We start from the raw sequence: 72,089 nt of genomic DNA on the forward strand, positions 1-72,089 counted from the left end.
GATTTGAAGGGGTCCAGATTTTGCAGCTCTTTCAGAACATCAGCTGACTGGATTTGGGAGAAGGAGAAATGTGGAAGGCATGGGCGAGTTGCTGTGGGGGGTGTAGTGCTGTTGACCGGGATAGGGGTAGGCAGGTGGAAAGCTTGGCCAGCCGTAGAGAAATTCTCAATTATAGTGGATTTATCAGTGGTGACAGTGTTTACTATCGTCAGTGCAGTGGGCAGCTGGGAGGAGGTGTTCTTATTCTCCATGGAATTTACAGTGTCCCAGAACTTTTTTGAGTTTGTGTTGCAGGAAGCAAATTTCTGCTTGAAAGAGCTAGCCTTGGCTTTTCTAACTGCCTGTGTATATTGGTTTCTAGCTTCCCTGAAAAGTTGCATATCACGGGGCTGTTCGATGCTAATGCAGAAAGCCATAGGATGTTTTTGTGCTGGTTAAGGGCAGTCAGGAATGGAGAGAACCAAGGGCTATATCTGTTCCTGGTTATACATTTCTTGAATGGGACATGCTTATTTAAAAACCTGTTAAGCCTACCCCCTACTTTTTCGAACATTCTGTTAAAAATCGCGCAACATTTCAGCGTCCTGCTACTCATGCCAGGAATATAGTATATGCATATGATTAGTATGTGTGCATAGAAAACACTCTGACATTTCTAAAACTGGTTAAATCACGGCTGTGACTATAACAGAGCCTGTGTTTCATCGAAAAGCGCAAGAAAAACTGATCACTGAAAACTGGAAAAAGTATCAATGCGCCACTTGCATGTATTGTTTATGGGAAAGCAAATTACATAGGGCTGAGATTGCAAGTCCTACAGCTTCCACACGATGTTGCCAGTCTTGTCAATTGCCTGGGCTTTGTTTCTTGGTCAAACGAGTAAGAGAGAGTCCATTCCTTCCGGTCTCCGACAGGATGTTTTTGAGGAGAAATTTTCGACCATGCGTTCAAGACGTGGAGCTATTGAATACACATCGCCCCGTGATCAATTTGATAGATTATTAACGTTTACTAATACCTAAAGTTGGATTACAAAAGTATTTCAAAGTGTTCTGTGAAAGTTTATCGTCGACTTTTTTAATAAAAAAAAATGACGTTGCGTTTTAAAACGCTGTTTTTTCCTGGATCACACTTTTCATAGATCAATATTTAGGGTATATATGGACCGATTTAATCGAAAAAAAAGACCCAATAGTGATGTTTATGGTGCATATAGGAGTGCCAACAAAGAATCTCGTCAAAGGTAATGAATGTTTTATATTTTATTTCTGCGTTTTGTGTAGCGCCGACTACGCAAATTCCTTTGTTTATGTCCCCTTCTGGTATTTCGGCGTGTTGCCTGCTATCAGATAATAGCTACTCATGCTTTCGCCGAAAAGCATTTTACAAATCTGACTCGTTGGCTAGATTCACAACGAGTGTAGCTTGAATTGAGTACCCTGTATGTGAATTTTAATGAACGTTTGAGTTTTAACGAGTGCTATTAGCATTTGGTGTAGCGCATTTGCATTTATTGTTGGCAAGGTGGGACGCAAGCGCGTCGGGTTGCCTAGAGAGGTTAAGTTGGTGAGGAAAAAAATCAAAATAACCAGGCATCATCTACTGACTGATGATATAACACTCATCATTGGGAGAGAGAGAGGTGGACCAAGGTGCAGCGTTGTAAGAATTCATTTTCTCTTTTAATGAACAAAAACAACAAAACACGAGAACGAAACGAAAACAGTCGTGAACGTTGAAATACAAACACAGAACAGAAAATAAACACCCACAAAACACAGGTGGAAAAAGGCTACCTAAGTATGATTCTCAATCAGAGACAACTAAAGACACCTGCCTCTGATTGAGAACCATAATAGGCCAAACTCAAAACACAACAGAGAAAAACGAACATAGACAACCCACCCAACTCACGCCCTGACCATACTAAAACAAAGACATAACAAAAAGAACTAAGGTCAGAACGTGACAGATGAGATCAATATCCTTCGAGGATACCCTGGCCAGGTCGATTAGAAAGGCCTGCTCACTTACCAGTTATGCATTAGGGGGCGCTATTAACATTTTTGGATAAAAACGTTCCCGTTTTAAACAAGATATTTTGTCACAAAAAGATGTTCAACTATGCATATAATTGACAGCTTTGGATAGAAAACACTCTGACGTTTCCAAAACTGCAAAGATATTGTCTGCGTGTGCCACAGAACTGATGTTACAGGCGAAACCCAGATAAAAATCCAACCAGGAAGTGATGCATTTTTGAAACCGCCTCATGCCAATGATTACTTATATGGCTGTGAATGAGCTACGAATGAGCTTACGTTTTCCACGTATTCCCCAAGGTGTCTACAGCATTGTGACGTCTTTTTACGCATTTCCATTGAAGAATAGCCGTAAGGGACCATATATAGCAAGTGGTCACATGGTGTCTTCCGCAGAAAATCTTGCGTAAAATACTGAGGTAGCCATTTTTCCAATCGCTTCTTAAGAGAAACCAATTGCCTCGACGGATATATTATCAAATATATATGTAATACCACGGAGAACCAGAGAGGCACCAATACATTGTTTTTGCTACACTCACCTGTTCCTGTCCTCTGTAGCTGTAATACCACAGTAAACCACAGGGGGTGTTGATATCTCCCCTGACATTATTAGACTACCGCTTGATGTAGCTGTAATACCACAGTAAACCACAGGGGGTGTTGATATCTCCCCTGACATTATTAGACTACTCCTTGATGTAGCTGTAATACCACAGTAAACCACAGGGAGTGTTGATATCTCCCCCGACATTATTAGACTACTCCTTGATGTAGCTGTAATACCACAGTAAACCACAGGGGGTGTTGATATCTCCCCTGACATTATTAGACTACTCCTTGATGTAGCTGTAATACCACAGTAAACCACAGGGGGTGTTGATATCTCCCCCGACATTATTAGACTACTCCTTGATGTAGCTGTAATACCAGGAGGGTTCTCCTCACCAGCTACAGGTAGTTGACCTCACCACTGATACAGTGTCAGTTCTTTATCATCCCTCTAATGGTTAATGTCAGGATAATTTGATCCTAGGCGGCAGGAGGTTCGGAAGTGCAGCTCAGTGTCCACCTCATTTTGTGGGCAGTGTGCACATAGCCTGTCTTCTCTTGAGAGCCAGGTTTGCCTACGGCGGCCTTTCTCAAAAGCAAGGCTATGCTCACTGAGTCTGTACATAGTCAAAGCTTTCCTTCATTTTGGGTCAGTTACAGTGGTCAGGTTCTGCCACTGTGTTCTCTCTGTTAGGGCCAAATAGCATTCCAGTTTGCTCTTATTTTTGTTAATTATTTCCAAAGTGCCATGTTATTATCTTTTTGTTTCTCATGATTTGGTTGGGTCTAATTGTGCTGCTGTCCTGGGGCTCTGTGGAGTCTGTTTGTGTTTGTGAACAGAGCCCCAGGACCAGCTTGCTTAGAGGACTTTTCTCCAGGTTCGTCTCTCTGTAGGTGATGACTTTGTTATGGAAGGTTTGGGGATAGCTTCCTTTTTTGGTTGTAGAATTTAACTTCTTTTTTGGATTTCGATCATTAGCGGGTTTCGGCCTAATTCTGCTCTGCATGCATTATTTGGTGCTTTGCGTTGTTCACGGAGGATATTTTTGCAGAATTCTCTGTGCACAGTCTCAATTTGTTGTTTGTTCCATTTAATGAATTCTTGGTGGGTGAGCGGACCCCAAACCGTAGAGGGCAATGCGTTCTATAACTGATTAAAATATGTTTTGCCAGATCCTAATTGGTATGTTGAATTTTATGTTCCTTTTGATGGCATAGAAAGCCCTTCTTGCCTTGTCTCTCAGATCCTGTGGCTTTTAGGGTATGTACAGTTTTTTGTGTGCTCTAGCGTAACAGTGTCTAGATGGAATTTGTCATTTGGAACACCATATTTTTTGTCTTACTAAGATTTACTCTCAGGGCCCAGGTCTGACAGAATCTTTGCAGAAGATCTATGTTCTGCTGTAGAAAATCCTTGGTTGGTGGCAGAAGCACCAGATCATCAGCAAACAGTACACATTTGACTTCAGATCCTAGTAAGGTGAGGCTGGGTGCTGCAGACTGTTCTTGTGCCTTCGCCAATTCGTTGATATACGTATATGTTGAAGAGAGTGGGGCTCAAGCTGCATCCCTGTCTCACCCCACGACCCTGTGGAAAAAAATGTTTGTGTTTACTGCCAATTTTAACCGCACACCTGTTGTTTGTGTACATTAATTTTATAATGTTGTATGTATTTTCCCCAACACTACTTTCCATCAATTTGTGTAGCTCTCATGCCAAATTGAGTCAAACGCTTTTTTAAATTAACAAAGGTTGAGAAGACTTTTCCTTTTATTTTGGTTTGTTTTCTTGTCAATTAGCATGTGCAGGGTGAATACTTGATCTGTCGTATGATAATTTGGTAAATAGCCAATTTGACATTTGCTCAGTATATTGATTTCTGAGGAAATGTACAAGTCTGTTGTAACGATATTACAGAGCCCTCTGTCTCTCCATCTCTCTCTCTGTCTCTCTCTCTCTGTCTCTCTCGCTCTATCTCTCTCTGAACCTCCATGTCTCTCTCTCTCTCTGTCTCTCTCGCTCTATCTCTCTCTGAACCTCCCTGTCTTTCTCTCTCTGTCTCACTTCTCTGTGTCTGTGATGATATTCTTTCTAGCCCCCTTCTGTCACACACATCTTTCACACCTCCTTCTCAGCACAGAGGAAGTATAGATGGGTAGTGGAGAGGTGGGGTGGGGGATTGACAGGCTACAAGTCACGAGAGTTTAGAGAGAGTTACTGATCGACACGTTGAGATGGAATGTACCTGTCTTCTACTCTGTGAGTTTAATATTATCTATATGGTTTAATATCTATATGGTTTAATATCTATATGGTTTAATATATATATGGTTGAATATCTGTATAGTTTAATATCTGTACAGTTTAATATCTATATAGTTGAATATCTATATGCTTTAATATCTGTACAGTTTAATATCTGTATGGTTTGATATCTATATGGTTTAATATCTATATAGTTTAATATCTATAGAGTTTAATATTATCTATATGGTTTAATATCTATATGGTTTAATATCTGTATGGTTTGATATCTATATGGTTTAATATCTATATAGTTTAATATCTATATAGTTTAATATTATCTATATGTTTTAATATCTATATGGTTTAATATCTGTATAGTTTAATATCTGTACAGTTTAATATCTATATAGTTGAATATCTATATGCTTTAATATCTGTACAGTTTAATATCTGTATGGTTTGATATTTATATGGTTTAATATCTATATAGTTTAATATCTATATAGTTTAATATTATCTATATGGTTTAATATCTATATGGTTTAATATCTGTATGGTTTGATATGGTTTAATAGCTATATAGTTTAATATCTATACAGTTTAATATTATCTATATGGTTTAATATCTATATGGTTTAATATCTATATGGTTTAATATCTATATGGTTTAATATCTGTATAGTTTATTATCTGTACAGGTTAATATCTATATAGTTGAATATCTATATGCTTTAATATCTGTACAGTTTAATATCTGTATGGTTTGATATCTATGTGGTTTAATATCTATATAGTTCAATATCTATGTAGTAAAATATTTATACAGTTCAATAAATATCTTTCTCATTTAATATCTATATAGTTTAATATCTTTCTAGTTTATTATCTATATAGTATAATATCTTTCTAGTTTAATATCTGTATTTTTTAATATCTGTATAGTTTAATATCTATATGGTTTAATATCTATATAGTTTAATATCTATATAGTTTAATAAAAATATGATTTAATATCTATATAGTTTAATATCTATATGGTTTAATATCTATATAGTTTAATATCTGTATGGTTTAATATAAATATGATTTAATATCTATATAGTGTAATATCTATATGGTTTAATATTTATATAGTGTAATATCTATATGGTTTAATATCTATATAGTTTAATATCTATATAGTTTAATATTATCTATATGGTTTAATATCTATATGGTTTAATATCTGTATAGTTTATTATCTGTACAGTTTAATATCTATATAGTTGAATATCTATATGCTTTAATATCTGTACAGTTTAATATCTGTATGGTTTGATATCTATGTGGTTTAATATCTATATAGTTCAATATCTATGTAGTAAAATATTTATACAGTTCAATAAATATCTTTCTCATTTAATATCTATATAGTTTAATATCTTTCTAGTTTATTATCTATATAGTATAATATCTTTCTAGTTTAATATCTATATGGTTTAATATCTAAATAGTTTAATGTCTGTATAATTTACTATCTATATAGTTTAATGTATGTATTGTTTCATATTTGTATGGTTTAATGTATGTATAGTTTAATATTTGTATGGTTTAATATCTTTATGGTTTAATATCTGTACGGCTTAATATACAGTTGAAGTCGGAAGTTTACATTCACATTAGCCAAATACACAATTCAATTCAGTTTTTCACTATTCCAGTCATTTTATCGTAGTAAAAATGTCCTGTCTTAGGTCAGTTAGGATCCCCACTTTAATATAAGAATGTGAAATTTCGGAATAATAGTAGAGTGAATGATTTATTTCAGCTTTAATTTCTTTCATCATATTTCCAGTGGGTCAGACGTTTACATGCACTCAATTAGTATTTGGTAGCATAGCCTTTAAATTGTTTAACTTCTTATGCAAATCTGCTTTTAGAGTACTTTTAACTTGGGTCAAACGTTTCGGGTAGCCTTCCGATAGCTTCCCACAATAAGTTGGGGGAATTTTGTCCCATTCCTTTTGACAGAACTGGTGTAACTGAGTCAGGTTTGTAGGCCTCCTTGCTCGCAATATCTATATAGTTTAATATCTGTATGGTTTAATATCTATATAGTTTATTATCTATATAGTTTAATATCAATATGGTTGAATATCTACATAGTTTAATATCTATATAGTTTAATATCTATATGGTTTAATATCTATGTAGTTTAATATCTATATGGTTTAATATCTATATAGTTTAATATCTATATAGTTTAATATCAATATGGTTTAATATCTATATGGTTTGATATCAATATGGTTTATGGAAATTAATATCTGTGGTACAGCCCAGATTTTACATCATGTACCATAGTGATAGTTCTCTCTTTGTGTTTCAGTGTTTACATCATGTACCATAGTGATAGTTATCTCTCTGTGTTTCAGTGTTTACATAATGTACCATAGTGAATGTTCTCTCTGTGTGTTTCAATGTTTACATAATGTACCATAATGATAGTTCTCTCTGTGTGTTTCAGTGCTGTTGAGTACACTGGTATACTGTAGCCTCGGACAAGGTGGAGGTGAGTACATTTCTCTATATTCATCACCTGTTCTATAATAGTAACATTTCTCTATATTCATCACCTGTTCTATAATAGTAACATTTCTCTATATTCATCACCTGTTCTATAATAGTAACATTTATCTATATTCATCACCTGTTCTATAATAGTAACATTTCTCTATATTCATCACCTGTTCTATAATAGTAACATTTCTCTATATTCATCACCTGTTCTATAATAGTAACATTTATCTATATTCATCACCTGTTCTATAATCCCCTCTTCCTCTTCTCCTTCTCCTCTTCTCCACTTCATCTCCTCTTCCTCCTCTTCTCCTCATCTCCTCCTCTCCTCCTCTTCTTCTCCTCCTCCTCTCCTCTTCCTCTTCCTTCTCCTCTTCTCCTTTTCTCTCTCTCTTTTTTCTCATATTTTTCCTCCATCGTTCTCCTATCATAGTAAATTCTAATTCCATTGTGTTTGATCATGTTAGTACAGTCTGTATGTGTTAAACATCTCAGAGTGCTGATCTGGGATCTGTTCCCCCTGTCTGTCCATGTATGTTATTCATTGCACAAGCCCTGTATCTCAGAGTCTGATCTGGGATCAGGTCCCCCTGTCTGTCCATATATGTTTTTCGTTGTATAGGCCCTGTATTTCAGAGTGCTGATCTGGGATCTGGTACCCCTGTCTGTCCATGTATGTTATTCATTGCACAAGCCCTGCATCTCAGAGTCTGATCTGGGATCTGGTACCCCTGTCTGTCCATGTATGTTATTCATTGTACAGGCCCTGTATCTCAGAGTGCTGATCTGGGATCAGGTCCCCCTGTCTGCCCATGTATGTTATTCATTGTGATCTAAAGCTCAACACTCAAACTAACTGATGAATACAGTAATATAACTGATGAATACAGTAATATAACTGATGAACACTGTAATATAACTGATGAATACAGTAATATAACTGATGATGCCACTGGGTGAAAATATAGCAGTAGTGATGGATACAATAATATAACTGATGAATACAGTTATATAACTGATGAATACAGTAATATAACTGATGATGCCACTGGGTGAAAATAGAACAGTAGTGATGAATACAGTAATATAACTGATGAATACAGTAATATAACTGATGAATACAATAATATAACTGATGCATACAGTAATATAACTGATGAAACCACTGGGTGAAAATAGAACAGTAGTGATGAATACAGTAATATAACTGATGATACCACTGGGTGAAAATAGAACAGTATTGATGAATACGGTAATATAACTGACAATGCCACTAGGTGAAAATAGAACAGTATTGATGAATACAGTAATATAACTGATGATTCCACTGGGTGATAGTGGAGCATTAGTGATGAATACAGTAATGCAACTGATTAATACAGTAATATAACTGATGAATACAGTGATATAGCTGATGAATACAGTAATATTACTGATGAATACAGTAATATAATTGATGAATACAGTAATATAACTGATGAATACAGTAATATAACTGATGAATACAGTAATATTACTGATGAATACAGTAATATTACTGATGAATACAGTAATATAATTGATGAATACAGTAATATAATTGATGAATACAGTAATATAACTGATGATACCACTGGTGAAAATAGAACAGTAAAATTAATACAGTAATATTCCCTTCATGAAACATCCGACCATAACAGAGTTTCAGTAGCTAGAGACTGCAGGGTCACAGAAAACCCCAAGCCAATGACACGAACAAGAAGCCAATACAGAAAGATAAATGAGTTCCAAGCAGCACCACCCCCTGTTATTCTGAGCCTGGCAGGGTTGGTCCTACAAAGACAAAGCAGCACCACCCCCTGCTATTCTGAGCCTGGCAGGGTTGGTCCTACAAACACAAAGCAGCACCACCCCCTGTTATTCTGAGCCTGGCAGGGTTGGTCCTACAAACACAAAGCAGCACCACCCCCTGTTATTCTGAGCCTGGCAGGGTTGGTCCTACAAAGACAAAGCAGCACCACCCCCTGCTATTCTGAGCCTGGCAGGGTTGGTCCTACAAACACAAAGCAGCACCACCCCCTGTTATTCTGAGCCTGGCTGAGTTGATCCTACAAAGACAAAGCAGAAAACCATCCTAACAAACCATACAGTCAATGCATGCATCTTAACATATATTTTTTCTGGGGTACAGAGATGTCACACACCCACCCGGAAACAACAGCAGATACACATAAAATACCACAACAACCTACAACCATACAGATATTAAGCTGTCCTTATGAAGTTTATGAGAGCACGTGTGATGACTGGTTTAGGTTTTTGTGATATTTTTTTGTGTGAATCTTTTTTATGACGATTCTCTTCCTGTATCCTGTCAATGTGCTGTCACTTTCGTTAAAAGGAGGAGACCAAGGCGCAGCTGTCACACCATGGCTGTCCTTACCTTAGGGGGGGTTACTGTCACACTCTGACCATGGTTTGCGTTGTTTGTTTCTACGTTTTGTTTGATCAGGTTGTGATCTGAGTGGACATTCTATGTTGTATGTCTAGTTTGTCTGTTTCTATGTCTTTTGGCCTGATATGCTTCTCAATCAGTGGCAGGTGTTTGTTGTTGTCTCTGATTGGGAACCATATTTTGGTAGCCTGTTTTGTATTGTGGTTTGTGGGTTATTGTCTATGTGATGTTGAATATTAGCACTCAGTTGTGATAGCAGTCACGTTCGTCTTGTTATTATTATTATTTGTTTTAATGTACTTCGTGTTTTTTCGTCTTTCATTAAAAAAATATGTATTCACATCACGCTGCGCTTTGGTCTCCTCACTACGACATTTGTGACATTGTGATATTAATACATGTTACTTTAATGACGACGAAGAAACACATAAACAAACTACAAAAAAACAAACCGAACGTAAAGCTAAATATAGTGCTGCCACAGACAACTAACACATAGACTATAACCCATGAAATACCCAAAGAAGATGGCTGCCTAAATATGGTTCCCAATCAGAGACAACGATAAACAGCTGCCTCTAATTGAGAACCAATCTAGGCAACCATAGACATACATAAACACCTAGATAGTGTCCAACCCCATAAACATACAAAACCCCCAGACAGTACAAAAACATATACATCACCCATTTCACACCCTGACCTAACCAAAATAATAAAGAAAACAAAGAATACTAAGGTCAAGGCGTGACAGGTGCTTTGCTTTCATTGTTGCTACAAAAGGAGGATTTGGCTCTTAAAAAAATGGCGACCTATTGCATTGCTGTTTGCAGAATATAAAATTATATGTCTCTCAAACTGGTTGAAAGAATATCTGGGTCTGTTGATCTACAAGGACAAGTCTTACTGTGTACCTGACCGTTCTATAGTTGATAACTTAAATATTTAACCTTTATTTAACCAGGTTGAGATCAAGTTCGATTTTACAACTGCGACCTGGCCAAGATAAAGCAAAACAGTGCGACACAACACAGAGTTACACATGGAATAAACAAACGCACAGTCATTAACACAATAGAAAAGTTTATATACTGTCAGGACCCGGTTACGAACCTGGGTCTCCGGAGTGAGAAACAGTCACTTAACCAACTGAGCCACGAATAGTCAGCAGAACCCAGAAGATGAGGCAGACACAGCAGTACTTAAGACGGTGTATTTAATAAAGTAAAAAGGAGAAGTCCTTCAATACAAAAAATGGCAAATCCAAAAGGTGGTAGGAATAGCACAAAAAAGCCTCAAGAGATACTCAAAAACAAAAACAGAATTCCACAAGCGCATCCACAAGAATACACAGAACACTAGGGCTGGGTGCTAACATACAAACACAGAGCACAGAACTGAGGGAAACTAAGGGTTTAAATACAATCAGGGGAAACGAGGCACAGGTGCAAATAATAATGGGGAACAAGGGAAAAAACATAAGGTCAAAAAGCACAATGGGGGCATCTAGTGACCAAAACCCGGAACAACCCTGGCCAAATCCTGACAGAATCCCCCCTAGGAACGGCTCCTGACGTTCCTACCAGCTCTCTCAGGGTGGAGGGCCCTGAACTGACGAATGAGGTCAGGGTCCACGATGTCTTTGGCAGGAACCCAGGAGCGCTCCTCGGGACCGTAGCCTTCCCAGTCCACCAGATACTGCCAGGACCGCTGCACCCGGCGGGAATCCAGTATCCGATGGACGGTATAAGCCGGCTGGCCTCCAATGACACGAGGCGGAGGGGGAGGTCTGTCTGCCGGGACAAGGGGAGAAAAAACAACAGGTTTTAACAATGAAATGTGAAATGTGGGATTAATCTTAAGGGATCTGGGTAAGTGTAGGCGATAAGAAACTGGGTTAACTCTCCTGGCAACCTTAAAGGGACCGATGTATTTTTGGGACAGCTTGCGAGACTCCACCCGTAGAGGTAAGTCTCTTGTGGAGAGCCAGACTCTCTGGCCGGGCGCAGGGTAGGCCCGGGACGGCGACGTCTGTTGGCTTGTTGTTGGTACCTCTGTGAGGAACGCATAAGATTAAGACGGGTCTTCCTCCACATAAGCCGACAGCGTCTGACGAACTTCAAGGCTGAAGGCACTCTGACTTCTGCCTCCTGGTCCGGGAACAATGGAGGAGCATAGCCAAACTGACACTCGTGTGGGGACATACCAGTGGAGGAGGAGCGCAAGGTGTTGTGCGCGTATTCGGCCCAAACAATAAAGGATGACCATGTGGACGGGTTGTCACGAGTCATACATCGGAGGGTGGTTTCCAGCTCTTGATTCATCCTCTCTGTTTGGCCGTTGGACTCCGGATGGTACCCTGAAGATAGACTGGCAGAAGCCCCCATGAGTTGGCAGAAGGCCTTCCAAAACCTTGAGGCGAACTGGGGACCTCTGTCAGAAACCATATCTTGAGGAATGCCGAAGACTCGGAACACATGATTAATTACCAACTCAGCCGTTTCCTTGGCAGAAGGTAACTTAGTCAGAGGGACGAACCTGGCCGCCTTTGAAAACCTGTCGATTATGACTAGGATAGTAGTATTGCCATGGGATGGAGGAAGTCCAGTAATAAAGTCCAATGAGATATGGGACCAGGGTCTGTGGGGAACAGGTAAAGGGTGAAGGAGTCCTTGAGGGCGGAGGTGAGAAGATTTGCCCTGGCAGCACACGGGACAGGCATTGACGAAAGTGGCAACGTCTTCTCTTATGGTAGGCCACCAGAACTTACGCTGGATGAACTCCAAGGTGCGACCTACGCCCGGATGACAGGTGAGGTGAGAGGAGTGCCCCCACAGAAGGACCTGAGTCCTCACTGCCTTGGGGACAAACAACCGATTGGCAGGACCTCCTTTCGGTTCGCTAGCTTGAGCACGTCTCACGGTATCCTCAACTTGCCACGAGATCGGAGCCACAATCTTAGCAGCAGGAAGGACAGGCATGTCCGTGTCATCTCGAATGGCAGGAGCGTAGACTCGGGACAGGGCATCCGGTTTGAGATTCTTCGACCCGGGCCGATAGGTGAGGATAAACTGGAATCGATTGAAGAAAAGAGACCATCTAGCTTGTCTAGAGTTCAACCGCTTCGCCTGCTGGATATACTCCAGATTTTTGTGGTCCGTAAGCACTTGAAACGGGTGAGAAGCCCCCTCGAGCCAGTGTCTCCATTCCTTCAATGCCATCTTAACCGCTAGGAGTTCACGATCCCCACATCGTAGTTCCTCTCAGTCGGGGTAAGCCGGTGTGAGAAGAAAGCGCACGGATGAAGCTTCTTGTCTTCACCCCTCTGAGACAGGACAGCTCCAACACCAACCTCTGATGCGTCTACCTCCACCACAAATGGTTCATCCGTAGTCGGTAGTATCAGGATGGGAGCAGAAGAACGCGCTGCTTGAGTCCTTGGAAGGCCGTCTCAGCTTCTCTTCCCCACAAAAACCTTGCATTGCCACCCTTGGTTAAAGCTGAGAGGGGCTGCCACCAAGCTGAAGTTCTTGATGAACTTGCGGTAAAAGTTTGTGAAGCCCAGGAAACGCTGAACTTCCTTAACGGATTTGGGGGTGGGCCAATCCGCTACCGCCCCTAACTTCCTGGGGTCCATTTGGACTCGACCGGGTTCCACTACAAATCCCAGGAATTGTACTCGGGATGAATGGAATTCACATTTTTCCGGCTTAACGTACAGATGGCTGTCCAGGAGGCGTTTGAGTACTTGTCTGACATGCTTAGTGTGTTCTTGAAGGGAGCTCGAAAAGATGAGGATGTCATCCAAGTAAACGAACACAAATATGTTAAGCATATCCCTAAGCACATCGTTTATGAGCGCTTGGAACACCGCTGGGGCGTTGGTCAGGCCGAAGGGCATCACCAAGTATTCATAGTGACCAGTAGGCGTGTTGAAAGCGGTCTTCCACTCGTCACCAGGTCTGATACGCACAAGATGGTATGCGTTCCGCAGGTCAAGCTTAGTGAAAACAACTGCTTCCTGGAGCAGCTCGAAGGCTGTGGCCATAAGGGGTAGCGGGTAACGGTTACGGCATTGAGTCCCCGGTAGTCGATGCAAGGACGTAATCCACCGTCTTTCTTGGCCACAAAGAAAAACTCTGCTCCCGCCGGGAGGTGGATGGACGCATGAGGCCTGCTTCCAGAGCGTCCTTGATGTAGGTATCCATAGCAGCTCGTTCGGGTGGAGATAGGGAAAAGATCCGACCCCTGGGGGGGCAAGTGCCCGGAAACAGGTCGATGGGGCAATCGTAAGGTCTATGGGGTGGTAGCATGGTGGCCCTCTGTTTGCTAAACACCAGTTTGAGGTCATGGTAACACTCGGGAACTCGGGTCAGGTCGATGGATTCTAAAGACTCGGGAGTAGAACTCGGGGAATTCTGGAAAATACAAGTAGCTTGGCACGTAGGACCCCGCTGCTTGATAGTGCCCACAGACCAGTCGATGTGAGGGTTATGGCTGTGAACCCAGGGGTATCCAAGGACGAGAGGGAACTCGGAACAGGAGATCAAATGAAAGTTCATCAATTCCTGGTGTTGTGAAACTGAAAGTCGCAAGGAGGTAGTGACATGAGTGACAAGTCCAGATCCCAAAGGGCTTCCATCCAATGTAGTGACCCTCATGGGTTCACTTAGAGGTTCAGAGGGAACGCCATTCTCCTTCGCCCAGACACCATCCATGAAGTTACCTGCGGCTCCAGAGTCTACCAAGGCTTGAAGGTGAAGCTTGTGGTTGTCCCAGGAGAGGGTGACTGGAATGAGCAGACGGGAGTTGGACGGATGGGAGGAGGTTATGTTTCCCGTTACAGTTCCCCCGGTCTGTACGGGACAGAGCGTTTCCCTGGAGCACGGGACACGTGGAACGGAAATGGCCCGGTTTGCCGCAATATAGACAGCGTCGCTCCCTCATCCGGCGGTCTCTCTCAGCCTGGGAGATGCGTCCAATCTGCATGGGTTCCGATGGAGCCAGCGAGGATAAAGGTGGGGACTCGGAGCTGGGACTGATAGGGGCTAGAGGTCTACGGTTGAGTTCTCTCTCTCAGACGCTGGTCAATGCGTGAGGCCAACTTGATCAGGGACTCGAGATTGTCCGGTGGTTCCCGAGTGGCCAGTTCATCTTGGATAGTGTCGGAAAGGCCTTTCAGAAAGCACACCGTGAGCGCCTCGTTGTTCCAGCCACTTGCTGCTGCCACCGTGCGGAACTGGATGGCATAGTCCGTCACGCTGCGCCAACCTTGGTGGAGAGTCAGGAGCTGTTTGGCTGAGTCAGAACCACTGCTTGGGCCTTGAAACACTCGTTTGAATTCCTCAGCAAAGGCAGAGTAGCTGGCACAGCAGGAACTATGGGCATCCCACACAGCAGTAGCCCAGGCCAGGGCTTTTTCCGACAGCAGGGTGATGATATAAGCGATCTTAGACCGGTCGGTGGGAAACGACGAGGGTTGTAGCTCAAAGGAGAGAGAACATTGGGTGAGAAACCCTTTACAAGCACTTGGATCACCTGAGAACCGTTGGGGAGGTGGAAGACGAGGTTCAGCCAGGGGGTTAACTGCCATGGGTACGTGAATCTGAGGTACTGGGACGGGAACTGTTGCCGGGGGTAAGACGATCAGATATTTGCTTAATGGAAGTCAGCATCTCCGACAGAAGATGAGAATGTCTAGCCATTAAGGCCTCTTGCTGAACCAGGGCAGCTTCGTGGCGTTGGACAGTCTCCTGGTGGTGGGACAGCATGGCAAAAAGGTCCTGGGAACTGGCTGCCTCTGGGTTCATTTTAGGCTCTGTGTTTCTGTCAGGACCCGGTTACGAACCTGGGTCTCCGGAGTGAGAAACAGTCACTTAACCAACTGAGCCACGAATAGTCAGCAGAACCCAGAAGATGAGGCAGACACAGCAGTACTTAAGACGGTGTATTTAATAAAGTAAAAAGGAGAAGTCCTTCAATACAAAAAATGGCAAATCCAAAAGGTGGTAGGAATAGCACAAAAAAGCCTCAAGAGATACTCAAAAACAAAAACAGAATTCCACAAGCGCATCCACCGGAATCGACAAGAATACACAGAACACTAGGGCTGGGTGCTAACATACAAACACAGAGCACAGAACTGAGGGAAACTAAGGGTTTAAATACAATCAGGGGAAACGAGGCACAGGTGCAAATAATAATGGGGAACAAGGGAAAAAACATGAGGTCAAAAAGCACAATGGGGGCATCTAGTGACCAAAACCCGGAACAACCCTGGCCAAATCCTGACATATACAGTGTGTGTGCAAATGAAGATTTGGGAGGTAAGGCAATAAATAGGTCGTCGTGTCGAAATAATTACAATTTAGCAATTAAACACTGTAGTGATAGATGTGTAGAAGATGAATGTGCAAGTAGAGATACTGGGGTGCAAAGGAGCAGAAAAAATAAAATATATATATATTTATAAATAAATAACAATATGGAGATGCGGTAGTTGAATGGGATATATTCAGATGGGCTATGTACAAGTGCAATGATCTGTAAGCTGCTCTGAAAGCTGATGCTTAGTGAGGGAGATATGACTTTAGTGATTTCTGCAATTCATTCCAGTCATTGGCAGAAGAGAACTGGAAGGAAAGGCAGCCAAAGGAGGAATTGGCTTTGGGGGTGACCAGTAAAATATACCTGCTGGAGCACGTGCTACGGGTGGGTGTTGCTATGGTGACCAGTGCTACGGGTTTCTAATAAGAGACTTTTTAGACATTTGTAAACTGTCTGATGTGAACCTTACTTTGGATCAGGAGAAAACAATGAAAGGGTTTGGGGATTTTTTATTTATTTTTTATCTTGGATGAGTTTACTGTATGCTGGGGCCTCATGTATGGTGAAGGTGGGGGTGGTTTGAGCTGCCCCATCCCTGTCCAAAGGGGCATCAGGCAGGGATGACCAATTTCAGGACAGTTATATTGACTGGCAATTGAACCAATGCTTTGCTTTTTAAGAGTGAGGCTTACTGGTTTCTCTGTGCCAGGTGTAATGAAGGGTCCCACGAGAGCAATGTCTGCATATGCAGATGACATGACCGTTTTTATTACAGGGGTGAGGATGTTAAGATTCCCTCAAATGCTTTAAAGAGTTAATTTGGAAAATAGTGATTCACTGTGGGCTGGGTCCACTCCATGGTTACCAGGGGGCTTCAATGGGGCAGAGATGGGATGAAGACTTGGGTGTTTCTCTTCGCTCTGATGTCTTACAAAAAATAACTGGGTGGGTGTGGTGGAGAAGGTGTATGCCAGATTGTCTAGGTGGAAATGGGTGCTACCCCAGCTGTCTGATAGGGAAGGGTGCTGGTAGCCAATCACCTAGCCTGATTTTACACCCACTGGGGGCCCTGATACAAGAGCTTAATCGGACCGTTGTCAATTTCTTCTGGTCTGGACAACATTGTATTAAAGCTGGTTCCTGTACCTGCCACTGCACGAGGGTGGGCCTGGTGGACATTTCTTCTAGGATCATGGCTTTCCAGCTCTAAGCAGCCGAGAGACTGTTGTACAGTGACGGTTCTAGCTGGGTGGATAGAGCCTACACATTGATGAGGAGTGACAAGCACATTTTCCTCTTAAAGCAAGAGGGGGTGATTTGTATAGCCTGACTGCATTCTATGAGTCTGTTATGCAGGCTTGGAGAGTTTGACATATCCCGTAAGGCCGGCACGACACCAGGGAAGTGGCCTTTTGAAGAGTCTCTTTGTCATAACACTGTCATCCAGTCCCATGCTATGGGTTCAGCCAGCCTACATTCATGCCTGTTAGGTGTGGGGTGTACCAAGCTGGGTTATCTGATGCGGAGCAGGAGCAGATTGTTGGAGGAGCTGGGAGAAAGAGCAGGGATCCGATCATCTCCACAAATGAGGAAGGTCGTCGCTGAGGTCTGTGACTCCTTGCCAGTACTTCATTGGCAGTATGTGACTGATACTTCCAATTCTGATTGATGAACGGAGGGTCTGGATGATGTGTTCCCTGCACTGATTGTTAGTGCTGCAGCTTGGGCATTAGAGGAGGACGGGTGGGTCTGGATGACGTGTTCCCTGCACTGACTGTTAGTGCTGCGATGGGGGCATTAGAGGTGGACGGAGGGTCTGGATGACGTGTTCCCTGCACTGATTGTTAGTGATGCGATGGGGGCATTAGAGGTGGATGGAGGGTCTGGATGACGTGTTCCCTGCACTGAATGTTAGTGCTGCGATGGGGGCATTAGAGGTGGATGGAGGGTCTGGATGACGTGTTCCCTGCACTGATTGTTAGTGATGCGATGGGGTCATTAGAGGTGGACGGAGGGTCTGGATGACGTGTTCCCTGCACTGACTGTTAGTGCTGCGATGGGGGCATTAGAGGTGGATGGAGGGTCTGGATGATGTGTTCCCTGCACTGACCGTTAGTGCTGCGATGGGGGCATTAGAGGTGGATGGAGGGTCTGGATGACGTGTTCCCTGCACTGACCGTTAGTGCTGCGATGGGGGCATTAGAGGAGGACGGAGGGTCTGGATGATGTGTTCCCTGCACTGACCGTTAGTGCTGCGATGGGGGCATTAGAGGTGGATGGAGGGTCTGGATGACGTGTTCCCTGCACTGATTGTTAGTTGCTGCGATGAGGGCATTAGAGGAGGACGTGGGGATGCTGCTCTCCTTCCATACCCCGGAGCTGGGGGAGTTCAAGGCGGTGGGGGAGTTCAAGGAGGTGGGAAAGAAGGGCATGTACATAATGTGTAAAAGTGTCCCGTGCTTCTTCCTTGGAAGGGGTAAAATCGAAGAGGTGGGCGGGTGTGTTTGGTCCAGCTGCCTCCCCAAAAGGCTTTTTGTGATCATTATACAACCGCCTATTTAAAAGAGCTGACCTACAATGGAGGATAATACATGGAGCCATAGCCACTAATATGCATCTGGTACACCTGGATCCTACAGTAGGGGAAGGCTGTCCATCCTGCATCTGGTACACCTGGATCCTACAGTAGGGGAAGGCTGTCCATTCTGCATCTGGTACACCTGGATCCTACAGTAGGGGAAGGCTGTCCATCCTGCATCTGGTACACCTGGATCCTACAGTAGGGGAAGGCTGTCCATTCTGCATCTGGTACACCTGGATCCTACAGTAGGGGAAGGCTGTCCATTCTGCATCTGGTACACCTGGATCCTACTGTTGGGGAGGGGTGTCCATTCTGTGCTGAGTCTGAAACTCTGGCACATCTGTTTTTACTGTGTCCCAGGTTGGTCGGGATGATTGACCTGATCACTTCTTGGTTCTCAGCATTGGGAGAGGTTTGCTCTTCCCAACTGTATATATTTGAGCCAAAGTACAGGTTTAGTCAAAAGGGTGTAGTTGTGTTGCTTAATTTTGTGTTTGGGGCAGCAAAATTAGCGATATGGAAGACCTGTAAGAACAGTATTCGGGGACAGGGATGTGGTGGGAATGCTGGAGGGAATGTTGGCAGCGAGACTGAGGGTTGAGTTTGCCTATTATAAACTTGTCAACAATATTGATCTGTTTATGAGTATGTGGGGTATTCAGAGGCTGTTGTGTTTAGTTACTGTGGAGGAGTTGGAGTTGTGTTTTTAAATGTGTAACTATGGTTTTTTATGAGTATTTATTGTGTTGTGGTGACACGAATATTACCGAAGGTGGCTCCCCTTCTTGTTCGGGTGGCGCTCGGCGGTCATCGTCGCCCGGTCGACTAGCTGCCACCGATCCTTTTTTTCCTTGTTCGTTTGGTTTTGTCTAATTGGTTTCACCTGTTCATTGTTTGGTTGTTAGGGTGGGGTTATTTAAGTTTGTTCATCCCGCTTCTGTTTGTGCGGGCTTGTTTTTCTGTATTTGTGAGAGGTGTTATTGTTTGTTTCTCGTTGTCCTGGTAAGGGTACTATATTGTTTTTATTGTTACGCCTGTTTGGGTATACCATGTGGGCTCCCAGACCTAAAGATCTCTGTCTCTCTGTGTCTCTGTCTCTCTGTCTCTCTGTGTCTCTGTGTCTCTGTCTCTCTGTGTCTCTGTGTCTCTGTGTCTCTCTGTCTCTGTCTCTGTCTCTGTCTCTCGTGTGAGAAACAGTCACTTAGTAAACTGAGGGTTTAAATACATTCAAGGGAAATGAGGCACAGGTGCAAATGATAACTAGAACAAGGTTAAAACAAAAGGGTCAAAAAAAAGAAGCACAATGGGGGCATCGAGTGACCAAAACCTGAACAATTCTGGCCAAATCCTGACTCTCTCTCTCTCCCTCTCTCCTCCAGCTTCTCTCTCTCCTCCAGCCTCTCTCTCTCCTCCAGCCTCTCTGAGTGTCAGTCCTGACAGATCTCAGTTCTTTGAATTTGAGTCTGTCTCTCTGAGCTGTGAGGTTCAGGGGAACTCGACTGGATGGAGAATGATGAGGAACGCAGAGAGAGGAAACCTTTCAGAGTGTAGTACTGACTGGGGAAAACATCAAGGGTCTTCATGCATCGTGTCACTAACACCATCATCCAGTGGAGTGTACTGGTGTGAGTCTGGGTCTGGAGAACACAGCAATGCTGTCAACATCACAGTACATGGTATGTCCACATACACCATCTACTAACATTATAGTGCTTAGTTGTTAATCTGGTTTCAGATAGCTGATGTTAGGTTTATACAGTTGAAGTCAGAAGTTTACATACACCTTAGCCAAATACATTTAAACTCATTTTTCACAATTCCTGCCATTTAATCCTAGTAAATATTCCCTGTCTTAGGTCAATTAGGATCACCACTTAAATTTAAGAATGTGAAATGTCATAATAATAGTTGAGAGAATGAATTATTTAATAATATTATTATTATTATATGCATGTTATTAGTAGTATTGGATAAAAAACACTCTAAAGTTTCCAAAACTGTCAAAATATTGTCTGTGAGTATAACAGAACTGATATTCCAGGCAAAACCCTGAGGAAAATCAAAACAGGAAGTGGCTTCTATTTTGAAAACTCCATGTTCCATAGCCTCCCATTGCTGGATTTAAAGGGATATGAACCAGATTCCTTTTCCTATCGATTCCTCAAGGTGTCAACTGTCTTCAGACATAGTTTCAGGCTTTTATTTTGAAAAATGAGCCAGAACGATATCATTGCATCAAGTGGTCACATGAGTTTTGCTCGCGCAACAGAGTTTGGATAGGTATTGCTTTTCCATCTCCTACTGTGAAAGACATTTGCGGTTGATATATATTATCAATTATATATTTTAAAAACAACCTGAGGGTTGATTATTAAAAAAAATTGACATGGTTCTGTGGACATTATGGAAACTATTTGGATTTTTCTTCTGCGTTGTTGTGACTGCTCTTTCCTGTGGATTTCTGAACATAACACGCCAAACATACAGAGGTATTTTTGATATAAAAATAATCTTTACGGAACAAAAGGAACATTTGTTGTGTAACTGGGAGTCTCATGAGTGAAAACATCCGAAGATCATCAAAGGTAAATGATTCATTTGATTGCTTTTCTGATTTTCATGACCAAGCTACCTGATGCTAAGTGTACTTAATGTTTTGTCGTGCGATCGATACACTTACACAAACGCTTGGTTTGCTTTGGCAGTAAAGCATAATTTCAAAATCTGACACGACAGGTGGATTAACAAAAGGCTAAACTGTGTTTTCCTACATTGCACTTGTGATTTCATGAATATAAATATTTATAGTAATATTTCTTGCTATGCTATTCAGCGGTTGTTGATGACACTTATCTCGTTAGTGGGATTGCAGCCATAACAAGTTAAGCCATTTTGCCACAACTTTGGAAGTTTTCTTGGGGTCATTGTCCATTTTGAAGACCCATTTGCGACCAAGCTTTAACTTCCTGACTGATGTCTTGAGATGTTGCTTCAATATATCCACATAATTTTCCTACCTTATGAGGCCATCTATTTTTGAAGTGCACCAGTCCCTCCTGCAGCAAAGCACCCTCACAACATGATGCTGCCATCCCCGTGCTTCATGGTTGGGATGGCGTTCTTGGCGTTCAAGCCTCACCCTTTTCCTCCAGACATAATGACGGTCATTATGGCCAAACAGTTCTATTTTTGTTTCATCAGACCAGAGGACAAAAAGTTTGATCTTTGTCCCCATGTGCAGTTGCAAACCGTAGTCTGGCTTTTTTATGGCGGTTTTTGTGCAGCTTCTACTTCCTTACTTCCTTGCTGAGCGGACTTTCAGGTTATGTCTATATAGGACTATTTTTACTCTGGTAAAGAGATACTTTTGTACCTGTTTCCTCCAGCATCTTCACAAGGTCCTTTGCTGTTGTTCTGGGATTGATTTGCACTTTTCGCACCAAAGTACATTTATTACTAGGAGACAGAACGTGTCTCCTTCCTGAGCGGTATGCCCGGCTGCGTGGTCCCATGGGTCCCATGGTGTTTAAACTTGCATACTATTGTTTTGTACAGATGAACGTGGTACCTTCAGGCATTTAGATATTACTCCCAAGGACAAACGAGACTTGCGGAAGTCTACAACTAGTTTTCTGAGGTCTTGGCTGATTTCTTTTGATTTTCCCAAGATGTCAAGCAAAGAGGCCCTGAGTTTGAAGTTTGGCTTTGAAATACATCCACAGGTACACCTCCTATTGACTCAAATTATGTAAATTTGCCTATCAGAAGCTTCTAAAGCCATGTCATCATTTTCTAGAATTTTCCTAGCTGTTTAAAGGCACAGTCAAACTAGTGTATGTAAACTTCTGACCCATTGGAATTGTGATACAGTGAATTATAAGTGAAATAATCTGTCTGTAAACAATTTTTGGAAAAATTACTTGTGTCATGCACAAAGTAGATGTCTTACCTGACTGGCCAAAACTATAGTTTGTTAATAATAAGACATTTGTGGAGTTGTTGAAAAATGAGTTTTAATGACTTGTGGAGAAATATTCACTCAAACACTTCTCAGATACCAGAGCTTGTGAATTCAATTATACTTGTATTGCAGAGAGCAACAAAGCCGAGCACCTCCATGGAAGAACTGCCTCCTCATTCTTAGTGCTTGGCTTTTATAAATGTTTATCTAATGATGTCATCACCCCATTTGCTTTGTTACATAGTTTCCATTCTCTTATTGGCTCAGATTTTGGGGCATAGATTATGTTGGTGGCATGACATGGATACCCATAAGCTAATGTTCCTGTCCAAAGGTCTTTACAAGTTCAGACCTACATTATCAATGTATGCTTAATTTATATGGGTGTCCAGTAACCTTCACAAGATCAGACATGGCCCAGACCAGTCACGTCTTGTTGGTTTACCTTGCCTCATCTACACAGATTCTGCTTACGCTCTGTTTTTTACATGTCCAATGGTCAATTCCATGTTGATCCAGTACACTCACATTGGTTCAGCCTTCATTCTGCTGACACATGTCTAATATTTCAACTTTTATTGATTATTCTTTCTACTTCAAAGGGAACAGTATAGGTTACTGAGAACCATCAGATGACTGGAAAAATATCCAACAACTTCCGACTTCAACTGTATATGATGTTTTTACATATTATATACAGCTGAGCTGTGATCTGAGAGCCCTGTTTTATATATGATGTTCATATATTATATACAGCTGGAGCTGTGATCCTGGAGAGCCCTGTTTATATATGATGTTTATATATTATATACAGCTGGCGCTGTGATCCTGGAGAGCCTGTTTATATATGATGTTTATATATTATATACAGCTGGAGCTGTGATCCTGGAGAGCCCTGTTTATATATGATGTTTATATATTATATACAGCTGGAGCTGTGATCCTGGAGAGCCCTGTTTATATATGATGTTTATATATTATATACAGCTGGAGCTGTGATCCTGAGAGCCCTGTTTATATATGATGTTTATATATTATATACAGCTGGAGCTGTGATCCTGGAGAGCCCTGTTTATATATGATGTTTATATATTATATACAGTTGGAGCTGTGATCCTGGAGATCCCTGTTTATATATGATGTTTATATATTATATACAGCTGGCACTGTGATCCTGGAGAGCCCTGTTTATATATGATGTTCATATATTATATACAGCTGGCGCTGTGATCCTGGAGAGACCTGTTTATATATGATGTTTATATATTATATACAGCTGGAGCTGTGATCCTGGAGAGCCCTGTTTATATATGATGTTTATATATTATATACAGCTGGCGCTGTGATCCTGGAGAGACCTGTTTATATATGATGTTTATATATTATATACAGCTGGAGCTGTGATCCTGGAGAGCCCTGTTTATATATGATGTTTATATATTATATACAGCTGGAGCTGTGATCCTGGAGAGCCCTGTTTATATATTATATACAGCTGGTGCTGTGATCCTGGAGAGCCCTGTTTATATATGATGTTTATATATTATATACAGCTGGAGCTGTGATCCTGGAGAGACCTGTTTATATATTATATACAGCTGGAGATGTGATACTGGAGAGCCCTGTTTATATATGATGTTTATATATGATGTTTATATATTATATACAGCTGGAGCTGTGATCCTGGAGAGACCTGTTTATATATTATATACAGCTGGAGATGTGATACTGGAGAGCCCTGTTTATATATGATGTTTATATATTATATACAGTTGGTGCTGTGATCCTGGAGAGCCCTGTTTATATATGATGTTTATATATTATATACAGCTGGTGCTGTGATCCTGGAGAGCCCTGTTTATATATGATGTTTATATATTATATACAGCTGGAGCTGTGATCCTGGAGAGCCCTGTTTATATATGATGTTTATATATTATATACAGCTGGATCTGTGATCCTGGAGAGCCCTGTTTATATATGATGTTTAAATATTATATACAGATGGAGCTGTGATCCTGGAGAGCCCTGCCCTTCCTGTGACTGAGGGAGATTCTGTGACTCTGCGCTGCAGATATCAGGGAACTCCTTCTGACCTCACAGCTGTTTTCTACAAAGATGGATCCCTCATGGGGCTGAGTCTTCAGGAGAGATAACCATCCTGCATTATCCAAGTCAGATGAAGGACTCTACAAGTGTTCCAGCTCGAAAGGAGAATCACCAGAGAGCTGGATGACTGTGACAGGTGAGAAGATGAGAAACCTTGACATTCAGATTATTTGGTTGTTCTTTACATTGTTAAATTTGAGACGTTATATTCATAATCATTTGTGTTCTTGTAATCTCGCTTGGTCATTAGACGCAATACATACAGTACCATTCAAAAGTTTGGACACACCTACTCATTCAAGAATTTTTCTTAATTTTTTTTACAATTTTCTACATTGTAGAATAATAGTGAAGACATCACAATTATGAAATAACACATATGGAATCATGTAGTAACCAAACAAGTGTTAAACAAATCAAAATATACTTCATATTTGAGATTCTTTAAAGTAGCCTTTATGATAGCTTGGCACACATTATTAAGGCCTGGTTCACTCTGTCTGCTCGGGAACAGTTGATGTTGAGATGTGTCTATTACATGACCTCTGTGAAGCATTTATTTGGAATGCAATCTGAGGTGCATTTAATTGTCGATTTCTGAGTCTGGTAACTAATAAACTCATCCTCTGCAGCAGAGGAAACTCTGTCTTCCTTTCCTGTGATGGTCCTCAGTTTCATCATTGATGGTTTTTGCGACTCCACATGAAGAAACTTTCAAATATTTTTTTTTCAAAAAAAATTCCAGATTTGACCTTCATAACTGACCTTAAAGTAATAACTGTCGTTTCTCTTTGCTTATCCTGTTTGGGATATTGGGCAAAATTATTCCTCACTGAACTTCTGGAGAGAGTTTGCTGCACTGAAAGTAAAGGGGCTGAATAATTTTGCACGCCCAATTTTTCAGTTTTTGATTTGTTATAAAAGTTTGAAATATCCAATAAATGTCGATCCACTTCATGATTGTGTCCCACTTGTTGTTGATTCTTCACAAAAAAATACACAAAAAAATACAGTTTTATATCTTTATGTTTGAAGCCTGAAATGTGGCAAACGGTCGCAAAGTTCAAGGGGGCCGAATACTTTCGCAAGGCACTGTAGCAGGCAACAACCTGAGAAAAATCCAACCAGGAATTGGGAAATTGTAGTTTTGTAGTTTTAATTTCAGCCTCTATCTATTATCCAGTGTCTCTGGGTCAAATTACACTTCCCAGGGCTTCCAGCAGATGTCAACAGTCTTTAGAAGTTAGTAGTTGTTTCCAGATTTATATTGAGAAAGGGAGTTGAGTAAGACCAGTCGGTGGCTCACTAGAGGACAATGATGTTTATCTCTGGGGCATGCGGGTGTGCCGGTCGTTCCTTTTCCTCTGTCATGGAAACGCTACGGTTGAAATATTATTACATATTTATGATGAAACGACCCTAAGGATTGATTGAAAACATCGTTTACATGTTTTTACGAACTGTAATGGAGCTTTTTTAACCTTTCGTCTAGATAATGGTAACGTGCTTTTGAATTAGTGTACTAAACGCGCAAACAAAACGGAGTTATTGGGACTTTATCGATGGACTTTATCGAACAAAACAAACATTTCTTGGGAGTCTTGCGAGTGCATTCTGACAAGGATAAGCAAAGGTAAGAGAAGATTTATAACTTTTGTTGACTCCACAACTTGGCGGGTAACTGTAGAGCTTTGATGGCTGATCGCTATACTCAGAATTTTGAATAATGTGTTTTCGCCAGGAAAGCTATTTTGAAATCTGACAAAGCGTTTGCATTAGAAAGAAGTTTATCTTTAATTCTATATAAAACAATTGTATCTTTCATCAACGTATATGATGAGTATATCTGTAAATTGATGTGGCTCTGTGCAAATTCACCGGATGTTTTGGAGGCAAAGCCTTACTGAATATAACGCGCCAAATGTAAAATAAGATTTTTTAAAGGTTTTTGGAAAATAAATATGAACTTGATCATACAAAACATTCATGTATTGTGTAACATGTTGTCCCGGGAGTGTTATCTGATGAAGAATATCAAAGGTTAGTGATTCATTTTATTTCTGCTTTTTGTGACTCCTCTCTTTGGTTGGAAAATTGCTGCATGCTTTCTGTGACTAGCTGATGAGGGGTTCGTTCCCAGACAGGTGATTTGAGCTGTTTTTGACATAATATGGACTTTGTCTTTTACCAAATAGGGCTTTTCTCTATACCAAACCTATCTTGTCACAACACAACTGATTGGCTCAAACGCACTATGAAGAGGAATTCCACAAATTCACTTCTAATAAGGCACCCCTGTTAATTGCAATGCATTCCAGGTGACTACCTAATTATGCTGGTTAAGAGAATGCCACGAGTGTGAAAAAACTGTAATCAAGGCAAAGCGTGGGTTCTTTGAAGAATCTCAAATATAAAATATATTTGATTTGTTTAACACTTTTGTAGTTACTCCATGATTCCATATGTTTTATTTCATAGTTTTTATTCTACAATGTAGAAATAGTAAAAATAAATAAAAACCCTTGAATGAGTAGGTGTCCAAACTTTTGAATGGTACTGTATGTTTAAGATTATATTATTCTGATTGATTATAACTATTTACTGTTGTTTCCTCTGGTGTTTTTCAAGCTGGGGGCTCTACCCCATCCTCCTCCCTCCCCCTCTCTCCTCCCTCTGTCTGTCTCTGGGTTGGTGGCTGCTCTCTCCATCTCTGATCATTCTACTGGTCCTGTTCTGCAAGAGGAACAAAGATGGAGCAGCTGAACCCAGAGATGTTACGTATGCTGACGTGAGAATCATACAGGAACCAGAACCCAGGAGAAGGAGAGGTGTACACACACGCACACACGCACGCACGCACGCACGCACACACACACACACACACACACACACACACACACACACACACACACACACACACACACACACACACACACACACACACACACGCGCACAGTACAGTGTCTTTATGTCTTCAACCCGTTGTCTCGTCTCCTCCAGAGAAGTCTCCAGGAGCAGATCCAGTCTACTCTGCAGTGAAGACCTCCAACACCACAGGTACTGTAGTGCTGTATAACACTATAACACCACAGGTACTGTACTACTGTATAACACTATAACACCACAGGTACTGTAATACTGTATGACACTATAACACCACAGGTACTGTACTACTGTATAACACTAACACCACAGGTACTGTAATACTGTATAACACTATAACACCACAGGTACTGTAGAACTGTATAACACTATAACACCACAGGTACTGTAATACTGTATAACACTATAACACTATAACAGGTACTGTAGAACTGTATAACCTTATAACACCACAGGTACTGTAATACTGTATGACACTATAACACCACGTACTGTAATACTGTATGACACTATAACACCACAGGTACTGTAATACTGTATAACACTATAACACCACGTACTGTAATACTGTATGACACTATAACACCACAGGTACTGTACTACTGTATAACACTAACACCACAGGTACTGTAATACTGTATAACACCCCAGGTACTGTAGTACTGTATAACACTATAACACCACAGGTACTGTAGTACTGTATAAAACTATAACACCACAGGTACTGTAATACTGTATAACACTATAACACCACAGGTACTGTAATGCTGTATAACACTATAACACCACAGGTACTGTAATGCTGTATAACACTATAACACCACAGGTACTGTAATACTTGTATAACACTATAACACCACAGGTACTGTAATATTGTATAACACCACAGGTACTGTAATACTGTATAACACTATAACACCACAGGTTTACCATGCTGTATAACACCACAGGTACTGTAATGCAGTATAACACTATAACACCACAGGTGCTGTAATACTGTATAACACTCCTTCATACAGCTGGACAAGTCTGTGTCAATGTGACTGTCCCTCTCTCAGCTGGTCAGTCTGTGTTAATGTGACTATCCCTCTCTCAACTGGTCCAGTCTGTGTTAACCACTCTCTCTCCTGTGTTTAGTTCCATTGTGGATCTGGTCCATCTGTGTTAATATCCTCTCTCTCTCTCCTGTGTTTAGTTCCAGGTTGATCCGGTCCAGTCTGTTAATATCCTCTCTCTCTCTCCTGTGTTTAGTTCCAGGTAGATCTGGTCCAGTCTGTGTTAATATCTTCTCTCTCCTGTGTTTAGTTCCAGGTGGATCCGGTCCAGTCTGTATTAATATCCTCTCTCTCACCTGTGTTTGGTTCCAGGTGGATCTGGTCCAGTCTGTGCTGATATCCTCTCTCTCTCTCTTGTGTTTAGTTCCAGGTGGATCTGGTCCACTCTGTGTTAAAACCTCTTGAAACTCCCCATCCCGGATGCGGGATCGTGACTAAAGCCTCAGGCTCATTAGCATAACGCAACGTTAACGATTTCTGAAAATCGCAAATAAAATGAAAATAATGAGCCTGCTCTCAAGCTTAGCCTTTTCTTAACAACACTGTCATCTCAGATTTTCAAAATATGCTTTTGAACCATAGCAATTGACTAATTTGTGTAAGAGTATGCTAAGCTAGCTTAGCATTTTGAGTAGCATTTAGCACGCAACATTTTCACAAAATCCAGATAACCAAATAAATAAAATCATTTACCTTTGAAGAGCTTTGGATGTTTTCAATGAGGAGACTCTCAGTTACATACCAAATGCGCAGTTTTTCCTGAAAGCGTCTGTGTAGGAGAAATCGCTCCGTTTTGTACATCACATTTGGCTACCGAAACGAACCGAAAATTCAGTTACCTACAACGTCAAACTTTTTCCGAATTAACTCCATAATATCGACCGAAACGTGGCAAATGTTGTTTGGAATCAATCCTCAAGGTGTTTTTTCACATATCTCTTCATTGATATCAGTTCGTGGAAGCCTGCATTCTCCTCTGAATTCTGTGGAAAAATACTTGCAGCTGACTTTTGTGCACCAATTTCGCGCAGGACACCGGGCGGACACCTGGTAAATGTGGTTTCTTATGGTCAATCTTCCAATGATATGCCTACAAATACGTCACAATGCTGCAGACACCTTGGGAAACGACAGAAAGGGCAGACTTACTCCTCTCGCATTCCACAGCCATATAAGGAGACAATGGAAAACAGAGCCTCAAAAATCCTGCTCATTTCCTGGATGCCGTCTCATCTTGGTTTTGCCTGAAGCTCACGTTCTAGGGCACGCACAGAGAATATCTTTGCAGTTCTGGACACGTCAGAGTGTTTTCTTTTCAAAGCTACCAATTATATGCATAGTCGAGCATCTTTTTGTGACAAAATATCTTGTTTAAAACGGGGCGTTTTTTCATCCAAAAATGAAATTGCGCCCTAGAGTTTCAACAGGTTAATATCCTCTCTCTCTCCTGTGTTTAGTTCCAGGTGGATCTGGTCCAGTCTGTGTTAATATCCTCTCTCCTGTGTTTAGTTCCAGGTGGATCTGGTCCAGGTGATGTGACCTATGCTGACATCAACCACACTGATAAGAGACAACACAACAGGAGGAGGAGGAGGAAGAAGGAGAGACCATCAACACTCCCTCATCTTTCTGGAGTAAATCATATGACCATCAACACTCCCCTCATCTTTCTGGAGTAAATCATATGACCATCAACACTCCCTCATCTTTCTGGAGTAAATCATATGTATTTACTGTGTTTTTAACAATAGTTGTATGTATCTCACGAGTTGTGACCTGTTTATGTGTTTCTTTCAGAGAACGTTGTTCCAGACCCCGTCTACTCAGCAGTGAAGACAGACAGACAGAGATACAGGTCAGTAGGTCGTTCCAGACCCTGTCTACTCAGCAGTGAAGACAGACGGAGAGACAGGTCAGTAGGTCGTTCCCAGACCCTGTCTACTCAGCAGTGAAGACAGACAGAGATACAGGTCAGAAGGTCGTTCCAGACCCTGTCTACTCAGCAGTGAAGACAGACAGACAGGTCAGTAGGTCGTTCCAGACCCCTGTCTACTCAGCAGTGAAGACAGACAGAGAGACAGGTCAGTAGGTCGTTCCAGACCCTGTCTACTCAGCAGTGAAGACAGACAGAGAGACAGGTCAGTAGGTCGTTCCAGACCCTGTCTACTCAGCAGTGAAGACAGACAGAGATACAGGTCAGTAGGTCGTTCCAGACCCTGTCTACTCAGCAGTGAAGACAGACAGAGAGACAGGTCAGTAGGTCGTTCCAGACCCTGTCTACTCAGCAGTGAAGACAGACAGAGAGACAGGTCAGTAGGTCGTTCCAGACCCTGTCTACTCAGCAGTGAAGACAGACAGAGAGACAGGTCAGTAGGTCGTTTCCAGACCCTGTCTACTCAGCAGTGAAGACAGACAGACAGAGATACAGGTCAGAAGGTCGTTCCAGACCTGTCTACTCAGCAGTGAAGACAGACAGAGAGACAGGTCAGTAGGTGGTTCCAGACCTGTCTACTCAGCAGTGAAGACAGACAGACAGAGATACAGGTCAGTAGGTCGTTACAGACCCTGTCTACTCAGCAGTGAAGACAGACAGACAGAGATACAGGTCAGTAGGTCGTTCCAGACCCTGTCTACTCAGCAGTGAAGACAGACAGACAGAGATACAGGTCAGTAGGTCGCTCCAGACCCTGTCTACTCAGCAGTGAAGACAGACAGACAGACAGAGATACAGGTCAGTAGGTCGTTCCAGACCCTGTCTACTCAGCAGTGAAGACAGACAGAGATACAGGTCAGTAGGTCGTTCCAGACCCTGTCTACTCAGCAGTGAAGACAGACAGACAGAGATACAGGTCAGAAGGTCGTTCCAGACCCTGTCTACTCAGCAGTGAAGACAGACAGACAGAGATACAGGTCAGTAGGTCGTTCCAGACCCTGTCTACTCAGCAGTGCAGACAGACAGACAGGTCAGGCTCAATGATGATGATGAAAAGTAGAGATCACGGCAGCCATTTTGTGCCAGAGGGCTCAGCAAGACCCATTTAGTTTCTGTGCATAATGTAGAGAATCATTGTACCATCAAAACCACTGTGAAATATATTTTCTAGAACCAAAAATATTGTTGTTTCAGCTGTTTCTGAAAAGGCAACAACAAAACATAAGAGAACGTACATCACATAGACCAGATCCACTGCTACTAAGACATGCTTTAACTTTTTAATTACAGATCTATAAGAGACATTTCTACGTGCATTTTGTCAGGTCGCCACAAAAATAACATATTGCCAGTTTAACTAATTAAACCTATGTGTCCTATAGGTAGAGCTGTATCTGGATCCAGGGAAGTAATGTACAGACTGAGGTAGGTCCAGATCACTGTATCACTAACCCTAATGTACAGACTGAGGTAGGTCCAGATCTCTGTATCACTAACCCTAATGTACAGACTGAGGTAGGTCCAGATCACTGAGGTAGGTCCAGATCACTGTATCACTAACCCTAATGTTCAGACTGAGGTAGGTCCAGATCACTGTATCACTAACTAGGTCCAGATCACTGTATCACTAACCCTAATGTACAGACTGAGGTAGGTCCAGATCACTGTATCATAACCCTAATGGACAGACTGAGGTAGGTCAGATCACTGTATCACTAACCCTAATGTACAGACTGAGGTAGGTCCAGATCACTGTATCACTAACCCTAATGTACAGACTGAGGTAGGTCCAGATCACTGTATCACTAACCTAATGTACAGACTGAGTGTAGGTCCAGATCACTGTATCACTAACCCCTAATGTACAGACTGAGGTAGGTCCAGATCACTGTATCACTAACCCTAATGTACAGACTGAGGTAGGTCCAGATCACTGTATCACTAACCCTAATGTACAGACTGAGGTAGGTCCAGATCACTGTGTCACTAACCCTAATGTACAGACTGAGGTAGGTCCAGATCACTGTGTCACTAACCCTAATGTACAGACTGAGGTAGGTCCAGATCACTGTATCACTAACCCTAATGTACAGACTGAGGTAGGTCCAGATCACTGTATCACTAACCCTAATGTACAGACTGAGGTAGGTCCAGATCACTGTATCACTAACCCTAATGTACAGACTGAGGTAGGTCCAGATCACTGTATCACTAACCCTAATGTACAGACTGAGGTAGGTCCAGATCACTGTATCACTAACCCTAATGTACAGACTGAGGTAGGTCCAGATCACTGTATCACTAACCCTAATGTACAGACTGAGGTAGGTCCAGATCACTGTGTCACTAACCCTAATGTACAGACTGGAGGTCCAGATCACTGTATCACTAACCCTAATGTACAGACTGAGGTAGGTCCAGATCACTGTATCACTAACCCTAATGTACAGACTGAGGTAGGTCCAGATCACTGTATCACTAACCCTAATGTACAGACTGAGGTAGGTCCAGATCACTGTATCACTAACCCTAATGGACAGACTGAGGTAGGTCCAGATCACTGTATCACTAACCCTAATGTACAGACTGAGGTAGGTCCAGATCACTGTATCACTAACCCTAATGTACAGACTGAGGTAGGTCCAGATCACTGTATCACTAACCTAATGTACAGACTGAGGTAGGTCCAGATCACTGTATCACTAACCCTAATGTACAGACTGAGGTAGGTCCAGATCACTGTATCACTAACCCTAATGTACAGACTGAGGTAGGTCCAGATCACTGTATCACTAACCTAATGGACAGACTGAGGTAGGTCCAGATCACTGTATCACTAACCCTAATGTACAGACTGAGGTAGGTCCAGATCACTGTATCACTAACCTAATGTACAGACTGAGGTAGGTCCAGATCACTGTATCACTAACGCTAATGTACAGACTGAGGTAGGTCCAGATCACTGTATCACTAACCCTAATGTACAGACTGAGGTAGGTCCAGATCACTGTATCACTAACCCTAATGTACAGACTGAGGTAGGTCCAGATCTCTGTATCACTAACCCTAATGTACAGAATGAGGTAGGTCCAGATCACTGTATCACTAACCCTAATGTACAGACTGAGGTAGGTCCAGATCACTGTATCACTAACTCTAATGTACAGACTGAGGTAGGTCCAGATCACTGAATCACTAACCCTAATGTACAGACTGAGGTAGGTCCAGATCACTGTATCACTAACCCTAATGTACAGACTGAGGTAGGTCCAGATCACTGTATCACTAACCCTAATGTACAGGCTGAGGTAGGTCCAGATCACTGTATCACTAACCCTAATGTACAGACTGAGGTAGGTCCAGATCACTGTATCACTAACCCTAATGTACAGAATGAGGTAGGTCCAGATCACTGTATCACTAACCCTAATGTACAGACTGAGGTAGGTCCAGATCACTGTATCACTAACCCTAATGTACAGACTGAGGTAGGTCCAGATCACTGTATCACTAACCCTAATGTACAGACTGAGGTAGGTCCAGATCACTGTATCACTAACCCTAATGTACAGACTGAGGTAGGTCCAGATCACTGACATCACTAACCCTAATGTACAGACTGAGGTAGGTCCAGATCACTGTATCACTAAACCTAATGTACAGACTGAGGTAGGTCCAGATCACTGTATCACTAACCCTAATGTACAGGCTGAGGTCAAAAACAAATCAAATTGAATACAACCTTACAGTGAAATGCTTATGAGTTCCTATCTGACAGTGCAGTTTCAATAAAATACAGAAAGAATATGAGATAAAAGTAACAAGTAATTAAAGAGTAGCAGTAAAAAAAAAAAATACAATATTTACAAGGCTGTACAGAGTCAATGTTTAGTTGAGGTGGGATGTACATTTGAAATCGGAAGTTGCAGCTATTTTAGTCTGAATGGGAATGTACAGTTGTAGTCGGAGGTTACACTTAGGTTGGAGTCATTATGGAGTCGTTATGGCTTTAAAGCTTCTGATAGGCTAATTAACATAATTTGAGTCAAAATGACTAATGATGATAAATACAATCCACCTGTATGTAATCAAGTCTCCGTATAAATGCACCTGCACTGTGATAGTCTCAGAGGTCCGTTTAAAAGCGCGGAGAGCATCACGAAGAACAAGGAACACACCAGGCAGGCCTGGAGGCCTTGTATCTGACAGTATAACACCCAACCCACTACACCCAGAGGTCTAGTATCTGTCACTAAGTAGCTTGCAGGATGTAGCACGTAGCATTGTGGTGTGGTGTGGTGTGGTGTTGTGTGGTGTTGTGTGGTGTTGTGTGTGAGAGTGAGAGTGAGAGTGAGTGAGTGAGTGAGTGAGTGAGTGAGTGAGTGAGTGAGTGAGGTGTAATTTGTACAGAACATTTCAGACACGGAATGCAACACAATTTGCTTCACAGGAAAAAAATACATATCTATGGAAATGTAAAATAAAATATTTACTACACAACAAAGACAATAGGATAAAAAAACATATTAAGTTAACAATTCAATTAAAACTGAATGACTTAAAAGTACCGTAAGGAAAAGCATAGGTTCTCTGGCAGATATGCAATTAAAAACTGTTTTGAATGCTCTCTCATTGCTAATGGCCTTGTTATATATGATGCTCTCATTTCTAATGGCCTTGTTATATATGATGCTCTCTCAGAATATCATGCTGGACCATCATAATGCAACTTTGACTTCATCCACTTCCTCTCTACAGTTTCTCTTTAATTGATTAGTTTCCTCACTCATCAAGGGACTGTCCGTTTGGATGTGTCCTTTTTCAACTTTACTGGATCTATGGCATCAATGGTTGCCCTTAATTTACTATTAAAGATCAACTTAATCACCACAAGAGGAAGGCAGAACAGGTGGTGGAATATTGTTCAGCCACTCAATTAAATATGTTCTTAATAATGGGCTCAGTATTACCCTGTTATGGGCAACAAGGTAGTATGAATCCCCAGTGGTGATCAGAGATAAAGCAACATCAACAATAGAGGATATGTCAATAGAAAACCCCTTGGTAATAACCAGGTCCAGAGTATGGCTGTGGTTATGGGTGGGCCCAGTAGAAAGCCCCTTGGTAATAACCCGGTCCAGAGTATGGCTGTGGTTACGGGTGGGCCCAGTAGAAAGCCCCTTGGTAATAACCAGGTCCAGAGTATGGCTGTGGTTATGGGTGGGCCCAGTAGAATGCCCCTTGGTAATAACCAGGTCCAGAGTATGGCTGTGGTTATGGGTGGGCCCAGTAGAATGCCCCTTGGTAATAACCAGGTCCAGAGTATGGCTGTGGTTATGGGTGGGCCCAGTAGAATGCCCCTTGGTAATAACCAGGTCCAGAGTATGGCTGTGGTTATGGGTGGGCCCAGTAGAATGCCCCTTGGTAATAACCAGGTCCAGAGTATGGCTGTGGTTATGGATGGGCCCAGCAACATGTTGGATAAAGTCCATAGAGCTAAAATGATTCAGAAATTAATTGGCCTTGGAGTCAGTCTCTTTGTCAACACGAATGTTAAAATCGCCCAACAACAATGATTATATAATAGATCTCAAGGATAGTAGACAATAGTTCAGTGAAATCAGTAAAGAATGTGGGCTATAGAGTGTTATGGCCAACACTGGTGGTTGACATTTAAACGGTATAACATGATGCTCTGGTCTGGTGGCTGACATTTAAACAGTATAACATGATGCTCTGGTTTGGTGGCTGACATTTAAACAGTATAACATGATGCTCTGGTCAGGTGGCTGACATTTAAACAGTATGACATGATGCTCTGGTTTGGTGGCTGACATTTAAACAGTATAACATGATGCTCTGGTCAGGTGGCTGACATTTAAACAGTATAACATGATGCTCTGGTCTGGTGGCTGACATTTAAACAGTATAACATGATGCTCTGGTTTGGTGGCTGACATTTAAACAGTATAACATGATGCTCTGGTCAGGTGGCTGACATTTAAACAGTATAACATGATGCTCTGGTCTGGTGGCTGACATTTAAACAGTATAACATAATGCTCTGGTCTGGTGGTTGACATTTAAACAGTATAACATGATGCTCTGGTCTGGTGGCTGACATTTAAACAGTATTACATGATGCTCTGGTCTGGTGGCTGACATTTAAACAGTATAACATGATGCTCTGGTTTGGTGGCTGACATTTAAACAGTATAACATGATGCTCTAGTGGCTGACATTTAAACAGTATAACATGATGCTCTGGTCTGGTGGCTGACATTTAAACAGTATAACATGATGCTCTGGTCTGGTGGCTTACATTTAAACAGTATAACATGATGCTCTGGTCTGGTAGCTGACATTTAAACAGTATAACATGATGCTCTGGTCTGGTGGCTGACATTTAAACAGTATAACATGATGCTCTGGTCTGGTGGCTGACATTTAAACAGTATAACATGATGCTCAAAAGACTCAGTCATCAAGCAGTCATCAAGTTACAACTGACAGCATTAAAAATAGAGGTCTCCCCCGCCCACCACACCGATATACATAGAGACTTATCAGAGCAGGAGATCTGTGGCTGTTTGAGGTTAGAGCTATATGTGAACAACATCTCCCACACCCCCTCCGCACATATATACATATAGCTACAGACATTTTACATGTATTTTTTTAATGTTTTGGTCATTTAGCGACTTACAGTAGACAATCTTTTAGCAGACTCTCTAGTCCAGAGAGACTTACAGTAGACAATATTTTAGCAGACTCTCTAGTCCAGAGAGACTTACAGTAGACAGTCGTTTAGCAGACTCTCTAGTCCAGAGAGTCATTTAGCAGACTCTCTAGTCCAGAGAGACTTACAGTAGACAGTCGTTTAGCAGACTCTCTAGTCCAGAGAGTCATTTAGCAGACTCTCTAGTCCAGAGAGTCATTTAGCAGACGCTCTACTCCAGAGAGACTTACAGTAGACAGTCGTTTAGCAGACGCTCTAGTCCAGAGAGTCATTTAGCAGACGCTCTTGTCCAAAAATACTTACTGTGTAGTGAGCGGATACAGAGAGGGAGATCCGCACAGACACACACACAGAGAGACCCACATAGACCCCCCAACATATACACAAACGCACAAACGCACAATCATGCACATCCCTCTTCTTCCCTTTGTTGACTGTTGCTGCTATTTTAGTCTGAATGGGAACGTTCAGTTGTTGTCGGAAGTTACACTTAGGTTGGAGTCATTAAAACTCGTTTTTCAACCACTCCACAAATTTCTTGTTAACAAGCTATAGTTTTGGCAAGTCCGTTAGGACATCTACTTTGTGCATGACACAAGTACTTTTTCCAACAAATGTTTACAGACAGATTATTTCACTTATAATTTCCTGTATCACAATTCCAGTGGGTCAGAAGTTTACTTACACTAAGTTGACTGTGCTTTAAACAGCTTGTTGAATTACAGAAAATTATGTTATGGCTTTAGAAGCTTCTGATAGGCTAATCGACATCATTTGAGTCAATTGGAGGTGTACCTGTGGATGTATTTCAAGGCCTACCTTCAAACTCAGTGCCTCTTTGCTTGACATCATGTGAAAATCAAAAGAAATCAGCTAAGACCTCATAAATAAATTGAAGACATCCACAAGTCTAGTTCATCCTTTTTTTGCAATTTTCAAACACCTGAAGGTACCACGTTCATTTGTACAAACAATAGTACGCAAGTATAAACACCATGGGACCACCCAGCCGTCATACTGCTCAGGAAGGAGATGTGTTCTGTCTCCTAGAGATGAATGTACTTTGGTGCAAAAAGTGCAAATCAATCCCAGAACAACATCACAGGACCTTGTGAAGTTGCTGGAGGAAACCGGTGCAAAATATCTGTATCTGTCACGTTCTGACCTTCATGTCCTTTGTTTTGTATTTATTTAGTATGGTCAGGGCATGAGTTGGGTGGGCAGTCTGTTTGATTTTCTATGATTTGGGATTTCTATGTTACGGCCTAGTATGGTTCTCAATCAGAGGCAAGTGTCATTAGTTGTCTCTGATTGAGAATCATACTTAGGTAGCCTGGGTTGCACTGTTTGTTTGTGGGTGATTGTGGGTGATTGTGGGTGATTGTCTTCAGATGAAGAGGAGGACGACCGTGACCTGAAAGGCCGCTCAGCAAGGAAGAAGCCACTGCTCCAAAACAGCCATAAAAATGCCAGACTACAGTTTGCAACTGCACATGGGGACAAAGATTGTACTTTTTGACAAATGTCCTCTATTCTGATGAAACAAAAATAGAACTGTTTGGCCATAATGACCATCGTTATGTCTGGAGAAAAAATGGGGAGGAGGCTTGCAAGCCGAAGAACTCCATCCCAACCATGAAGCACGGGGGTGGCAGCATCATGTTGTGAGGGTGCTTTGCTGCAGGAGAGACTGGTGCACTTCACAAAGTAGATGGCATCATGAGGCTGGAAAATGATGTGGATATATTGAAGCAACATCTCAAGACATCAGTCAGGAAGTTAAAGCTTGGTCGCAAATGGGTCTTCCAAATGGACAATGACCCCAAGCATACGTCCAACGTTGTGGCAAAATGGCTTAAGGACAACAAAGTCAAAGTATTGGAGTGGCCATCACAAAGCCCTGACCTCAATCCTACAGAAAATATGTGGGCAGAACTGAAAAAGTGTGTGCGAGCAAGGAGGCCTACAAACCTGACTCAGTTACACCAGCTCTGTCAGTAGGAATTCACTCAACTTATTGTGGAAGCTTGTGGAAAGCTACCTGAAACGTTTGACCCAAGTTAAACAATTTAAACAACCAAATACTAATTGAGTGTATGTAAACTTCTGACGCACTGGGAATGTGATGAATGAAATAACAGCTGAAATAAATCACTCTCTCTACTATTATTCTGACATTTCACATTCTTAAAATAAAGTGGTGATCCTAACTGACCTAAGAATTTTTACTAGCATTAAATGTCAGGAATTGTGAAAAACTGAATTTAAATGTTTTTGGCGAAAGTGTATGTATACTTCCCGACTTCAACTGTACATATTAGTAAAAATAGAGGCTGTTCAGAGCAGGAGATCTGTGGCTGTTTGAGATTAGAGCTATTTGTGAACAACATCTCCCACACCCCTTCGCAAATATATACATATAGCTACAACCTCAATCAGCCATAGATCTTCTGCTCTGATACGTCTCTATGTGGAACAACATCACCCACACGCCCTCCCTTTGTTGACTGCTGCAGCAGGGTCTATTTTAGTCTCCATGGGAACCAACATATTCTGTGTGATGTACATTCAGAGTTCTAAACACTTAAAACACCAGTCAAATACCTGGTTGAATCAGTCATTATAATTAGGCCTTATGTTGGGGTGTATGAATGTATCTAACTACACATTAAACACTGAGACCTGTTGGGGTGTATAAAAGTATCTAACTACACATTAAACACTGAGACCTGTTGGGGTGTATAAAAGTATCTAACTACACATTAAACACTGAGACCCGTTGGGGTGTATAAATGTATCTAACTACACATTAAACACTGAGACCTGTTGGGGTGTATACATGTATCTAACTACACATTAAACACTGAGACCTGTTGGGGTCTATAAATGTATATAACTACACATTAAACACTGAGACCTGTTGGGGTCTATAACTATCCCAGTGGTGTTGGAGGTCTTCACTGTAGTAGACTGGATCAGCTCCTCTGTCCCTCACTCATCTCTCTCTCCTCTCTCTTTACCTAGTGACCCTGTTCATCAGAACGTCATGGTGTTGGAGGTCTTCACTGTAGTAGACAGGATCAGCTCCTCTGTCCCTCACTCATCTCTCTCTCCTCTCTCTTTACCTAGTGACCCTGTTCATCAGAACGTCATGGCGTTGGAGGTATTCACTGTAGTAGACTGGATCAGCTCCTCTGTCCCTCACTCATCTCTCTCTCTCTTTACCTAGTGACCCTGTTCATCAGAACGTCATGGTGTTGGAGGTCTTCACTGTAGTAGACTGGATCAGCTCCTCTGTCCCTCACTCATCTCTCTCTCCTCTCTCTTTACCTAGTGACCCTGTTCATCAGAACGTCATGGTGTTGGAGGTCTTCACTGTAGTAGACAGGATCAGCTCCTCTGTCCCTCACTCATCTCTCTCTCCTCTCTCTTTACCTAGTGACCCTGTTCATCAGAACGTCATGGTGGATGGAATGAGATGCTCTCTTCAGCAGCGGTGAACAACCACAACCCTGTCAGTCCATCTCTTTTCTTCTCCTTTCTCTTATCTTCTCTCTCCCTCCTTCCCTTTTCACACCAACGGACTTATCTTTAGACACTGCAGCCTTGACTGTCATCAACAACATCAGCAACAGAGAGGTGTGAAGTTTCCACAACAGAGTTAGAGTCAGTTTATCATGAGAACATACAGACACCACTGACTGGAACCAGCTGACAGTATCAGTTGTAAAAGCTTCATTACTACAAACAGAAGGAAGGTTGTAGTGTTGTGTCCATGATGAATGATGTAAAGACTTCATTACTACTAACAGAAGGAAAGTTGTAGTGTTGTGTCCATGATGAATGATGTGAAGGCTTCATTACTACAAACAGAAGGAAGGTTGTAGTGTTATGTCCATGATGAATGATGTAAAGGCTTCAATGTGTTTAATGTTCTAATTGTTAATGTAAAATTGGAAATTGCATTTTACTATTATGTCATTGTGTGTTTATCTTGAGCAACACCAGTTTATGGTGCCAACTTGCCAAATAAAGCTTCCAAGGCATGGAGGTTCTATGTGTTGTATCCTGATATGTCCACTAGATGGCAGTGCTCCATGTGTTGTATCCTGATCTGTCCACTAGATGGCAGTGCTCCATGTGTCCACTCAATGGCAATGTTCCATGTGTTGTATCCTGATTTGTCCACTAGATGGCACCAGATGTCTCTATTATATTATGACATACCAGCTAAATCTACTGTCTCTACTATATTATGACAGAACAGCTAGATCTACAGTCTGGATTATATTATGTTAGACCAGCTAGATCTACTGTCTCTATTATATTATGGCATACCGACTAGATCTATTGTCTCTATTTTATTATGATGGACCAGCTAGATCTACTGTCTCTATTATATTATGACAGAACAGCTAGATCTACAGTCTCGATTATAGTATGACAGACCAGCTAGATCTACTGTCTCTATTATATTATGACATACCAGCTAAATCTACTGTCTCTATTATATTATGACAGAACAGCTAGATCTACAGTCTTGATTATATTATGACAGACCAGCTAGATCTACTGTCTCTATTATATTATGACAGACCAGCTAGATCTACTGTCTCTATTATATTATGACATACCAGCTAGATCTATCTTTTGTCTCTATTTTATTATGATGGACCAGCTAGATCTACTGTCTCTATTAAATTATGATGGACCAGCTAGATCTACTGTCTCTATTATATTATGACAGAACAGCTAGATCTACAGTCTCGATTATATTATGACAGACCAGCTAGATCTACTGTCTCTATTATATTATGGCATACCGACTAGATCTATTGTCTCTATTTTATTATGATGGACCAGCTAGATCTACTGTCTCTATTATATTATGACAGAACAGCTAGATCTACAGTCTTGATTATATTATGACAGACCAGCTAGATCTACTGTCTCTATTATATTATGGCATAACAACTAGATCTATTGTCTCTATTTTATTATGATGGACCAGCTAGATCTACTGTCTCTATTATATTATGACAGAACAGCTAGATCTACAGTCTCGATTATAGTATGACAGACCAGCTAGATCTGCTGTCTCTATTATATTATGACATACCAGCTAAATCTACTGTCTCTATTATATTATTACAGAACAGCTAGATCTACAGTCTTTATTATATTATGACAGACCAGCTAGATCTACTGCCTCTATTATATTATGACAGTATGACAGAACAGTCTTTATTAGATCTACAGTCTTTATTATATTATGACAGACCAGCTAGATCTACTGCCTCTATTATATTATGACAGATCAGCTAGATCTACAGTCTTTATTATTTTATGGCATACCAACCAGATCTATTGTCTCTATTATATTATGACAGACCAGCTAGATCTACTGTCTCTATTATATTATGACAGACCAGCTAGATCTACTGTCTCTATTATATTATGACAGACCAGCTAGATCTACAGTCTTGATTATATTATGACAGACCAGCTAGATCTACTGTCTCTATTATATTATGACATACCAGCTAAATCTACTGTCTCTATTATATTATGACAGACCAGCTATATCTACTGTCTCGATTATATTTTACAAGATCTATTATATTGTTACAGACCAGCTAGATCTATTGTCTCTATTATATTATGACAGACAGCAAGATATGTCTCTATTATATTACAGACCAGCTAGATCTACTGTCTATATTGTATTATGATGGACCAGCTGGATCTACTGTCTCTATTATATTATGACAGACCAGCTATATCTACTGTCTCTATTATATTATCAGACCAGCTAGATCTACTGTCTCTATATTATGACAGACCAGCTAGATCTACTGTCTCTATTATATTATGACAGACCAGCTAGATCTACTGTCTCTATTATATTATGACATACCAGCTAAATCTACTGTCTCTATTATATTATGACAGACCAGCTAGATCTACTGTCTCTATTACATTATGGCAGACCAACTAGATCTATTGTCTCTATTAAATTATGACAGACCAGCTAGATCTACTGTCTCGATTATATTATGACAGACCAGCTAGATCTACTGTCTCTATTAAATTATGATAGACCAGCTGGATCTACTGTCTCTATTATATTATGACAGACCAGCTATATCTACTGTCTCTATTATATTATGGCATACCGACTAGATCTATTGTCTCTATTTTATTATGATGGACCAGCTAGATCTACTGTCTCTATTATATTATGACAGAACAGCTAGATCTACAGTCTCGATTATATTATGACAGACCAGCTAGATCTACTGTCTCTATTAAATTATGACATACCAGCTATATCTACTGTCTCTATTATATTATGACAGACCACAGCTAGATCTACAGTCTTGATTATATTATGACAGACCAGCTAGATCTACTGTCTCTATTATATTATGACAGAACAGCTAGATCTACAGTCTCGATTATATTATGACAGACCAGCTAGATCTACTGTCTCTATTATATTATGACAGACAAGCTAGATCTACTGTCTTTATTATATTATGACAGACCAACTAGATCTATTGTCTCTATTATTATGACAGACCATAGATTACATTTAAGTATTTGACAGACCAGCTATATCAGACGCTCTTATGACAGACCAGCTAGATCTACTGTCTCTACAAATTGGTGAATTCACCTATTAAATTATGACATCCAGTGGAACAGCCACTTTACAATAGTGCATCTAAATCATTAAGGGGGGGGTGAGAAGGATTACTTATCCTATCCTAGGTATTATTTGAAGAGGTGGGGTTTCAGGTGTCAGACCGGAAGGTGGTGATTGACTCCGCTGTCCTGGCGTCGTGAGGGAGTTTGTTCCACCATTGGGGGGCCAGAGCAGCGAACAGTTTTGACTGGGCTGAGCGGGAACTGTACTTCCTCAATGGTAGGGAGCGAGCAGGCCAGAGGTGGATGAACGCAGTAGCCCTTGCTTGGGTGTAGGGCCTGATCAGAGCCTGGAGCTAGATCTGCGGTGCCGTTGACCCCTCACAGCTCCGTAGGCAAGCACCATGGTCTTGTAGCGGATGCTATTGTCTCTTGACAGACCAGCAACTGGAAGCCAGTGGAGAGAGCGGAGGAGCAGGGGTGACGTGAGAGAACTTGGGAAGGTTGAACACCAGACGGGCTAGCGGCTGTCTCTGGATGAGTTGTAGGGGTTTAATGGCACACGGACAGGCTAGATCTAGTCTCTATTATATTATGACAGCCAGCTATCCAGTCTACAGGGTCTCTATGTTGTAGATTATGATCCAGCATGGATCTACTGAGATGACACCAGTGATCTACTGTCCAGGATACGCCAAGGACCTAGCGTCTCTATTTTATTATGAGGACCAGCTAGATCTTCTGTGACTGGCTATTATATTATGACAGAACGGATCTACTGTTCGGGATTATATTAGACAGACCAGCTATATCTACTGTCTCTATTATATTATGACAGACCAGCGAGATCTACTGTCTCTATTATATTATGACAGACCAGCTATATCTACTGTCTCAATTATATTATGACAGACCAGCTAGACCTACTGTCTCTATAAAATTATGATAGACCAGCTGGATCTACTGTCTCTATTATATTATGACAGACCAGCTATATCTACTGTCTCTATTATATTATTGACAAACCACTAGATCTATTGTCTCTATTATATTATGACATACCAGCTATATCTACTGTCTCTATTATATTATCACAGACCAACTAGATCTATTGTCTCTATTAAATTATGACAGACCAGCTAGATCTACTGTCTCGATTATATTATGACAGACCAGCAGGATCTACTGTCTCTATTATATTATGACAGACCAGCTAGATCTACTGTCGCTATTATATTATGACAGACCAGCGAGATCTACTGTCTCTATTATATTATGACAGACCAGCTATATCTACTGTCTCTATTATATTATGGCAGACCAACTAGATCTATTGTTTCTATTAAATTATGACAGACCAGCTAGATCTACCTTCTCGATTATATTATGACAGAACAGCTAGATCTACTGTCTCTATAAAATTATGATAGACCAGCTGGATCTACTGTCTCTATTATATTATGACAGACCAGCTATATCTACTGTCTCTATTATATTATGACAGACCAGCTAGATCTACTGTCTCTATTAAATTATGATAGACCAGCTGGATCTACTGTCTCTATTTTATTATGACAGACCAGCTATATCTACTGTCTCTATTATATTATTCCATGACTAGATCTATTGTCTCTATTATATTATGACATACCAGCTATATCTACTGTCTCTATTATATTATCACAGACCAACTAGATCTATTGTCTCTATTAAATTATGACAGACCAGCTATATCTACTGTCTCTATTATATTATGGCAGACCAACTAGATCTATTGTCTCTATTAAATTATGACAGACCAGCTAGATCTACTGTCTCGATTATATTATGACAGACCAGCTAGATCTACTGTCTCTATAAAATTATGATAGACCAGCTGGATCTACTGTCTCCATTATATTATGACAGACCAGCTATATCTACTGTCTCTATTATATTATTGCATACCGACTAGATCTATTGTCTCTATTTTATTATGATGGATCAGCTATATCTACTGTCTCTATTATATTATGACAGAACAGCTAAATCTACTGTCTTGATTATATTATGACAGATCAGCAAGATCTACTGTCTCTATTATATTATGACAGAACATCTATATCTACTGTCTCTATTATATTATGGACAGACCAACTAGATCTACTGTCTCGATTATATTATGACAGACCAGCTAGATCTACTGTCTCGATTATATTACGCTGTGACAAACCAGCTAGATCTACTGTCTCTATTAAATTATGACAGACCAGCTAGATCTACTGTCTCTATTATATTATGACAGACCAGCTAGATCTACTGTCTCGATTATATTATGACAGACCAGCTAGATCTACTGTCTCTATTAAATTATGACAGACCAGCTAGATCTACTGTCTCTATTATATTATGACAGACCAGCTATATCTACTGTCTCTATTATATTATGACAGACCAGCTAGATCTATTGTCTCTATTTTATTATGATGGACCAGCTAGATCTACTGTCTCTATTATATTATGACAGAACAGCTAGATCTACAGTCTCTATTATAGTATGACAGACCAGCTAGATCTACTGTCTCTATTATATTATGACATACCAGTCTCTATTTTAAATCTACTGTCTCTATTATATTATGACAGAACAGCTAGATCTACAGTCTTGATTATATTATGACAGACCAGCTAGATCTACTGTCTCTATTATATTATGACAGAACAGCTAGATCTACTGTCTCTATTATATTATGACAGACCAGCTAGATCTACTGTCTCTATTATATTATGACAGACCAGCTAGATCTACTGTCTCTATTATATTATGACAGACCATACTAGATTACTGTCTCTATTTATTATGAAGACCAGCTAGATCTACTGAAACCAGCCTATTATATTATGACAAAGCTAGATCTACTGTCTCTTTGATATCTCTATCTATATTATGACAGACCAGCTAGAGCTACTGTCTCGATTATAGTATGACAGACCAGCTAGATCTACAGTCTCTATTAAATTATGACAGACCAGCTAGATCTACTGTCTCTATTATATTATGACATACCAGCTAAATCTACTGTCTCTATTATATTATGACAGACCAGCTATATCTACTGTCTCTTTTATATTATGGCAGACCAACTACATCTATTGTCTCTATTCAATTATGACAGACCAGCTAGATCTACTGTCTCGATTGTATTATGACATACCAGCTAAATCTACTGTCTCTATTATATTATGACAGACCAGCTATATCTACTGTCTCTATTACATTATGGCAGACCAACTAGATCTATTGTCTCTATTAAATTATGACAGACCAGCTAGATCTACTGTCTCTATTATATTATGACAGACCAGCAAGATCTACTGTCTCTATTATATTATGACAGACCAGCTAGATCTACTGTCTCTATTATATTATGACAGACCAGCTAAATCTACTGTCTTTATTATATTATGGCAGACCAACTAGATCTATTGTCTCTATTATATTATGACAGACCAGCTAGATCTACTGTCTCGATTATATTATGACAGACCAGCTAGATCTACTGTCTGTCTATTATAAAATTATGATAGACCAGCTGGATCTACTGTCTCTATTATATTATGACAGACCAGCTATATCTACTGTCTCTATTATATTATTATACCGACTAGATCTATTGTCTCTATTTTATTATGATGGACCAGCTAGATCTACTGTCTCTATTATATTATGACAGAACAGCTAGATCTACAGTCTTGATTATATTATGACAGACCAGCTAGATCTACTGTCTCTATTATATTATGACAGACCAGCTAGATCTACAGTCTTTATTATTTCATGGCATACCAACTAGATCTATTGTCTCTATTATATTATGACAAACCAGCTAGATCTACTGTCTCTATTATATTATGGCATACCGACTAGATCTATTGTCTCTATTTTATTATGATGGACCAGCTAGATCTACTGTCTCTATTATATTATGACAGAACAGCTAGATCTACAGTCTTGATTATATTATGACAGACCAGCTAGATCTACTGTCTCTATTATATTATGACAGACCAGCTAGATCTACTGTCTATATTATATTATGACATATGACAGACCAGCTAGATCTACTGTCTCTATTATATTATGACATACCAGCTAAATCTACTGTCTCTATTATATTATGACAGAACAGCTAGATCTACAGTCTTGATTATAATATGACAGACCAGCTAGATCTACTGTCTCTATTATATTGATGACAGAACAGCTAGATCTACAGTCTTGATTATATTATGACAGACCAGCTAGATCTACTGTCTCTATTATATTATGACAGACCAGCTAGATCTACTGTCTATTATTATATTATGATGACAGACCAGCTAGATCTACTGTCTCTATTATATTATGACAGACCAGCTAGATCTACTGTCTCTATTATATTATGACAGACCAGCTATATCTACTGTCTCTATTATATTATGACAGACCAGCTAGATCTACTGTCTCTATTAATTATGATAGACCAGCTGGATCTACTGTCTCTATTATATTATGACAGACCAGCTATATCTACTGTCTCTATTATATTATGACAGACCAGCTAGATCTACTGTCTCTATTATATTATGACAGACCAGCTAGATCTACTGTCTCTATTATATTATGACAGACCAACTAGATCTATTGTCTCTATTATATTATGACAGACCAGCTAGATCTACTGTCTCGATTATATTATGACAGACCAGCTAGATCTACTGTCTCTATTATATTATGACAGACCAGCTGGATCTACTGTCTCTATTATATTATGACAGACCAGCTAGATCTACTGTCTCGATTATATTATGACAGACCAGCTAGATCTACTGTCTCTATTATATTATGACAGACCAGCTAGATCTACTGTCTCTATTCTATTATGATGACAGACCAGCTAGATCTACTGTCTCTATTATATTATGACAGAACAGCTAGATCTACTGTCTCTATTATATTATGACAGACCAGCTAGATCTACTGTCTCTATTATATTATGACAGACCAGCTAGATCTACTGTCTCTATTATAGATCTACTGTCTCTGTTATATTATGACAGACCAGCTAGATCTACTGTCTCTATTATATTATGACAGACCAGCTAGATCTACTGTCTCTATTATATTAAGACAGACCAGCTAGATCGACTGTCTCTATTATATTATGACAGACCAGCTTTATTTATGACAGACCAGGTAGATCTACTGTCTCTATTATATTATGACAGACCAGCTAGATCTACTGTCTCTATTATATTATGACAGTACCAGCTAGATCTACTGTCTCTATTATATTATGACAGACCAGCTAGATCTACTGTCTCTATTATATTATGACAGACCAGCTAGATCTACTGTCTCTATTATATTATGACAGACCAGCTAGATCTACTGTCTCTATTATATTATGACAGACCAGCTAGATCTACTGTCTCTCATTAATTATGAACAGCTAGATTAGTCTATTATATTATGACAGACCAGCTAGATCTACTGTCTCTATTATATTATGACAGACCAGCTAGATCTACTGTCTCTATTATATTATGACAGACCAGCTAGATCTACTGTCTCTATAATATTATGGCAGACCAACTATATCTATTGTCTCTATTAAATTATGACAGACCAGCTAGATCTACTGTCTCTATTATATTATGACAGACCAGCTAGATCTACAGTCTCTATTATATTATGACAGACCAGCTAGATCTACTGTCTCTATTATATTATGGCAGACCAACTAGATCTATTGTCTCTATTAAATTATGACAGACCAGCTAGATCTACTGTCTCTATTATATTATGACAGACCAGCTAGATCTACTGTCTCTATTATATTATGACAGACCAGCTAGATCTACAGTCTTGATAATAGTATGACTGACCAGCTAGATCTACTGTCTCTATTATATTACGGCAGACCAACTAGATCTATTGTCTCTATTAAATTATGACAGACCAGCTAGATCTACTGTCTCGATTATATTATGACAGACCAGCTAGATCTACTGTCTCTATTATATTATGGCAGACCAACTAGATCTATTGTCTCTATTAAATTATGACAGACCAGCTAGATCTACTGTCTCGATTATATTATGACAGACCAGCTAGATCTACTGTCTCTATTATATTATGACAGACCAGCTAGATCTACTGTCTCTATTATATTATGACAGACCAGCTAGATCTATTGTCTCTATTTTATTATGACAGACCAGCTAAATCTACTGTCTCTATTATATTATGACAGAACAGCTAGATCTACTGTCTTGATTATATTATGACAGACCAGCTAGATCTACTGTCTCTATTATATTATGACAGACCAGCTAGATCTACTGTCTCTATTATATTATGACAGACCAGCTAGATCTACTGTCTCTATTATATTATGACAGACCAGCTAGATCTACTGTCTCTATATATTATTATGACAGAACAGCTAGATCTACTGTCTCTATTTTATTATGACAGACCAGCTAGATCTACTGTCTCTATTATATTATGACAGAACAGCTAGATCTACTGTCTCTATTATATTATGACAGACCAGCTAGATCTACTGTCTCTATTATATTATGACAGACCAGCTAGATCTACTGTCTTGATTATATTATGACAGACCAGCTAGATCTACTGTCTCTATTATATTATGACATACCAGCTAAATCTACTGTCTCTATTATATTATGACAGACCAGCTATATCTACTGTCTCTATTATATTATGGCAGACCAACTAGATCTATTGTCTCTATTAAATTATGACAGACCAGCTAGATCTACTGTCTCGATTATATTATGACAGACCAGCTAGATCTACTGTCTCTATTAAATTATGATAGACCAGCTGGATCTACTGTCTCTATTATATTATGACAGACCAGCTATATCTACTGTCTCTATTATATTATGCATACCGACTAGATCTATTGTCTCTATTTTATTATGATGGACCAGCTAGATCTATTGTCTCTATTATATTATGACAGAACAGCTAGATCTACAGTCTCGATTATATTATGACAGACCAGCTAGATCTACTGTCTCTATTATATTATGACAGACCAGCTAGATCTACTGTCTCTATTTTATTATGGCATACCGACTAGATCTATTGTCTCTATTTTATTATGATGGACCAGCTAGATCTACTGTCTCTATTATATTATGACAGAACAGCTAGATCTACAGTCTCGATTATATTATGACAGACCAGCTAGATCTACTGTCTCTATTAAATTATGACATACCAGCTAAATCTACTGTCTCTATTATATTATGACAGAACAGCTAGATCTACAGTCTTGATTATATTATGACAGACCAGCTAGATCTACTGTCTCTATTATATTATGACAGACCAGCTAGATCTACAGTCTTTATTATTTCATGGCATACCAACTAGATCTATTTTCTCTATTATATTATGACAGACCAGCTATATCTACTGTCTCTATTATATTATGACAGACCAGCTATATCTACAGTCTCGATTATAGTATGACAGACCAGCTAGTTCTACTGTCTCTATTATATTATGACAGACCAGCTAGATCTACTGTCTCTATTAAATTATGACAGACCAGCTAGATCTACTGTCTCGATTATATTATGATAGACCAGCTGGATCTACTGTCTCTATTATATTATGACAGACCAGCTATATCTACTGTGTCTATTATATTATGGCATACCGACTAGATCTATTGTCTCTGTTAAATTATGACAGACCAGCTATATCTACTGTCTCGATTATATTATGATAGACCAGCTAGATCTACTGTCTCTATTATATTATGACAGACCAGCTATATCTACTGTGTCTATTATATTATGACAGACCAGCTAGATCTATTGTCTCTATTATATTATGACAGACCAGCTAGATCTATGTCTCTATTATATTATGACAGACCAGCTAGATCTACTGTCTCTATTATATTATGACAGACCAGCTAGATCTACTGTCTCTATTATATTATGACAGACCAGCTAGATCTACTGTCTCTATTTTATTATGGCATACCGACTAGATCTATTGTCTCTATTTTATTATGATGGACCAGCTAGATCTACTGTCTCTATTATATTATCACAGAACAGCTAGATCTACAGTCTCGATTATAGTATGACAGACCAGCTAGATCTACTGTCTCTATTAAATTATGACATACCAGCTAAATCTACTGTCTCTATTATATTATGACAGAACAGCTAGATCTACAGTCTTGATTATATTATGACAGACCAGCTAGATCTACTGTCTCTATTATATTATGACAGACCAGCTAGATCTACAGTCTTTATTATTTTATGGCATACCAACTAGATCTATTGTCTCTATTATATTATGACAGACCAGCTAGATCTACTGTCTCGATTATATTATGACAGAACAGCGAGATCTACAGTCTTGATTATATTATGACAGACCAGCTAGATCTACTGTCTCTATTATATTATGACACACCAGCTAGATCTACTGTCTCTGTTAAATTATGACAAACCAGCTAGATCTACTGTCTCGATTATAGTATGACAGACCAGCTAGATCTACTGTCTCTATTATATTATGACAGACCAGCTATATCTACTGTGTCTATTATATTATGGCATACCGACTACATCTATTGTCTCTGTTAAATTATGACAAACCAGCTAGATCTACTGTCTCGATTATAGTATGACAGACCAGCTAGATCTACTGTCTCTATTATATTATGACAGACCAGCTATATCTACTGTGTCTATTATATTATGGCATACCGACTAGATCTATTGTCTCTATTTTATTATGATGGACCAGCTAGATCTATTCTCTCTATTATATTATGACAGAACAGCTAGATCTACAGTCTCGATTATAGTATGACAGACCAGCTAGATCTACTGTCTCTATTATATTATGACATACCAGCTATTTCTACTGTCTCTGTTATATTATGACAGACAAGCTATATCTACTGTCTCTATTATATTGTGACAGACCAGCTAGATCGACAGTCTCAATGATATTACGACAGACCAGCAAGATCTTCTGTCGCTATTATATTATGACAGACCTGCTAGATCTACTGTCTATATTATATTATGATGGACCAGCTAGATCTACTGTCTCTATTAAATTATGATAGACCAGCTGGATCTACTGTCTCTATTATATTATGACAGACCAGCTATATCTACTGTCTCTATATATTATGACAGACCAGCTAGATCTACTGTCTCTATTAAATTATGATAGACCAGCTGGATCTACTGTCTCTATTATATTATGACAGACCAGCTAGATCTACTGTCTCTATTAAATTATGACAGACCAGCTAGATCTACTGTCTCGATTATATTATGACAGACCAGCTAGATCTACTGTCTCTATTAAATTATGATAGAACAGCTGGATCTACTGTCTCTATTATATTATGACAGACCAGCTATATCTACTGTCTCTATTATATTATGGCATACCGACTAGATCTATTGTCTCTATTTTATTATGATGGACCAGCTAGATCTACTGTCTCTATTATATTATGACAGAACAGCTAAATCTACTGTCTCGATTATATTATGACAGACCAGCTAGATCTACTGTCTCTATTATATTATGACATACCAGCTAAATCTACTGTCTCTATTATATTATGACAGAACAGCTAGATCTACAGTCTTGATTATAATATGACAGACCAGCTAGATCTACTGTCTCAATTTTATTTTGGCATACCGACTAGATCTATTGTCTCTATTTTATTATGATGGACCAGCTAGATCTACTGTCTCTATTATATTATCACAGAACAGCTAGATCTACAGTCTCGATTATAGTATGACAGACCAGCTAGATCTACTGTCTCGTTGCTTCCGGGTTGGAGCGAGCGGTCGCATCTACACTTCGGTCCGCAGGTAGTATAACTTATCATTACATTTCATTATAGTACAACGGTTTGATTTGTCTAATCTTATCAATTTCTTCTTGGCTAGCTACATAGCCGTCTTTGTATCAAAGATAATTGCGTAATTATCGTATTTCGTCGTCCTAACGTAGTCTACACTGCTATCTGCCCAGCAGCTAGCTAACGTCCACCGTCTACCGAATACCAGCACTGTAGAAACTATTACTCTCAACTGAACGACTTGATTAGTGTAGTGTTAGCTAGCTACATAGTTGTCTTTGCTGTCTTCGTATCCAAGATAATTGTGTAGTTTAGAGTGTGTAGACTTAGAGTGATTATCTTAATTTACCGAGGTTAGCTAGCCAGCTATTTGTCGTCCTTAACGTAGGAGATACTGCTAGCTAGCTAGCCAACAGCTAGCCAACGTCTACCGAATAGAACTTCAACAACCTACGGTCTCTATTCCGCTTCGCTCCACAGGTAGTATCACATTTTCATTTCACTTCATTACAGTACAACGGTTTGATTTGTTTGATCGTAGCTAGCTAGCTACATAGCCTCTCTGTATCAAAGACAATTGTGTAGTCTAGAGCGATTTTCTAGGTTAGCTAGCCAGCTATTGTCGTTCTTTTAACGTAACGTAACGTAATCAACACTGCTAGCTAGCCAGCTAGCCCCCGAATAGCAGCACTGTAGAAACTATTACACTCGACGGAACGACTTGATTAGTGTAGTGTCAACAACGCAGCCACTGCCAGCTAGCCTACAAAGTCAACAACGCAGCCACTGCCAGCTAGCCTACTCCAGCAGTACTGTATCATTTCAATCATTTTAGTCAATAAGATTCTTGCTACGTAAGCTTAACTTTCTGAACATTCGAGACGTGTAGTCCACTTGTCATTCCAATCTCTTTTGCATTAGCGTAGCCCCTTCTGTAGCCTGTCAACTATGTGTCTATCTATCCCTGTTCTCTCCTTTGCACAGTCTAGAAGAAAAAGAAACGCACACCTATAAAGACGAGGTGCTGGCTAGCGGAGTAGAAACTTGATAATAAAAATAAAAGAGAGCCGCACACTCTTGGAGCTCAGATGCAAAAATTTAATACCAACGTTTCGACAGCCAAGCTGTCTTCATCAGGGTATAATCACAAACACTGCGGGATGACTCGTTTATATAGTGTCAAAGGACACGGGTGTCTGTAATCATGGCCAGGAGTGGCCTAATATCATTGGTTAATAATCAAATATTAAAATGTCATACAAAGAACAGCATACAAACAAATGGATAGCATATGATCATAGATTAATTTGACTATACAAGTTTACACACAATTACAATGGCAAAATCACAATAATCACAAGAATGGCTTCAGATCAAAGTCTACGTTGAGACCGAAGGGCGCAAGGGTCTTTAAATTAAAGATCCAGGCAGCCTCTCGTTTTAACAATAAATTATCAAGGTCACCCCTCTCCTAGGGAGGGTGACATGTTCGATGCCAATATAACGCAGTGACGAAATCGAGTGGCCTGCCTCCAAGAAGTGGGCCGCAACTGGATAAGTCAAGTTTTTACACCTAATGGTGCTACGGTGCTCTGAAATACGTACTTTTAATTCGCGCTTTGTTTTACCTACATAATTTTTACCACAAGGACAAGTTATAAGATAAATAACTGCCTTAGTGGAGCACGTAATAACACCTTTTATTGGGATCGATTTCCCTGTTTGTGGGTGTTTGAAGGATCTACATTTATAAGTGCCATTGCATTGAGCACAGCCATTACATTTGTAATTTCCATCCAGTAGGGGCGCAAATAGACGTTGCTCAGGAATATCTTGGGGTGGTAAATCAGAGTTTACCAATTGGTCTCTGAGATTTCTGCCCCGCGAGAATACGACCAAGGGAAGGTCCGAAAACACATTACCAAGACTATCATCGGATTTTAGGATGTGCCAATGTTTGTGAACAATTCCCTTAATTTGTTCAGAGCACTTTGAATAACGGGTAGTTAGAATGCAAGAATGCGTCTTTTTGCGAGATTTACCTTGAAAAAGGTCATGTCTCGTTTTGTTTTGAATTTTCTCAATGGCAATATTAATCTGATCTTTCTTGTAGCCCCTCTCCTTGAACTTTCTTTGCGTCTCAGCCATATTTCTGTCGAAATCGGACTGTTTTTTGCAAATTCTTTTGATTCGACAGAATTGGCTGTAGGGCAAACTGTTTTTCAAGGGAAGTGGGTGACAACTATCAGCCCTCAGCAAACTATTACGATCAGTAGGTTTCCTGTAAAGATCAGTGTATAAAACATTATCTTCACACAAGATCAGAAGATCAAGAAAACTGATTTGGCGTGTATCAGATTGCATAGTAAATCTCAGATGCTCAGAACAGGAGTTAAGAAAAGCATGGAAGGCCTGGAGCTGTTTAGCATCACCCTTCCAAAGTACAAAAATATCATCAATATACCGTTTCCAAATAATGATGTGAGGCAAGAAAACATTTTTGAGAGGATTGAAAATAGACTGTTTCTCCATGTAACCCACATACAAATTAGCATAGTTAGGAGCCATGGGGGATCCCATAGCAGTCCCTTTAATCTGAATAAAGAAGTCATTTAGAAACATGAAATAGTTATGCGTGAGTACTATTTCAGCCAATGTTACAATGCAGGGACTGGAAGGTAGTTCATTAGGGTCACGTTGTAAAAGAAAATGTTCCATAGCTTCAATACCGCCCTCATGTGGAATATTAGTGTATAATGACTCAACATCAAAAGTAACTAACAAGGTATTCTCAGGGAGAGGATCAAGAGATTCAATGATAGAGATCATACTGCTGGTGTCCTTTACAAAGGAGGGTAGCTGTTCTGCAAGTGGTCTAATAAAAAAGTCAACAAAAGTAGATAGAGGGGCCGTTACTGCATCAATGCCCGCTACAATAGGGCGCCCTGGAGGTTGTGTAACATTCTTGTGTAATTTCGGCAAAGTATAGAAAGTGGCAATTTTAGGGTGTTGAATAGCCAAAAATGCATGTTCTTTTTTGGTTATCTGACCAGAACTTAAATACCCGTCTAGGACAGACAAGATAGTATTCCTTTGCACAGACCATACAAACGCTCCACACCGCGTGGCCGCGGCCACCCTAATCTGGTGGTCCCAGCGCGCACGACCCACGTGGATTTCCAGGTCTCCGGTAGCCTCTGGAACTGCCGATCTGCGGCCAACAAGGCACCACAGATAACACTGCTACTCCTACTGCTCTCTCTTCGTCCGCCCACGTGTTCTCGCACACCCCGAGAGCTTCTGGTCAGCGGGGTGGTGGCACCGGGATCCTCATCTCTCCCAAGTGGTCATTCTCTCTTTCTCCCCTTACCCATCTGTCTATCGCCTCCTTTGAATTCCATGCTGTCACAGTTACCAGCCCTTTCAAGCTTAACATCCTTATCATTTATCGCCCTCCAGGTTCCCTCGGAGAGTTCATCAATGAGCTTGATGCCTTGATAAGCTCCTTTCCTGAGGACGGCTCACCTCTCACAGTCCTGGGCGACTTTAACCTCCCCACGTCTACCTTTGACTCATTCCTCTCTGCCTCCTTCTTTCCACTCCTCTCCTCTTTTGACCTCACCCTCTCACCTTCCCCCCTACTCACAAGGCAGGCAATACGCTCGACCTCATCTTTACTAGATGCTGTTCTTCCACTAACCTCATTGCAACTCCCCTCCAAGTCTCCGACCACTACCTTGTATCCTTTTCCCTCTCGCTCTCATCCAACACTTCCCACACTGCCCCTACTCGGATGGTATCGCGCCGTCCCAACCTTCGCTCTCTCTCCCCCGCTACTCTTTCCTCTTCCATCCTATCATCTCTTCCCTCTGCTCATACCTTCTCCAACCTTTCTCCTGATTCTGCCTCCTCAACCCTCCTCTCTTCCCTTTCTGTATCCTTTGACTCTCTATGTCCCCTATCCTCCAGGCCGGCTCGGTCCTCCCCTCCCGCTCCGTGGCTCGACGACTAATTGCGAGCTCACAGAACAGTGCTCCGGGCAGCCGAGCGGAAATGAAGGAAAACTCGCCTCCCTGCGGACCTGGCATCCTTTCACTCCCTCCTCTCTACATTTTCCTCCTCTCTCTCTGCTGCTAAAGCCACTTTCTACCACTCTAAATTCCAAGCATCTGCCTCTAACCCTAGGAAGCTCTTTGCCACCTTCTCCTCCCTCCTGAATCCTCCCCCCCCCCTCCTCCCTCTCTGCAGATGACTTCGTCAACCATTTTGAAAAGAAGGTCGACGACATCCGATCCTCGTTTGCTAAGTCAAACGACACCGCTGGTTCTGCTCACACTGCCCTACCCTGTGCTCTGACCTCTTTCTCCCCTCTCTCTCCAGATGAAATCTCGCTTCTTGTGACGGCCGGCCGCCCAACAACCTGCCCGCTTGACCCTATCCCCTCCTCTCTTCTCCAGACCATTTCCGGAGACCTTCTCCCTTACCTCACCTCGCTCATCAACTCATCCCTGACCGCTGGCTACGTCCCTTCCGTCTTCAAGAGAGCGAGAGTTGCACCCCTTCTGAAAAAACCTACACTCGACCCCTCCGATGTCAACAACTACAGACCAGTATCCCTTCTTTCTTTTCTCTCCAAAACTCTTGAACGTGCCGTCCTTGGCCAGCTCTCCCGCTATCTCTCTCAGAATGACCTTCTTGATCCAAATCAGTCAGGTTTCAAGACTAGTCATTCAACTGAGACTGCTCTTCTCTGTATCACGGAGGCGCTCCGCACTGCTAAAGCTAACTCTCTCTCCTCTGCTCTCATCCTTCTAGACCTATCGGCTGCCTTCGATACTGTGAACCATCAGATCCTCCTCTCCACCCTCTCCGAGTTGGGCATCTCCGGCGCGGCCCACGCTTGGATTGCGTCCTACCTGACAGGTCGCTCCTACCAGGTGGCGTGGCGAGAATCTGTCTCCTCGCCACGCGCTCTCACCACTGGTGTCCCCCAGGGCTCTGTTCTAGGCCCTCTCCTATTCTCGCTATACACCAAGTCACTTGGCTCTGTCATAACCTCACATGGTCTCTCCTATCATTGCTATGCAGACGACACACAATTAATCTTCTCCTTTCCCCCTTCTGATGACCAGGTGGCGAATCGCATCTCTGCATGTCTGGCAGACATATCAGTGTGGATGACGGATCACCACCTCAAGCTGAACCTCGGCAAGACGGAGCTGCTCTTCCTCCCGGGGAAGGACTGCCCGTTCCATGATCTCGCCATCACGGTTGACAACTCCATTGTGTCCTCCTCCCAGAGCGCTAAGAACCTTGGCGTGATCCTGGACAACACCCTGTCGTTCTCAACTAACATCATGGCGGTGGCCCGTTCCTGTAGGTTCATGCTCTACAACATCCGCAGAGTACGACCCTGCCTCACACAGGAAGCGGCGCAGGTCCTAATCCAGGCACTTGTCATCTCCCGTCTGGATTACTGCAACTCGCTGTTGGCTGGGCTCCCTGCCTGTGCCATTAAACCCCTACAACTCATCCAGAACGCCGCAGCCCGTCTGGTGTTCAACCTTCCCAAGTTCTCTCACGTCACCCCGCTCCTCCGCTCTCTCCACTGGCTTCCAGTTGAAGCTCGCATCCGCTACAAGACCATGGTGCTTGCCTACGGAGCTGTGAGGGGAACGGCACCGCAGTACCTCCAGGCTCTGATCAGGCCCTACATCCAAACAAGGGCACTGCGTTCATCCACCTCTGGCCTGCTCGCCTCCCTACCACTGAGGAACTACAGTTCCCGCTCAGCCCAGTCAAAACTGTTCGCTGCTCTGGCCCCCCAATGGTGGAACAAACTCCCTCACGACGCCAGGACAGCGGAGTCAATCACCACCTTCCGGAGACACCTGAAACCCCACCTCTTCAAGGAATACCTAGGATAGGATAAAGTAACCCTTCTCACCCCCCCCCTTAAATGATTTAGATGCACTATTGTAAAGTGGCTGTTCCACTGGATGTCAGAAGGTGAATTCACCAATTTGTAAGTCGCTCTGGATAAGAGCGTCTGCTAAATGACTTAAATGTAAATGTAAATGTAAAACATGATGCTCTGGTCTGGTGGTTGACATTTAAACAGTATAGCATGATGCTCTGGTTGCTGACATTTAAACAGTATAACATGATGCTCTGGTCTGGTGGTTGACATTTAAACAGGATAACATGATGCTCTGGTCTGGTGGCTGACATTTAAACAGTATAACATGATGCTCTGGTCTGGTGGCTGACATTTAAACAGTATAACATGATGCTCTGGTCTGGTGGTTGACATTTAAACAGTATAGCATGATGCTCTGGTTGCTGACATTTAAACAGTATAACATGATGCTCTGGTCTGGTGGTTGACATTTAAACAGGATAACATGATGCTCTGGTCTGGTGGCTGACATTTAAACAGTATAACATGATGCTCTGGTCTGGTGGCTGACATTTAAACAGTATAACATGATGCTCTGGTCTGGTGGCTGACATTTAAACAGTATAATATGATGCTCTGGACTGGTGGCTGACATTTAACCAGTATAACATGATGCTCTGGTCTGGTGGTTGACATTTAAACAGTATAACATGATGCTCTGGTCCGTTGTTTGACATTCAGACAGTATAGCATGATTCTCTGGTGGCTGACATTTAAACAGTATAACATGATGCTCTGGTCTGGTGGCTGACATTTAAACAGTATAACATGATGCTCTGGTCTGGTGGCTGACATTTAAACAGTATAACATGATGCTCTGGTCTGGTGGCTGACATTTAAACAGTATAACATGATGCTCTGGTCTGGTGGCTGACGTTTAAACAGTATAACATGATGCTCTTGTCTGGTGGCTGACATTTAAACAGTATAATATGATGCTCTGGACTGGTGGCTGACATTTAACCAGTATAACATGATGCTCTGGTCTGGTGGTTGACATTTAAACAGTATAACATGATGCTCTGGTCCGTTGTTTGACATTCAGACAGTATAGCATGATGCTCTGGTGGCTGACATTTAAACAGTATAACATGATGCTCTGGTCTGGTGGCTGACATTTAAACAGTATAACATGATGCTCTGGTCTGGTGGCTGACATTTAAACAGTAAAGCATGATGCTCTGGTCTGGTTGCTGACATTTAACCAGTATAACATGATGCTCTGGTCTGGTGGCTGACGTTTAAACAGTATAACATGATGCTCTGGTCTGGTGGCTGACATTTAACCAGTATTACATGATGCTCTGGTCTGGTGGCTGACATTTGAACAGTATAACATGATGCTCTGGTCTGGTGGCTGACATTTAAACAGTATAACATGATGCTCTGGTCTGGTGGCTGACATTTAAACAGTATAACATGATGCTCTGGTCTGCTGGCTGACATTTAAACAGTATAACATGATGCTCTGCTCTGGTGGCTGACATTTAAACAGTATAACATGATGCTCTGGTCTGGTGGCTGACATTTAAACAGTATAACATAATGCTCTGGTGGCTGACATTTAAACAGTATAGCATGATACTCAAAAGACCCAAAGTCACCAAATGAAACTTCCTTACAACTGACAGCATTAAAAATAGAGGCTCTTTAGAGCAGGAGATCTGTGGCTGTTTGAGGTTAGAGCTATTTGTGAACAACATCACCAACACCCCCTCCCCTTTGTTGACTGCTGCAGCATGGTCTATTTTAGTCTCCATGGGAACCTTCGCATACTGTATGATCAAAATCAAATCAAATCAATTTTTTTTATATAGCCCTTCGTACATCAGCTGATATCTCAAAGTGCTGTACAGAAACCCAGCCTAAAACCACAAACAGCAAGCAATGCAGGTGTAGAAGCACGGTGGCTAGGAAAAACTCCCTCGAAAGGCCAAAACCTAGGAAGAAACCTAGAGAGGAACCAGGCTCTGTGGGGTGGCCAGTCCTCTTCTCGCTGTGCCGGGTGGAGATTATAACAGAACATGGCCAAGATGTTCAAATGTTCATAAATGACCAGCATTGTCGAATAATAATAAGGCAGAACAGTTGAAACTGGAGCAGCAGCACGGCTAGGTGGACTGGGGACAGCAATGAGTCATCATGTCAGGTAGTCCTGGGGCATGGTCCTAGGGCTCAGGTCCTCGGAGAGAGAGAAAGAAAGAGAGAAAGAGAGAATTAGAAAGAGCACACTTAAATTCACACAGGACACCGAATAGGACAGGAGAAGTACTCCAGATATAACAAACTGACCCTAGCCCCGACACATAAACTACTGCAGCATAAATACTGGAGGCTGGAGGCTGATGTACATTCAGAGTTCTAAACACTTAAAACACTAGTCAAACACATGGTTGTATCAGTCATTATAATTTGACTTTATGTTGGGTTGTTTAAATATATCTAACTACACATTAAACACTGAGACCTGTTGGGGTGTATAAATGTATCTAATTACACATTAAATACTGAGACATGTTGGGGTCTATAACTGTTCCTGTGGTGTTGGAGGTCTTCACTGTAGTAGACTGGATCAGCTACTCTGTCCCTCACTCATCTCTCTCTCCTCTCTCTTTACCTAGTGACCCTGATCATCAGAACGTCATGGTGTTGGAGGTCTTCACTGTAGTAGACTGGATCAGCTCCTCTGTCCCTCACTCATCTCTCTCTCCTCTCTCTTTACCTAGTGACCCTGTTCATCAGAACGTCATGGTGGATGGAAAGAGATGCTCTCTTCAGCAGCGGTGAATAACCACAACCCTGTCAGTCCATCTCTTAACTTCTCCTTTCTCTTATCTTCTCTCTCAATCCTTCCCTTTTCACACCAACGGACTTATCTTTAGACACTGCAGCCTTGACCGCCATCAACAGCATCAGCAACAGAGAGGTGTGAAGTTTCCACAACAGAGTTAGAGTCAGTTTATCATGTACTTCTCTTTAGATGCTGCGGCCTTGACCTCCATCAACAGAGTTAGAGTTAGTTTATCATGAAAACAAACAGACACCACTGACTGGAACCATCAACAACAAGAGTTGGTTTATCATGAGAACATACAGACACCACTGACTGGAACTATCAACAACAAGAGTTGGTTTATCATGAGAACATACAGACACCACTGACTGTAACCAGCTGACAGTATCAGTTGTAAAGGCTTCATTACTACTAACAGAAGGAAAGTTGTAGTGTTTTGTCCATGATGAATGTTGTAAAGGCTTCATTACTACTAGCAGAAGGAAAGTTGTAATGTTATGTCCATGATTAATGATTGTAAAGGCTTCAATGTGTTTTATATTGTAATTGTTTATGTTCAATTGGATATTTCTATAATGTAATTGTGTGTGTTTATCTTGAGCAACACCAGTGTATGGTTGCCAACTTACCAAATAAAGCTTCCTTGACCTAGTGGTTCTATGTGTTGTATCCTGATTTAACCACTAGGTGGCAGTGTTCCATGTGTTGTATCGGGATTTAACCACTAGATGGCAGTGCTCCATGTGTTGTGTCCTGATCTGTCCAATGGGTGGCAGTGCTCCATGTGTTGTATCCTGATCATCGTTTTTTTAAGAAACAAGCCTGAAACCTTGAATAAAGACTGTTGACATCTAGAGTAAGCCATAGGAATTACAATCTGGGAGCCGGAATTACATAGGACCCATAGGTTTACATTATAAGAGCCGGCGACCTAAAAACAATTCCGGTTGGTTTTTCTTCTGATTTTCGCCTGCCATATCAATTCTGTTATAGTCTCAGATATTATTTTGACAGTGTTAGAAACTTCAAAGTGTTTTCTATCCAATGCTACCAATTATATGCATATCCTGGCTTCTGGGCCTGAGTAACAGGCAGTTTACTTTGGGCACATCAGTCAGGCGGAAATTCAAGAAACTAGACCCTATCCTGAAGAAGATTTAATAGAAGACTGTCCTCAATAAGATATGAAAATATCTTTATAGTTGATTCAGGAAACTAGACCATAGCCTGAAGAAGTTTTAATAGAAGACTGTACTCAATAAGATGTGAAAATATCTTTTGAGTTGATTAAGGAAACTAGGCCCTATGCTGAAGAATTTTAAATAGAAGACTGTGCTCGATAAGATGTGAAAATATATATATTTTTTTTTACCTTTATTTAACCAGGCAAGTCAGTTAAGAACACATTCTTATTTTCAATGACAGCCTGGGAACAGTGGGTTAACTGCCTGTTCAGGGGCAGAACGACAAATTTGTACCTTGTCAGCTCAGGGGTTTGAACTCGCAACCTTCCGGGTACTAGTCCAACGCTCTAACCACTAGGCTACCCTAGTTGATTCAGGAAATAAACTCTATAAACATTTTCCCATGGTGCCCTGACTTGCTAGTTAATTCAAGTTTACATGATTAGTTTAATTAATCACATAATAATAGTAACATATAGAGAATTGATTTGATAAAATAACAGTCTTCACATTTAAAGTCAGAGACACGATAAATGGCTACTTTGAAGAAAATCAAAAATAAATTATATTTTGATTGGTTTAATACTTTTTTGGTTACTACATGATTCCATAGGTGTTATTTCGTCCTTTTTATGTTTTCACTATTATATATATATTATATTACAATGTAGAAAATAGTAAAATAAAGAAAAACCCTGGAATGAGTAGGTGTGTCCAAACTTCTGACTGGTACATATACATATATACACTCTTGATTTTTTGATAATTTTGGCCTGTTTTGTTTGTTTTGACATTAATACGTGTCACATATCAGTTTGCAAACAATGTAAAACATAATAATCATTGAGTTAATAAAGTCGCATACAAACATTGTCTCTTTTTGCTTTCTTGAGTAAGGCAGTAAGTGTAACGGTTCTCGTCTGGTGAAGGAGAAACGGACCAAAATGCAACGTGGTATTTTTGAGACATGTTTAATGACGATGAAAAAACACGAACAATACAAAAACAACAAACGGAACGTGAAAACCTATACAGCCTATCTGGTGACAACAAACACAGTGTCACGCCCTGGTCTATATTCATTATGTTATCTTCATTTATTGAGTCAGGCCAGGGTGTGACATGGGTTTATTTGTAGTGTGTTTCGTCTTGGGGTTGTGTGGGGTGTATAGATTAGACTATGGCTGCCTGAGGCGGTTCTCAATCAGAGTCAGGTGATTATCGTTGTCTCTGATTGGGAACCATATTTAGGTAGCCTGGGTTTCACTGTGTGTTTGTGGGTGATTGTTCCTGTCTCTGTGTTTGTTGCACCAGTCAGGGCTGTTTCGGTTTTCCACGTTTGTTGTTTTGTATTTTCGTGTTCTTCATCATTAAAGATGTATCAAACGAACCACGTTGCATTTTGGTCCGATCCTTGTTCCACCTCTTCGTTAGAGAAGGAGGTAGAAGAAAGCCGTTACACACAGAGACAGGAACAATCACCCACGAAATACTCAAAGAATATGGCTGCCTAAATATGGTTCCCAATCAGAGACAATGATAAACACCTGCCTCTGATTGAGAACCACTCCAGACAGCCATAGACTTTGCTAGATAACCCCACTAAGCCACACACCCAACACCCCACAAAACCCCAAGACAAAACACACCACAATAAACCCATGTCACACCCTGGCCTGACCAAATAAATGAAGACAAACACAATATATTATGACCAGGGCGTGACAGTAAGGCAGCTCCAACATGCTGCCTAACTCCATGCTTTATGTGGTGGTGGGGCTGAGGGGTTGGTTGTTCTGTAGTTGCGCCGTGATTGGCTCAGCGTTCTGTCACTCATGGGGACAATACGTCACCTCAAAATCTACAGGGAGAGCTAGAAAGTTCAAGCCCCTCGGCTGCTGCCATAGATTTACATTAGAAGTGTCCATCCAAGAAGGCTCAAGGTCACTGGCCGCAGATAAATTAAATTCCCGCTATATCTACCGTAGCTTTGATTGGACTGATCATTTCAACATCGTACTTTCAAATCTAATTCCAAGTCGAGAGCTCCGACCGGAAGATCACTGACATCATGTTTTTTTTCAGTTCCCAGAAAGCACCGTAAATCCAGAGAATGACGCAAGAATCGTCGCGCCACCTCCAAAAATGTATTGTATGCTGCTGCATAACAATGTAATATGCCAGTAGATATGTAGCTGTAGCTAAGAAAGTAATACTAAGGGTATGTTGTCTAGTAGCCCATGTGCCTCGCCCTAATAATTTGGTCCCTTTCCCCTTCATCATTTAGCCCACTGTTCTGACTTGGTGGTTTAGAGAAATGTCATTATCAAATGTTTGGGTCTTTGTATGTCAAAAAATGTACACGTCAAATAACACAATTTGACATGTGCCTCACCCTAATCCTTATCTTTGTGAGTATTAGCTACGAAGCCACTTGTTGTTCGCCTTTTGGAAATTAACTTCAGTTAATGAAAATAAATTGCTGACCAAAAGTAACATTATAAATAGCCAGCTATCTTCATCTGGCTAGTGAGGCTCGATCGGACCAGGTTATGTGTTGTGAAGGAAGCCACAATAAGGATAAGGCACAAAAGTAGAATTTGCTGTTTGCCTTCAAAATAAAATGAATTCTTTGAAAGTGATGCAGAGGGTTATAATTGGTGGAATCATGCAATATTTAGACTAGATAATGTTAAACAAGGTTGGAATGTGAACCAATGAAATGGGGTATCAGTCTACTCGGTGACACCCACAGAACACAACTGTGAAGAGTTTACACAAATACTACCATTGTAGCTCTTATGGCTGGACTGTGACTGTGTGAAATCACCTCCCCAGTCAGCCTATTGTGTGTATTGACATTCATATTGCACTGTACAGCTTTACCTAAGGAGTGAGTGGGGATCAATGAAATTGAGTGTCAATCTACTCAATACCCAAAATATATTTTTTCTCAATGTGTTTTTTCCCTCTGGAATAGTGTTCAATACAGATAGGTTGACAATACATGTTGCTCAATTCAGTTGTTTCAGAGTCCCATTTCAGTAGGCAAGTCAGTTAAGAGCAAATTCGTATTTACAATGACGCCCTACCGGTGATCAGTGGGATAACTGCCTTGTTCAGGGGTAGAACAAAATATTTTTACATTGTCAGCTCGGGGATTTGATCCAGCAACCTTTTTGGTTACTGGCTCAATGCTTTAACCTGTTGCGTCGCGCAATCCCGGATCCGGGATTCTATTTATAGCCTCAAGCTCATTAGCATAACGCAACGTTAACTATTCATGAAAATCGCAAATGAAATGAAATAAATATATTTGCTCTCAAGCTTAGACTTTTGTTAACAACACTGTCATCTCAGATTTTCAAAATATGCTTTTCAACCATAGCTAAACAAGCATTTGTGTAAGAGTATTGATTGCTAACATAGCTTTAAGCCTAGAATTCAGCCAGCAACATTTTCACAAAAACAAGAAAATCATTCAAATAAAATCATTTACCTTTGAAGAACTTCAGATGTTTTCAATGAGAAGACTCTCAGTTAGATAGCAAATGTTCAGTTTTTCAAAAAAATATTATTTGTGTAGGACAAATCGCTCCGTTTTGTTCACGTTTGGCTATGAAAAAAACCTGTATACAGTTATAGCCTCAAGCTCATTAGCATAATGTAATGTTAACGATTTCTGAAAATCGCAAATAAAATGAAAATAATGCGCCTGCTCTCAAGCTTAGCCTTTTCTTAACAACACTGTCATCTCAGATTTTCAAAATATGCTTTTGAACCATAGCTATTCACCAATTTGTGTAAGAGTATGCTAAGCTAGCTTAGCATTTTGAGTAGCATTTAGCACGCAACATTTTCACAAAAACCAGATAACCAAATAAATAAAATCATTTACCTTTGAAGAGCTTCGGATGTTTTCAATGAGGAGACTCTCAGTTACATAGCAAATGTTCAGTTTTTCCTGAAAGAATCTTTGTGTAGGAGAAATCGCTCCGTTTTGTACATCACATTTGGCTACCGAAACGAACCAAAAATTCAGTCACCAACAACGTCAAACTTTTTCCGAATTAACTCCATAATATCGACCGAAACATGGCAAACGTTGTTTGGAATCAATCCTCAAGGTGTTTTTTCACATATCTCTTCATTGATATATCGTTCGTGGAAGCCTGCTTTCTTCTCTGAATTCCATGGAAAAATACTTGCAGCTGAGGTTTGCGCACCAATTTCGGGGCGCAGGACACCGGGCGGACACCTGGTAAATGTGGTCTCTTATGGTCAATCTTCCAATGATATGCCTACAAATACGTCACAATGCTGCAGACACCTTGGGGAAATGACAGAAAGGACAGGTTCATTCCTCTCGCATTCACAGCCATATAAGGAGACAATGGAAAACGGAGCCTCAAAAATCCTGCTGATTTCCTGGGTGCCGTTTCATCTTGGTTTTGCCTGTAGCTCACGTTCTAGGGCACGCACAGAGAATATCTTTGCAGTTCTGGAAACGTCAGAGTGTTTTCTTTCCAAAGCTATCAATTATATGCCTAGTCGAGCATCTTTTTTTGACAATATATTGCGCTTAAAACGGGCACGTCTTTTTATCCAAAAATGATATAGCGCCCCTAGAGTTTCAAGAGGTAAACCACTGGGCTACCTGCCACCCCACGAAGAACTACGCTGTTCTCTGGGTGTCACTGAGTAGACTGATACCCCATGTCATTGATCTACAATCCATAGGTAAGGCTGTACAGTGAAATAAGTGTCATAATAATAATATAATAAGCCCCCAATGCAATTCTGAAGTCTAATACATCCAGAGTAAATTCAACAGATTTTTGTCAAATTAACAAATTATTTTATTTGGTTGATTTTATATCACATTCCAACCTTGTTTAGTGTACTATTTGTATTAATTTGCATCACTGTCAATGACATCCTTATTGTGGCTAGCTTCACATAGATGGGTCTGACCAACATTAATCAAATAAGAACTGTCTTATAAATTAGGTTTATTTTAGATGATTACACCTAGCTAGATAGTTGGCTAGCTAACTGTAGCTACTAAAACAGATTGTCATTTTGCTGTGTTTTGGGGGAAGAACATTGTTTGCATCCTTGAGCTAGCCACCTTTTTTTATGACCAGCACTGTTGGTGCGCGAGACAACTTTACCAGCATCATAGCATACGTATCGCTGAATCGTTGTGACATGTGAAATACGAGTGATAGCGTAATCGGTGTGTAATAACTATTTTAAAAAATTAATGAAATTGTTAAATTATTATGTGACGCGCAGTAAACACACAATACCCCATAATGACATAGTGAAAACAGTTTTATTTTGTTTTTTTTGCAAATTTATAAAAACTTGAAAACAGAAATGCATTATTTACATAACCATTCAGACCCTATGCTATGAAACTTGATATTGAGCAGGTGCATCCTGTTTCCTTTGACCATCCTTGAGATGTTTCTACAACTTGATTGGAGTCCACCTGTGGTAAATTAAATTGATTGGACATGATTTGTAAAGGCACACACGTGTCCATATGTTTCCACAGTTGACTGTGCATTTCAGAGCAAAAACCAAGCCATGAGGTTGAAGGATTTGTCCGTAGAGCTCCCAGACAGGATTGTGTCGAGGAACAGATCTAGGGAACGGTACCAAAAAATGTCTGCAGCATTGAAGGTCACCAAGAACACAGTGGCCTCCATCATTCCATAAATGGAAGAAGCTTGAAACCACAAAGACTCTTCTTAGAGCTGGCAGCCCGGCCAAACTGAGCAATTGGGGGAGAAGGGCCTTGGTCAGGGAGGTGACCAAGAACCCAATGGTCACTCTGACAGAACTCCAGAGTTCCTCTGTGGAGAAGCGGGAAACTTCCAGAAGGACAACCTTCTCTGCAGCCTTCCACCAATCAGGCCTTTATGGTGGAATGGCCAGGCGGAAGCCGCTCCTCAGTAAAATGCACATGACAGCCCTCTTTGAGTTTGCCAAAAGGCACCTAAAGACTCTCAGACCATGAGAATCAAGGTTATCTTGTTTGACGAATAAGATTTAACTCTCTGGCCTGAATGCCAAGAGTCATGTCTGGAGGAAATCTGGCACCATCCCTATGGTGAAGCATGGTGGTGGCAGCATCATGCTGGGGGATGTTTTTCAGTGGCAGGGACTGGGAGACTAGTCAGGATCGAGGGAAAGATGAACGGAGCAATTACAGACAGATCCTTGATGAAAACCAACAGTGTCATCGTTATAGTGCAATTTATGTATTATTTAGTGTTGTGTTGTGTCGTGGCTTTGTTGGCATGAATTACACTCATTTTATGTTGCTGCATGATACTTATCTAATGATTCAGGAATAATTCAATATTAGAGATACACTCAAGAAATATATATATATCTTTCAGCATGACAATGATCCCAAACACACCGCCCGGGCAACGAAGGAGTGGCTTCGTAAGAAGCATTTCAAGGTCCTGGAGTGGCCTAGTCAGTCTCCAGATCTCAACCCCATAGAACATCTTTGGAGGGAGTTGAAAGTCCGTGTTGCCCAGCAACAGCCCCAAAACATCACTGCTCTAGAGGAGATCTGCATGGAGGAATGGGCCAAAATACCAGCAACAGTGTGTGAAAACCTTGTGAAGACTTACAGATAACGTTTGACTTCTGTCATTGCCAACAAAGGGTATTTAACAAAGTATTGAGATAAACTTTTGTTATTGACCAAATACTTATTTTCCACCATAATTTGCAAATAAATTCATTAAAAATCCTACAATGTGGTTTTCTGGATATTTTTTTCTCATTTTTTCTGTCATAGTTGAAGTGTACCTATGATGAAAATTACAGGCTTCTCATCTTTGTAAGTGGGAGAACTTGCACAATTGGTGGCTGACTAAATACTTTTTTGCCCAACTGTATATTTAATATCTCTGATATTGAATTATTCCTGAATCATTAGATAAGTATCATGCAGCAACATACAATTAGTAGAGGGATCCTGGAATGGAGCACTTTGAAGATACTCAAGGCCTTGGGGGCTGTAGGGGGAACCTGGAATGGAGCATTTAGAAGATACTCAAGGCCCTGGGGGCTGTAGGGGAAACCTGGAATGGAGCATTTAGAAGATACTCAAGGCCCTGGGGGCTGTAGGGGAAACCTGGAATGAAGTATTTAGAAGATACTCAAGGCCCTGGAGGCTGTAGGGAAAACCTGGAATGGAGCATTTAGAAGATACTCAGGACCCTGGAGGCTGTAGGGTGAACGTGGAATGGAGTATTTAGAAGATACTAAAGGCCCTGGGGGCTGTAGGGGAAACCTGGAATGGAGTATTTAGAAGATACTCAAGACCCTGGAGGCTGTAGGGTGAATGTGGAATGGAGTATTTAGAAGATACTAAAGGCCCTGGGGGCTGTAGGGGAAACCTGGAATGGAGTATTTAGAAGATACTCAAGGCCCTGGGGGCTGTAGGGGGAACCTGGAATGGAGCATTTAGAAGATACTCAAGGCCCTGGGGGCTGTAGGGGGAACCTGGAATGGAGCATTTAGAAGATACTCAAGGCCCTGGGGGCTGTAGGGGGAACCTGGAATGGAGCATTTAGAAGATACTCAAGGCCCTGGGGGTTGTAGGGAAAACCTGGAATGGAGTATTTAGAAGATACTCAAGGCCCTGGGGGCTGTAGGGGGAACCTGGAATGGAGCATTTAGAAGATACTCAAGGCCCTGGGGGCTGTAGGGAAAACCTGGAATGGAGCATTTAGAAGATACTCAGGACCCTGGAGGCTGTAGGGTGAACGCGGAATGGAGTATTTAGAAGATACTAAAGGCCCTGGGGGCTGTAGGGGAAACCTGGAATGGAGCATTTAGAAGATACTCAAGGCCCTGGGGGCTGTAGGGGAAACCTGGAATGGAGCATTTAGAAGATACTCAAGGCCCTGGAGGCTGTAGGGTGAACCTGGAATGGAGTATTTAGAAGATACTAAAGGCCCTGGGGGCTGTAGGGGAAACCTGGAATGAAGTATTTAGAAGATACTCAAGGCCCTGGGGGCTGTAGGGGGAACCTGGAATGGAGCATTTAGAAGATACTCAAGGCCCTGGGGGCTGTAGGGGGAACCTGGAATGGAGCATTTAGAAGATACTCAAGGCCCTGGGG

The 72,089-nt window shown here is 41.0% G+C and overlaps 1 protein-coding gene and 2 long non-coding RNA genes across 3 annotated transcripts; all 3 read left to right on the forward strand.

Annotated features, from left to right (window-relative positions):
- The first annotated feature begins 933 nt into the window (after positions 1-933).
- Positions 934-25,519, forward strand: LOC135511217 (Fc receptor-like protein 5). The gene is given in 7 exon segments (XM_064932845.1): positions 934-1,243; positions 7,349-7,393; positions 20,123-20,419; positions 24,709-24,834; positions 24,837-24,860; positions 24,863-24,949; positions 25,446-25,519. Coding segments are annotated over 7 exon segments (699 nt in total). The 5' UTR covers positions 934-1,197.
- A 2,008-nt stretch (positions 25,520-27,527) lies between these two features.
- Positions 27,528-30,339, forward strand: LOC135509865 (uncharacterized). The gene is made up of 3 exons (XR_010450996.1): positions 27,528-27,641; positions 27,814-27,870; positions 30,261-30,339. It is a non-coding gene; the product is annotated as an uncharacterized LOC135509865 (long non-coding RNA).
- Positions 30,340-30,546: 207 nt separating this feature from the next.
- On the forward strand, positions 30,547-41,478 carry LOC135509866 (uncharacterized). The gene is made up of 3 exons (XR_010450997.1): positions 30,547-30,606; positions 32,067-32,109; positions 40,863-41,478. It is a non-coding gene; the product is annotated as an uncharacterized LOC135509866 (long non-coding RNA).
- Positions 41,479-72,089: the final 30,611 nt, after the last annotated feature.

This window comes from Oncorhynchus masou, chromosome 23, assembly GCF_036934945.1.
Source record: "Oncorhynchus masou masou isolate Uvic2021 chromosome 23, UVic_Omas_1.1, whole genome shotgun sequence".
NCBI lineage: Eukaryota > Metazoa > Chordata > Actinopteri > Salmoniformes > Salmonidae > Oncorhynchus > Oncorhynchus masou.